Source organism: Triticum urartu, chromosome 5A (genome assembly GCF_056163025.1).
Source record: "Triticum urartu cultivar PI428250 chromosome 5A, HENAU_Tu73, whole genome shotgun sequence".
Lineage (NCBI taxonomy): Eukaryota > Viridiplantae > Streptophyta > Magnoliopsida > Poales > Poaceae > Triticum > Triticum urartu.
In genome coordinates, this window is record NC_141877.1 from 143,512,160 (window position 1) to 143,584,248 (window position 72,089).

The 72,089-nt window shown below is 46.8% G+C and overlaps 2 protein-coding genes across 2 annotated transcripts; both read right to left on the reverse strand.

Annotated features, from left to right (window-relative positions):
* Nucleotides 1-1,917: 1,917 nt before the first annotated feature.
* On the reverse strand, nt 1,918-2,475 carry LOC147970618 (uncharacterized). The gene has a single exon (XM_087523524.1). The coding sequence runs from the start codon at nt 2,473-2,475 to the stop codon at nt 1,918-1,920; it is 558 nt and encodes a 185-aa protein (XP_087379650.1).
* Nucleotides 2,476-20,102: 17,627 nt separating this feature from the next.
* Nucleotides 20,103-36,343, reverse strand: LOC125508461 (binding protein). The gene is made up of 12 exons (XM_048673178.2): nt 35,800-36,343; nt 34,636-34,823; nt 33,895-34,103; nt 33,700-33,802; nt 33,313-33,476; nt 24,857-24,995; nt 24,574-24,735; nt 24,356-24,492; nt 23,890-24,204; nt 23,305-23,444; nt 20,944-21,041; nt 20,103-20,850 (listed from the first exon to the last, which is right to left on the reverse strand). The coding sequence occupies exons 1-12, from the start codon at nt 36,140-36,142 to the stop codon at nt 20,341-20,343; spliced, it is 2,508 nt and encodes an 835-aa protein (XP_048529135.1). The 5' UTR covers nt 36,143-36,343; the 3' UTR covers nt 20,103-20,340.
* Between the last annotated feature and the right edge of the window lie 35,746 nt (nt 36,344-72,089).

Below are 72,089 nucleotides of genomic sequence, written 5' to 3' on the forward strand. Positions count from 1 at the left end.
GTATTTCATTCATATTATCATTTGTCGAAGCTTTGATCTATATGTTGTCATCAATTACCAAAAAGGGGGAGATTGAAAGTGCAACTAATCCCCGAGTGGTTTTGGTAATTCATAACAACATATAGCTCATTGAACTAATATCCATTCAAGTTAAATATTTCAGAAAGTTCAATGATTGGCATGGCATGGACTAGAGATGTGGACCCCTCAAAATGCTAAGGACAAAGATTGGCAAAAGCTCAAGACTCTTCATTTTCATTTTAGTGATCCACGACCACATTGAGTCCATAGGAAAGCTAATACTATTAAAAGGGGATGAGGTGTTGCTTAATGGTCTACTTGCTCAAAGTGTTGAGTGATATTGCTCCTAAAGCCTCAGCCACTTTCTCATTTCCACATATGTCCAAAACCCAAAGTCAAACTCGGTGCCACCGATTTGATCTATCCGGCACCACTGAGTTCTTTTGACATAGCCACTGCCAGAAACCCTAGACAATTCGGTCTCACCGATACGGATCTCGGTCTCACAGAGATGGCCTTGCAAACTCTCTGTTTCCTGTTGTAATTATTTTGCTCTCACAGAAATGTGCAATCGGTCCCACCGAGTTTGCTTGACCAACTCTCCGTTTGATCTTTGCTGAAATCAGTCTCACCGAATTCATGCAACCGATCTAACCAAGATGAGGTTTTGCCCTAACCCTAGCACATCGGTCTCACTGAGTTGATCATGTCGGTACCACCGATATTCTTAACATTCACATTTTGAACTGAATCGGTCACACCGAGTTATTCTATTCGGTCTGACCGAGTTGGGTCAAATGTGTGTAACGGTTGGATTTTGTGTGGAGGCTATATATACCCCTCCACCCCTTCTCCATTTGTGAGAGAGCCATCAGAACGTGCCTACACTTCCACTACTCATTTTCTGAGAGAGAACAACCTACTCATGTGTTGAGACTAGTACATTCCAATCCAACCACAAGAATCTTGATCTCTAGCCTTCCCCAAGTTGATTTCCACTCAAATCATCTTTCCACCATAGCCAAATCTGTGAGAGAGAGTTGACTATCGGGGAGACTATCATTTGAAGCACAAGAGCAAGGAGTTCATCATCAACACACCATCTATTACCTTTTGGAGAGTGGTGTCTCCTAGATTGGTTAGCTGTAACTTGGGAGCCTCCGACAAGATTGTGGAGTTGAACCAAGGAGTTTGTAAGGGCAAGGAGATCGCCTACTTCGTGAAGATCTACCCGAGTGACGCAAGTCCTTCGTGGGCGATGGTCGTGGTGGGATAGACAAGGTTTCTTCTTCATGGGCCCTTCGTGGGTGAAGCCCTCCATGGACTCACACAACCGTTACCCTTCATGGGTTGAAGTATCCATCAAAGAGGACGTACGATAGCACCACCTATTGGAACCATGCCAAAAATCTCCGTGTCTACATTGTGTTTGCCTTCTCCAAACCCTTCCCTTTACCTTCATATGCAATGTTTTACTTTCCGCTGGTACACTCTTAGAATTGCATGTGTAGGTTGATTGCTTGACTTGTGATAATTGAAAAAATCTGCCAACAACTAAAATTGGGAAAAGGTTAGATTTTTATTTGGTCAAGTAGTCTAATCACCCCCCCCTCTAGACCTACTTTCGATCCTACACTAGGGTTTACATGTGCTTATATAATCCCTGATGTGCTAATAAGAATAAGATAAATTGGGTCGGGCCCTTAACTGCATGCGCCATTGGGCCTCCTCCGGCTATAGCGTACACCGGTCATAACATCTCTCCCCCCTGCGCAAATAGCTTGTCCTCGAGCTGGAAGTCAGGAAATGCTGGCAAAACTCCTCGAGTTGCTCCCAAGTGGCGTCCTCCTCCGGAAGACCAAGCCACTTGATCAAGAGGCGCCAAACCCCGCGGCTCTATTGTGCCTTCAACACCTTTTTCGGTCCCGGAAGAAGACGACCATCTGTGGTGGGGGGAAGAGCCGGCGCGGCTGCCGGTGGGTCGTCGTGGAAGGGCTTCAGGAGCCCCACATGGAAGACGTCGTGGATGCGGGCGCCAGATGGCAGCTGGAGGCGGTAGGCGACCTTGCCGAGGCGCTCCAACACCGGAAACGGTCCGGCATAGCGATGGCCGTGCTTGCGCTTGGCCCGTGGGTCCAGGGACTGCGTGGAGCGGTGGAGAAGCCGCAGCCAGACCCAATCACCCATCGCAAACTCCGCCTTGCGGTGGTGGGCGTCGTAGTCTTTCTTGGACAGCTGCTGGGCTTGGAGAAGACGCTGGCGCACCTCGGCAAGGATCTCATCCCGGCTGCGGAGAAGGTCGCTCGCCGCCTCAGAGTGGCCCGTGCCCAGTTGGAACGGGAGGATGGGTGGGGGGATGGTCGTAGACCACCTCGAATGGTGTGGCACGCAGGGCAGAGTGGTAGGAGGTGTTGTAGCAGTACTCCGCCCAAGCAAGCCAGTCCACCCAGGCATGTGGGTGATCAAATGTAACACAGCGTAAGTACATAGCAATCACCTTGTTGACCACCTCGGACTGGCCGTCAGTCGTGGGTGGAATGTCGTGCTCATCCGCAACTTCATGCCTGCCATCCGAAAGAGATCGTGCCAGACATGTCCAGTGAACACCGGGTCGCGATCGCTGACATCAAAGAGGGAAACCCGTGGAGACGAACGATGTCGTCGAAGAAGGCACGTGCGACGAGGTGGTAGTGTAGGGATGGTCGAGCGCGATGAAGTGTGCATACTTGGAGAAGTGGTCAACCACTGTAAGGATGACGGATTTGCCGCGCACCTTGGGAAGACCCTCAATGAAGTCCATGGAGATGTCGGCCCAGACCTGAGAGGGCACCTCAAGGGGCTGTAGCAGTCCCGTCGGCTGCAGTGTCTCCGTCTTGTTGCACTAGCACGTTACGCACGACCGCACCCAGTCCTGTACCAGCGTATGGTCGCTGGGGATGTAGAAATCTTCTCGAAGATGGTGGAGGGTCTTCTGCACACCCTCGTGGTCGGTCGAGTGGGCCAGCTGCAGGGCCTGGTGGCAGAGGTCATCGTGATCCAGCACGAACAGTCGCCGCCCGTGCAGGAGCAGGCCATCGTCCAGGCTCCTCCAGGTCGCCAGCCTTGAGGCGCTGACGAAGGTGATGTGCGTCTGCGGCGCTCGCTGTGGCACGGCGGATGTCGTTGATGTAGGCGACCGCCCCCTCAGTGTTGACGGTGTCCGTGTCATGGTCAGTGTCGCGGCGGGACAGCACATCCTCCACGGTGTTGAGGCGACCCGTACGGTACTCGAAAGTGAAGTCAAATCCAAAGAGCTTGCTGATCCACTGATGCTGCGACATGGTGGAGAGGCGTTGGTCCAACAAGAACTTGAGGTTGTAGTGATCCGTGCGAATACGGAATGGCGCCCCCATAGATACGGCTGCCAGTGGCGCACATCCCGCACCAAGCCGATGAGCTCCCTCTCGTAGGCCGCTAGCTTGTGATGGCGCACGGCGAAGGGCCTGCTGAAGAACACGAGCGGACCATCGCCCTGATGAAAGACAGCGCCAAACCCCACGCCTGAGGCGTCGTAGTCCACCATGAATAGCTTGTCGAAGTCAGGCATCTGGAGGTCCGACCCCGTAGTGAGATCCCGGTTGAGGGTCTGGAATGCATCGGTCGCCTCAGTATCCCAGAAGAAGGCGTCGCAGCGCAACAGGCGTGTGAGCGGAGCTACGATGAGGCCAAACTCCCGGATGAACTTTCGATAGTAGCCCGCGAGGCCTAGGAAGCCATGGAGGGCCTGCGGCGAGTGCGGCGTTGGCCAAGCCGCGACAACCACGACCTTGTCGGCATCCATAGCGACACCCTCTGTCTAGATGACGTGGCCGAGATAGGCAATGGATGTCGTGTCGAACAAGCACTTCGAGCGCTTGAGGTGCAGATGGTGCGCTCAAAGCTTGTTGAAGACGATGGCCACGCATTGTAGGTGCTCCGCCCATGATGAGTTGTACATAAGAATGTCATCAAAGAAAATGAGCACAAACCGACACAAGTAGGGGCAGAGGACGTCATTCATCAAGGCCTGAAATGTTGTTGGGGAATTGGAGAGGCAAAGGGCATCACCAAGAACTCGAAGTAGTCGTGATGAGTGTGAAAGGCTGTCTTTGCGACATCGTCTGGGTGCATCCGCACCTAGTGATATCTCGAATGAAGGTCGAGCTTGGTGAAGAAGTGTGCCCCGTGTAGCTCGTCGAGGAGTTCATCCACGACGGGGATAGGAAATTTGTCCTTGGACGTCTTGGCATTGAGAGCGCAGTAGTCGATGCAGAAACGCCATGAACCATTGGCCTTGCGCACGAGGAGCACCGGCGCGGAGAACGGTGATGTCAAGATTCGGATGATGCCCTGGGTGAGCATGATCGCACATTGCCGCTCCAGCTCATCCTTCTGCAACTGGGGGTAGCGGTACAGCCGCACACCGATGGGAGCTGTGTCTGGCAGCAGGTGGATGCGGTGGTCATAGGGCCAGACTGGAGGGAGGCCTTGTGGCTCATCGAAGAGGTCACTGTGCTGCTGCAACAGGCTAGCCAACAGGGGATGCTCAGTGTCAACGGTGGCCGCCGTCATCTGGGGCTGGGGCACCGCCGGGGAGGCACCACCCACGCCCTCCCACCAGACGCGGCGACCCAGGCGCCGGAAAATCATTGTCATGGAATCGAATTCCCATAGGATGGGACCCAGGATCCATAAAAAGTCGACATCGAGGATGAAGTCGAAGCAGCCCAAGTCAATGCCGACGCAGGTGACAGTGAAGTGCTCATTGCCGATAATGATGGGGACATGCCGAGCAATACCCTGGCAGTGTAGACGGTCACCGTTGGCTATGGTAACTCACAGCTGCTCCCCGCCGGTTGGTTGCAGTGCCAGGCGGCGCATGGTGGCCCCGGGCAGGAAGTTGTGGGTGGAGCCCGTACCCAGCAGTGCGAGGAACCGCTCTCCGTTGATCGTCACCGGCAGCAGCATAGTCTTCTCCATCCGTATGCCCGCGAGTGCATGGAGGGAGACTATGAGGGCGTTCGCCTGGGCGAGCCCCGGGGGAACCTCGTCGATCACTGGTGTAGCCGGGTCGCCAAGCCCAGCGGCGGCGGCGGCCTCCTCGATGTGGGCCGCGGCCTCCAAGTAGAAGAGGCACGGGAAAACATGGCCCGGGACGTAGGGCTCGTCGCAGTTGTAGCACAACCCCTGACGATGGCGCTCGAGCTGCTCGGCCGGGGTGAGCCGATGAAAAGGGCGCATCGTGGATGGGGCATTGGGCCTCGCGGGGCCTGGGCAAGACGCCCCGGCGCTGGTGGTGTTGGTGTCGGCCGGCCCGGGGCGGTGGCGCCTGCTGCATGGCCACCGCACGGCGCTCAAAGGCGCGGGCATAGTACATGGCCATCTGGAGGTCATGTGGCCAGCGCATCTCCACGTCCATGCGGATATGATCCGGCAGACCGCCAACAAAGAGCTCGGTCCGCTGGCGAGCCGTGACGCCGGGCGCGTGGCATGCCAGGGCCTGGAAGCGGTCGGCGAAGTCTTGCACCATGGAGGTGAAAGGCAGACGCCCAAGCCCCGCCAGCCGGCTCCCGCGTATCGACGGGCCGAAGCGTAAAAGACATAGCTCACGGAAGCACTCCCATGGGGGCATGCCACCCTCGTCCTATTCGAGGGTGTAATACCATGTCTGCGCTGCGCCTCGGAGGTGATAGGAGGCGATCCAGGTGCGATAAGACACAAGCGTGCGCTGCCCCCTGAAAAATTGGTCGCACTGATTGATCCAATTTAGGGGGTCAAAGGTGCCGTCGTAGGTGGCGAACTCGAGCTTGGAGAAGCGCGGCGGCAGATGGTCGTGGACGATGGAGGGGTACGCCTCGTCGGCGCGGAGCAGCGAGGACCGACGGAGCCAAGTAGGTGGGCATCAGAGGGCCACCCTAGAACAGGGGCCCGTCCATGCCGTCGTAGGGGCCGGCGGAGCCCGAGGGCCCGCTGAACTGCATCGCCGGGGGAGGCGCCGGCGGTGGCAGCACGTGCGGCTGGACTGAGGCCGTTGTGTAGAGCGGCTCGGTGGACCCGTCGAGTCAGGCCGGTAGCGGAGATGGTGACGGGGGTAATCGGACCTGGTGGATGGGCACCCCGCGCCGTCGTCAGGAAGCCTGGCCCCGAGGTCGCCGGTGGCGGCGGCGGTAGTTGTTGCTGTTGCGGCAGCAGCATGATGGAGGCGACGGAGGTCGCCGGGGATGGCGACTGCCACGGGAGCTGTGGCGGCCCTGGGATGGTGGCGAAGGGGGCGGCCGGCTGCGGCCCATATGGCCCCGCGAGGAAGGTGTGGATGCCCTTGACCGCCTGAGTAAGGTCTCGGAGCACCATCGACATCTCCTCCGGGGTGAGGACGGCGGGGGCGGGCGGCGAGGTGGCGATCGGTAGCAGGAGGGTGGCGGAGGAGACTGGCCCGATCAAGGACGGCGCACCGGCCGCAGTGGTCATCGGCGGCGAGGTGGCGATCGGCAGTGGGAGGGTGGCGGTGGGCAGAGGTGCAGACATGATTGAACCGGAGACAGCTAGTACTAGATTGAGAGGAGCTGGGTTCCTACCGGGTCTAGCCCTCAGTTTGTAGGGGTGGAAGGGAGGCTGCCGGAGCGAGGGGCGCGAGCGGTGGCGCTGTGGCGCCGTGGTCGCGCAGGAGAAAGAGGGAGGCGCAATGGGTGCGGCTAGGGTTTAGGGTTTCTGTCTCCTGAGGGAGCCGGGCAATAGATATGACTTATTGCCTAATCTCGAAACGAGTCTTTACATGTGCTTATATAATCTCTGATGTGCTAATAAGAATAAGATAAATTGAGCCCTTAACTGCCTGCGCCATTGGGCCTCCTCCGGCTATAGTGTACGCCAGTCAAAACAATAGTAGAGACAAGTATTTCCCTCGGTAAGAATCAAGGTTATCAATCTAGTAGGAGAATCACGCAAAGCCTCGTGAACAGCACCTGCACACACAAAAGCAAATACTTGCACCTAATGCGAACGAGAGGGTTGTCAATCCCCTTGACGGTTACTTGCAAGTATTAAATCTTGTAGTGGTAGATAGATAAATTGCAAGAAAAAATAAAAAGAAATTAAATATTGCAGTAAATATATTTTTGGTTTTTATATATGATAAAAGTAGACTCGGGGCCATAGTTTTCACTAGAGGCTTCTCTCTCGAACACATAGCATACGGTGGGTAAACAAATAACTATTGGGAACTGATAGAAAAGTGCATAGTTATGATGATATTCAGGGCAATGATCATGTATATAGGCATCATGTCCGAGACAAGTAGACTGCCTCCTGCCTACATCTACTACTATTACTCCACCCATCGACCGCTATCCAGCATGCATCTAGGGTATTAAGTTAATAAAAATAGAGTAGCGCCTTAAGCAAGATGACATGATGCAGACAAAAGTAAACTCAACTAATATGAATAAACCCCATCATTTTATCCTTAATAGCAACAATACAAATACATGTCTTGTCCCTTTCTATCACTAGGATAGAGCACTGCATGATTGAACCCATCACAAAGCACCTCTCTCGCTGAAGATAAATCAATCTAGTTGGCCAAACCAAACGAATAGATCAGAGAGAAATACAAAGCAATAACAATCATGCATAATAAAGTTCAGGAAAGACTCAACTACTTATCATGAATATTCAGATCATAAACTCACAATTCATTGGATCCCAACAAACACAACACAAAGGAAGATTACATCGGGTAGAACTCCAAGAACATCCAGGAGAACATGGTATTGAAGATCAAAGAGAGAGAAGAAGTCATCTAGCTACTAGCTATGGACCTGTAGGTCTATGGTAAACTACTCACGCGTCATCGATAGGCCAACAAGGTTGATGTAGAAGCCCTCCGTGATTGATTCCCCTCTGGCAGGGTGCCAAAAAAGACCTCCAGATGGGATCACGAAAGAATAGAGACTTGTGGCGGCGGAAAAAGTGCTTCGGATGGGTCTCTGTTGGTTTGCCAATATTTGAGAATTTGTAGAAGTGGAATTAGGTCACACGAAGCCTTGAGGGGCCCACAAGGCAACAGACCCCCCCTGGGTGTGCCGGGTTGCCTTGTCGTCTCCTCGTACATCATCTAGTCTCCTCCCAAAGCTTCCAGGGTCTCTTATTGTCATGGTGATCTCACGGCAGATGCCATGGGATGGCTTAAAGTGGGGGGCTATGTGAGGACGTCGGTGGCTTCCGGAGGTGAGGTTGGCACGTGCAAGTATGGTACACGAGACATACCCACGTTCGGGGTCCTTCGGGGAGATAAAACTCCTAGTACCGCCGAATGTAGTATGGAGTGCACAAGGGCTACAATGTTGCTCCTGGAGCTATTTGGGTGAGAAGGAAGAAGGGGCTGGCCTTCTACCCTGCCTCTGGTGTGTGTGTTCTACTAAGAGAATCCCCTTGTATGGAGGGGCACCGGGGGGTCTTATAGGCTAGCCCCCAGGTACAACGGTAAGATTACATGGGTGCGGTGTTGGAAATATGCCCTAGAGGCAATAATAAATTAGTTATTATTATATTTCCTTGTTCATGATAATCGTTTATTATCCATGCTAGAATTGTATTGATAGGAAACTCAGATACATGTGTGGATACATAGACAACACCATGTCCCTAGTAAGCCTCTAGTTGACTAGCTCGTTGATCAATAGATGGTTACGGTTTCCTGACCATGGACATTGGATGTCATTGATAACGGGATCACATCATTAGGAGAATGATGTGATGGACAAGACCCAATCCTAAGCCTAGCACAAGATCATGAAGTTCGTATGCTAAAGCTTTTCTAATGTCAAGTATCATTTCCTTAGACCATGAGATTGTGCAACTCCCAGATACCGTAGGAGTGCTTTGGGTGTGCCAAATGTCACAATGTAACTGGGTGGCTATAAAGGTACACTACAGGTATCTCCGAAAGTGTCTGTTGGGTTGGCACGAATCGAGACTGGGATTTGTCACTCCGTGTAAACGGAGAGGTATCTCTGGGCCCACTCGGTAGGACATCATCATAATGTGCACAATGTGATCAAGGAGTTGATCACGGGATGATGTGTTACGGAACGAGTAAAGAGAATTGCCGGTAACGAGATTGAACAATGTATCGGGATACCGACGATCGAATCTCGGGTAAGTATCGTACCGCTAGACAAAGGGAATTGTATACGGGATTGATTAAGTCCTTGACATCGTGGTTCATCCGATGAGATCATCGTGGAACATGTGGGAGCCAACATGGGTATCCAGATCCCGCTGTTGGTTATTGACCGGAGAGTCATCTCGGTCATGTCTGCATGTCTCCCGAACCCGTAGGGTCTACACACTTAAGGTTCGGTGACGCTAGGGTTATAGAGATATTAGTATGCGGTAACCCAAAAGTTGTTCGGAGTCCCGGATGAGATCCCGGATGTCACGAGGAGTTCCGGAATGGTCCGGAGGTAAAGAATTATATATAGGAAGTGCTATTTCGGCCATCGGGAAAAGTTTCGGGGTCACCGGTATTGTACCGGGACCACCGGAAGGGTCCCGGGGGGTCCACCGGGTGGGGCCACCTGCCCCGGGGGCCACATGGGCTGTAGGGGGTGCGCCTTGGCCTATATGGGCCAAGGGCACCAGCCCCAAGAGGCCCATGCGCCAAGAATCAAGGGAGAGGAAGAGTCCTAAAGGGGGAAGGCACCTCCGAGGTGCCTTGGGGAGGAGGGACTCCTCCCCTGGCCGCACCCTTCCTTGGAGGAAGGGCCAAGGCTGCGCCTCCCCCCTCTCCCTTGGCCCTATATATAGTGGGGGAAAGGGAGGGCAGCAAAACCTAAGCCCTGGCGCCTCCCTCTCCCTCCCATGACACATCTCCCTCCTCCCGCAGCGCTTGGCGAAGCCCTGTTGGAATCCCGCTACTTCCACCACCACGCCGTCGTGCTATTGGATCTCCATCAACCTCTCCTCCCCCCTTGCTAGATCAAGAAGGAAGAGACGTCGCTGCTACGTATGTGTGTTGAACGCGGAGGTGCCGTCCGTTGGGCGCTAGGATCATCGGTGATTTGGATCACGACGAGTACGACTCCATCAACCCCGTTCTCTTGAACGCTTCCGCGCGCGATCTACAAGGGTATGTAGATCCACTCCTCCCTCGTTGCTAGATGACTCCATAGATAGATCTTGGTGACACGTAGGAAAATTTTGAATTTATGCTACGTTCCCCAACATGCGGGCCCCTGGTGTCATCGTCTAGGAGCAGGCAGTGGGGCCCACTGGATCACTGGGTCCACCGGACACGGGCCTCGCCGGCTACACGACATTGTGCCATGTCTCGTCTAGCGTCACGGAGTGGTTGGCACTATGTGGCTACAGTGTCACGTCGCCCGATCGCTATCCACCCCGGTCAGCGATACGGGGGGCGTTGTAGCCACGCTCGCCTCGGTCAGCGTGGGTATGTAGCACACTATTGCCATGCCTGCCCTGTCGTGGGGAGTTGTCTTGTTGTACATCCGGATGGGACAACCGCTGACCCGTGGCTAGTCGGCGCGCAGCCAGCCGGCCGGCCAGGTGGCCATGCCAAGCCGGCTCGCACCAAGGAGCCGGCCAGCAGACCTGCCGGGTTGAGGGGCGCCTACCGCCTCGATGTTTTGAAAAGGGATCCGGGTTCCGCTGCCTACCCGGGGGCCCGACACTTATGTCCTAAAATATCATCAAAAATTCGTAGCGTTTGGACTCCGTTTGGTACTGATTTTCTAGAACCAAAAACAAACAAAAAACAGCAACTGGCATTGGGCACTAGGTTAATAGGTTAGTCCAAAAAATTGATATAAGATAGCATATAATTGCATATAAAACATCCAAGATTGATACTATAATAGCATGGATCTATCAAAAATTATAGATACATTGGATACGTATCACATCATCATATCTTACATATACCTGTGATATGCATACTTGGGATTGGAAGTACGATACGCTTGATCTTGCAGATTGGTGCACGAGTGCGAAGCTAGCCCACTTGAGCAATCAAGCTAGCGTCTCTCCTAGCGTTTGGGCAACACGAGCTTGGTCCTGGAAAATCATATTTGCTCATTTCCTTGGTTGCATAAGCCCAGTTTATCTATAGTGTGTGTTTCCATGCCCAGCACCTAGCTATTGATCTATTTGAAATTTGTGAATCTTTTTCAGCATTTTCAATATCTAGACTAATTATTGCATGATTTTATGACACAATTCCTAACCAAACCACACTATAAGCTTGTTGTGTACATGTGAGATTGATAAGATCTGGTACCAATTCCACTCTCTTTGCATTTCACATTGAGTGAAGACTTGATCCATTATCAACTTCGGGAATAGGTAATTTCAATATTTTTCTTCTCATTTCCTACTTGCACTTGGTTTGAGTGTTGTGATGGATAAGGCAAGGTACATCATCACCAGTCTTCGATGGTGAAAACGACTATGTCACCAAGCTACACCCTTTTGTACTAAAACAACCTACATATGCATGAGGCAAATGAAGCTTTGGATGAGCTCATCAAGAACCTCTCCATCGACATTTTTCATTCTAAAGCTCGGACCCAGAAATATCTTGACACCAAGATGGACAGCAAATGTCACAACTCCGAGAGATGATTGCCAACTGCAAGTCTTACTAATCTTTGTCATCCTCTAGGCAAAATGATCAAGTAGCCATTCTTCGGTGTTTCCATCCGATGCAAATACTCTATGGCATCATCATCATCTACGTGACGACCTTCAAGGTCCTCAAGCTTCAAATCCTCTCCATCTTAATGGATTGCAAGCCCGCACCCTCGAGCAACAAGATGCCTTTGACCACCTATCATGTCGAAATGATGGAAGGCATCGACAACCAGAACAACGTCGTCGCCAATATGAAGAGTCTGAGGCACATTGCCAAGAAGAAGCTTGGTGTGCGAATTAAGCAAATGAAGCTTTGCCAATTAAGGAACAAAAGGGAACAATAAGAGCGCCAAGACAAAGAGGCTCTACATGAGGAGTGAATTGTGGTGTATGGTGAACACAACTCGTTTCCCACATCAACAATATCATGAGGAGCATCGAGATATTCCTCTTCCTCTATGTCCAGAGCAACGCCAACCTTGCAACAATCGCAAAGATGAAGAGCGCTTGGGCAAGCTAAAGTTTACAATGCCAAAATTCTTAGGTAGAATTGATTTTGAAGAATACCTTTCGCGGGTACCTAAAGTGGATACAATCTTTCGCATGCACAACTTTGATGAAGCAAAGAAGATGGAAGTGGATTCTCTTGAGTTTGACGGGTATGTTCTCATTTGGTGGCAGCAAGTCATCGAATGAAGAAAAGAACAAAGGAGAACCTCCTATCTATTACGGTATATGTGGATTGCACTAGCCCTCTCCATCAGTTCGGATTTTGGTTGCGTTGGCTAGTGCATGAATCTTAACATGGTGTCAGAGCTAAGGTCATGAGTTCAAGTCCTGACTTTCGCAATTTATTAAAAATTGTTGGTAACCCCCCTTTATGTCCACGTAGAAGCCTCTTGAGTAATGCTTTAATTTCGTGCGTTGCCGCTCTCTTATGGTTGCACGTGTTGACTTGTATTCCCCGTCGCACATGAGAGGGGGTGTTACAGTATACGTGAATTGCACTAGCCCTTGCCATCAGTTCGGACTTTTGGTTGCTTTGGCTAGTGCATGAAGCTTAACACTATCACCACTTGGGATGACATGAAGCAAGTTATGAGAGCAAGATTTGTACCTACACACTATACTAGAGACCTCTTCAAGAAGTTCCAAACTCTCAAGCAAGGCACAAAATCCGTGGAAGAATACTATAAGGAGATGGAGATTGTAATAATAAGAGAAAATGTGAAATAAGTCGAGGAGCAATCTATGGCAAGATTCTTGAATAGTCTCAACCACCCAATAATGTTGGCTTTCAACCATACTCTAACCTTCTCAAGCTAATCCACCGAGCAGCCGAAGTGGAGCTCCAAGTGCAAGATGGCATTAAGTACTCTAAGTACTCGTCATACACATCAAGACCCTTTGGATTATATACACGTGCTTCTCCAAGTGTGGCACCATACACTTGAGCTACACCCACCAATGGTGGTACTTCAAGTTGCAAGCCGGCGACAACAACATTAAGTTGTCCTCCTCCTACTACAAGCTCCTTCAAGCTTCAGGCTTTTACAACTATAACTCTTCTAATGGACCCCCAATGTAGTCAAAACAACCCATAACCCAATCGTATGGAGTAAAAATCATGTGCAAAGCGGGACTCAAAAACAAGTGCCGAATCGTCTCCTCTATGTGACAAAAGAATAGTTCCTACTTCCTTAATTACACTCATCTAAATTATAAAACATGTTAAAGACAACAATATATTTAGTACCAGTTCATTATGATTAACCTCGTAGTTGGGCGAGTCACCAGCTAGTTGCTAATAATGACACAACTGGTACAACCAATGCAACATGCTGGCACGCATATTTCAGAGATTATTCTTAAGGATCTAGTACTGTCGAAGGAGTGCATTTTGGGCGCAAGCACTCGCACAAGGGCACCAAATAAGGAAACTTCCACCAGCAACGCCCGTCAATGAACTGGTGCTCTTGGCAAGCTCTCCTGCATTTGGCAGTCCTCATGCAATAATAGTAGTACACACGACTTAGGACCCAACATTCATCCGCTTCAAGTCCAACTCCAAGCATAGGCGACACTGACCCTGCAAATACATGTTGTGAGTGAATTGTGCCTAGCTATGTGGTGCAGTGCAGTGTCCTGAACCAATGAAGTAAACCATGAATACATTAGTGAGTGAGAGGTTGCTTTACCACAAGGCATGAAAAGTAGCCATAGGAGGAGGCCGGAAGCCGTCGCCTTCATCAGTATATCCATATCTAGCATGTATTGAAGAGGCCCTAAGGGAGAGTGGTTGCTTTATACATGCTAAGGAAAACAGGGGTATACCTGACAAGAAATTCTATCATGAAGACGTGTCACGACATTCAATGTTCACCTCAAATGGAGAAAAATACATAAGATATGCAAGCGGCGCAAAGAAAAATAGAAGATATGCAAGGCTCTTGGGTATTCAAGGGCAAAAGAAATAATGCCTCATCTACATCTTTAAGTCACTCCCAATGCATCATATCTTAAACATGTATCTTAATCATTAAATAAGTGATCAGATACAGCTCCACTAACACATTAGTTGTATCTTAGTCTGGTATATAAAGAGACATGTGTTTAATATGTCTTGGGATCAATACTAACATTTTAACCTTGTGGTCCATTTGTGACAACACATACAACTAACTCAGTTTGTATAACATGGATCAACTATTTTTCATCAAGAGAGAACAACTTATGATGACCATTTTGGAGAACAAAAAATATATGTTCTGCGTCAATTTTTAAGTAAATATCTATTTGATCACAGAGTTGCATGAAATGTGGCAAGCCAATGTGCATCCCCAATGGCCATCTCTTAATCTTGAAAACATAATATTTATAACCTTGATATGTAAATCAATGTCTACATATTAGCATTACAGAATAAGCACATGTCCTTGCTAAGTATGTTGCGGAGATTGAGTACTGGTGTTTTGTTTGAGTCAATACCAACTTGTGAGTTGTGTTTAGTGGACAAAGATTGGAGTGACTATGTTATCAAATTAATATAATACATTTTCTTTGAAAAAAAGAACACAAGAAATGCATGTCCAATGTTTTGATAGGCATGTGATGTTTCTATGAGGGATGATGGTTGTGTACATGAGTTGTGTATTATGATTAATTTCCAATATGTTTTTGATACTTATCCAGAATAACTTGTGGTGGATTATGTGAAAGGTTGCAAAGCAAAAGAACAAAATAGATAATCAACCTGGTGGGCATAAGTCAGTGTCCTTGTTTTTTACCACATTGCCGGTCAATGGAACTCAAATCTTTCCCTTATGTTCTCAGGTCCTGACAGAAGTGTAGTTTGTCAATCCACACATGCTTGGAGTTTGACCTCTGCAAATACCAACGAAAATAACATGATTCCTCCTTCAACGATAGCAACAGATGGAGGCCGCCCAACAGTGTGATGCCAGAGTAGCTACCATCGAGGACGCAGTCCTTTACAATGAGGACAAGTAGCACCAATCACACAAGGAAGAGCATGATGTAGGACATGCTAGTGGTGTATTCCAAAGTAGAAGGGCATGGGGATAAGAAGATCGGTGGCTTCTATATAAGTACATGCAAGACGATGAGGGCATGAGGATTGTTTGTGTCTGTCATGGTAGCTTCCTCACACCTGGTGAGTTTGTGAAGCATGTTGGTGGGGGTGATGTCTTGGATCCTCTTAGGCATATCGTTGTCAACCCCTCATTGTCAACCTTCTTGTAGTTCTGAACTATATCTCGAGAAGAAAGTATTTTCTTAATGTTGTTATATTACATATTGTGTGTTTTAACTTGGTACGCATACATGTTTCAATGTTTATGTGATAATGTCGAAACATACAGAGTCTCATTTTAGTACAAATTGGAAGAACTATATTTTGTTTGAACTGTTAGTTCATTTCTAAGGGCGTTCATCTAATTAATTTTCAGTTTGTTTGTGGACAAGGGGATTCATCAAATGACCTCCCTCATTTGTCCGCAGACATGTCCATGCATGTCCGCTAATAGAACCCATTTGTCTGCCAAAATAGTGATGCCTAAGGGCATCATCATGCTTTTGTCCTCACCCGTGTATTTGGCCCTTTTTCATATTTTCACTGTTTTCAATGTTTCAACTATAAATATTGAGCCAAACTATTTGAACACATCTCACTGATAAATATGAAGCACAAACCATTCAACAAGTCAAACAATTTAACAATTGAAACATAGTCAAAAAATTGAATCAATCAAAGTTGATGGTGCGCATTGATGTTGATACACATTATGCGAAACTACTTCTTAGCATCATAATTAATAATGCTAGTGTCATTCAACATGAACCTCAACTCCGCGGTGATCCTTGCGAGTACAACTTGCTCAGCCTCGGTAGTCGCTCTCCTTGCTTTGATGACCACCTTCTCTACGTGAAGTCTCACTTGCTCCCTTTTCTCCGCAAGTCCCATCCTCTCCCTCTCAAGTCCCATCCTCTACCTCACCTTCTACTCCTCAAGATCCATCTTTTGTAATTAGACATTTAAGTAGACCTTGTATCTTTCGTCTTTCTTCTCCTCCTTAATTTCCTCCTTTTTTCCATTTCCACCTCTTTGTTGGAAATGATTTCCACCCACGAGGCCGAAATTGCGTTTGCACTCCATCATGCTTTGCATTATATTTTCCCACTTATTTCCCCGCATTCTTTTCACGTCGATCGTTGGTGCAATTCCACCTCCACTTGGCACATCTCTTCATCTTCCCTAATAAATTGTTGGGAGCTTCAGCCATCATTTGTTTTTGGCTTATTGTTGGGGGTTTTGAGTTCTCTAACAAGTTCACTCCATTTACTAGTGTCGTTAAACTTCATCCAACAATGTGGCAACGTAAATGGCCTCGTGTCAATTTGTTGGTACAATGTCACCACCAAGCTCAACTATCAAATGAACCACATGTCAACATAAGCAAGAAAACAAACATGATGATCAATGTAAAGTGGCAAAAATTGAATGGCTTCCGACTCCCAATGCACTTGGATTTTTTTATTCGTCACTTGCGTATATGCACCCCAAAAATTTTGACTCATTCTTGCATGGCATACCATCCATGAGTGAGCGTGGTCTCATTGTGGTGGCTTGCGATTTGATGCGGTGGGTAGTTCTTGAACTCATGGTAGTAGTCATGATTTTTCTTCCAATATTTAGAACCCTTTTGCTTCGTTCCACATATTGGATCCATCTCATCTCACCTGCAAACAAGTCGTGTAGAACAACACATCTTCCTTCCAGGTGTATGCACTTCCTCACTTCACCACCTTCTTGGTTTGAGATGGTTGACCAACATCATACATTGGCGTATTTTGATCACCATTGTCAAATATTGGAGGTACTTGGCCATTGTTCATCATACCCATCATCAATTCATCCTAAATATGCATCACAGTACCCATTGCAACACAAAAACATTCACATTGATTCTAAATATGCATACCTAGTCAATAGCATCACCTCGTTTTTGTTGAGGGTGCACATATCATCGGATAGCCGCCTCCCATCAGCCAACTGAAGCCTTGGTGCATGCCCACCCTTTCGACGAGACCAAGGATGACGGCATGGGAAACCACCACCACCCCTCCTTGGGCACTATCGAGCCCAAGCCTAAGAGAGTCATCTGACGGGACCGATAGAGAAGATGTGGCGTTGGTTGTGGTGGGGACGGACACATAGGGGACAAATAGACTATGCCATTGGAGATGCCCTTGCGCGTTTGACAAAACTGTCAGTTGTTAGCACTTATGACCGTCATTGTTATGCCAACAGCCATGTAGAATTGGCCTTTTTTAGCGCGTAAAATGTTAAGCTTGGCCTTTTCAAGTATTTATCACTTTTAAGACCATCATTGGATTACCGGCTCGATAATTCAAAACCGTGCCCAGACTCATCTACACATAATGAACAGTAAATTCAAAAAAATGAATTTTTTAAGCATCCAAGATGCTCATGTAGGGAAGGTGCATGCAAATTTTTGTGGTGTTTGGACATCTGAGGAGCACGTGCCAAAAAAACAAAATCACCTCCGAATAGTGTTCTTTTTCAAAGTTTCTTAGACACCTAAATTTTATTTTTTTTGGCATGAACGCCTCAATATCTAAACACCACGAAATTTTGCGCGTAGCTTGCACACATGAGCATATTGGATGCCTATCTTTTTCCTTTTTTACTTCTATTTTAATTTATTGTTCCGCCCTCCAGCAGACATGTACCATTGTCCTTTTCATAAGTGTTACCTCCATTCAGAAAATCTTGTCTTAAATTTATCAAGATACAGATGCATCACTGGAGATGTACCATTGCCCTTTTCACAAGTATTACCTCCGTCTCAAAAAAGCTTCTCTTAGATCTATCTCCGTCTCTAAAAGCTTATTGTTAGAAGGAAGAGAGAGGTTTGGTGGAATTGTTTGTTGTATTGCTTGAGCCTTATGGGCATATATATAGGAGTATAAGGTCGTCTTGGAGTACAAGGCAAGGTGGAATAAATCCTATGCTATCCTATGTTTCCATAATAACAATGATACTCAACATCCCCCCGCAGTCACAACGGTAGCGACGCAGACGGTGAGAATGGAGAAGAATCCGAAGGCAAGCCGAAGGCAAGCCGATGGACACCCCCCACAGCCATAACGGTTGATGCATCACGGAGTCATAGCTGGAGTGAAAACCGACGAGGTTGCTCAAGCATGGCGGTAGCCCTTTGTGCCGTTTGTCGAGGTAGCCGAGAGTGTAGGTGGTGTAGCCGTAGTCGAGGTAGCCGTGCGAAGAACGCCGTGGTCGGTGTCGAGTCGGGGTCGTCGGTGTCGAGGTAGTCGCTGTGGAGCCGCGAAAGAAGAGCAGCGGCGGCGGCGGCTAGAGAAGGGGCGCGGCGACGGTGCTCAAAGTAGGCGATAATGAAATCGACAGCGTGACGAAGACCGGTGCGGACGGTGACGTCCCCGCGCCAAGGGAGGCGGCGCGACGCATATCACGTGAAAATCAACGCGCGTGGACGGCGGTGGACCGCGGGCCGCGGCGTTACGACCCGAAGGGGCGACGCAATGGCGGCGGGCGGATCGGGGCAACGGCGTGGAAAACCTCAGGGCGGTTGCAGGGATCGCGTGCCACGCTCGCTACGGCCCGACGGGGCGACGTAGCGGCAGCGCGAGGGTCGGTGCAGCCTCGGGGACGGCCTAGAGCGGACGGCCTCGGTGCTGCAATTGACCGCGGGCCGCGGCACTACGACCCGAAGGGGCGACGCAGCGGCAGCGCGCGAGGTGGTGCAACCACGGGAACGGCCTCGGGGTGGCGGCGGAGATCACGTGCCGCGGCAGTACGGCCCGAAGGGGCAATGCAGCGGCGGCGCGCATCGGTGCAGCCACGGGCAGAACCATGGGGTGGCGGCGCTGCGGCCCGACGGGGCCACGCAGCGGCGGCCTGTTACTCGATCGGCGGAGGGGCGCGCTGAACTCGGAGACAGGGCAGTGATGGCCGATGTAGATTGACGAGCGGGCCGACGCGCAGACGACGATCGTGAGAGGCCGCCTGTCACGCGAGGCCGCCGGGTCTGGGCGACGAGCGAGCAGACGCGCGGACTACAGCCGTTAGGGGCCGCTTGTCGCGCGAGGCTGCCGGGTCGGTGAAGAGGCCGGTCGGTCGCGCCGGTGTCGGAGTAGAGGCGCACGGGGATCGACGCGATGGCTGGCGACACAAACCGATCAAGTATAGATCGGAAAACCAAAAAGAAAAACGCCGATCAAAACGACCGGCGAAAGAGCGAAAAACCCTGAAGCAAGGGCTCGGGAAAAAGACTCTCTAAGGCAACCGGTCAACACAACCGATGGACGAACCCTAGGTACGGGCAGCGCGGCCCCTGACGACGGTCATGGAGGCTGACCACCCCGAGGGCGGTGCGCGGATGCGAAAGCGGCTAAGGTTTAGAACCCGAAAATTGATACCATGTTAGAAGGGAGAGAGGGGTTTGGTAGAATTGTTTGTTGTATTGCTTGAGCCTCATAGGCATATATATAGGAGTATAAGGTCGTTTTAAAAAGACAAGGTGGAATAAATCCTACGTTGTCCTATGTTTCCATAATAACAATGATGCTCAACACTTATTTTAGATTTATCTAGATACAAATGTATCACTAAAAATATTTAGTACTTGTACCTAATTCGGACGCGTGTAGGATAGCAATCACTGGTTTGTCCACGTAGTATCTCCGTCTCTAAAAGTTTGTAGTATTCCGCTTTGCAGATGGAATCATTTGATAATTAGAAAAATATTACTCCCTCCGTTCCATATTACTCGTCGCTGATTTAGTACAACTATGTACTAAATCAGCGACAAGTAATATGGAACGGAGAGAGTACGTATGAAAGACAGGGAGCCATCACCGTTGTGTTGAGTTGCGTTTTACAGAGCAACGCAAAGAAAAGGGCAGGCCACGAAAGATTTATGCAAAATCATCAAGGATGTAGCAATTGTGTCCTAAACAGAAACTGTAACAGTGTCACAGGAAACTATGATAAATCGATACAGTGATGCTACAACAAAATAGGGGGACACCTTCTACCGCTGGTGTGGAAAAAATCCGCAGAACACAAGACAACTAAGCCTTTGCAACTTTCTTCTTTGATTTCTTGCTTTCCTTTTTCTGCTTGTTGTACTCCTTGTACATGTTTATGGATGACAATGCATGGTTCAACTCGGTCCTCAGTCTCTCATTCTCAGAAATGCCTCTTAGTACCACGAAATGATTTTGCAACTTCTCTCTCAGTTCATCTTCGCCCACCGTGCAATCTGCCTTCTCAAGCACATCTGGACTTAGAGCGACAAACTCCTTACTGCGCCGTTTCCTTTTGCTCTTCAATGTCTGTGACACTTTGTGGGTTGGCTTTGATAATTCCCGTCCCATCGACAAGTCTTTGTATGCTTCCAGAGGATTCGAGCTAGAAAGTTGAACTGGATTCTGGGTGGCGTTCAGATTTGCCATGCTCAAGATATTTGAAGCCATTCCACTAACAGTTTCGTCATAATGCTTCTGCAGAAGGCTAAGCTCCCAAAGTACTGTTGCTAGTGCCCCACTCAGATAAGGATCTTTAGCCTCTGGGTCATATTTCTGAACAAAAGGAAATAAATGATATGATAATAGTAAAATAAATACAAACTGTACATGATAAACAAAATACAGAAGAGGAGGTAAGGCATATACCGCAACTAAGCTAGACAGGGAACCACCGCCAGCATCATTTTCCAACATGTTTCGGCACTTGGTATTCTTCTGGAGAAGATGCTTCAGCGTGATCAAGGCTGAAACATGAGCCCAACATGTAAATCATTATACCAGCAAGACAAACAGAAAGCGGTGACACTTGACAACAAGTGCTTGTAAGAACTAGCCAGGGAGAAGAAATGAATGCCTTACAAATGCCTCTAATGCTCTACTAATGATTAACTCATCTTGTGATGCATATTTTGTACAGGTTTATTAGGCCTCTTAGCATCACAAGTATGTCCTTTTTTATAAGGCCTCGCTTTGGAAAGGTGCATGCATGCAACCATTTCATTGGTTGCATTGAAAGTCATTGTTGTTGGTGCCATGACTGGGAAATTAATATACTTCATGCGTGTTTTTTCATTGGCTGCATGCATGTGAAAGAGTGCATTGAGAGTGAAATGGAAGAATTAATGTGAGCAAATTACTATGTGTCTTGGTCTAAGAGAAGTTGTCTTTAGGCCTAATAAACCCGGACGGAGGGAGTAGGAAGCAACTAAGATGGGATCACCTGCAGCAAGTCTAACATGCTTACATAGGGGTTGTTTACTACTCCCTCCGTTTCAAATTATAAGATGTTCTAACTTCCATCTGAATTGGATGTATGTAGACGCGTTTTAGTGTTTTTGTTCACTCATTTCAGCCCGTATGTAGTCTATATTGAAATATCCAAAACATCTTTTTATAATTTGGAACGAAGGTAAGTAATTTATTATGAGTTTGTTCCATGAATTCTGCTACACAATATTGCACTCGGCTGATGCATCACTGCATCCCTAAATGCTCCAAGCTCCTTAGGAACCGAGACCTGTTGGGAGGCCCGATGTTTTTCCCACAGCAGACCCCGCTTGTCAGTGCCAGGTTGGCACGTCGGTCCCGTAGGTCAGCTCACAACCAATGTTAGCGTGCTGGTCAAACCCCTTCTGCGTCATGTCAGTTGGCTGTAATTTGGGAGTCCCCGTGTCGATTCACGTCCTCCATTGTGTTCGTGGAGAAGGGGAGGCGATCTTCGCCTGCTCCCTTTTCCTTCGGGCAAGGGTTTGGTAAAAAAATTGGTGGCAGCCGGTGGCCGTCCTTCTTTGGAGCAGGCGTCGACCTTGTGCTGGCAGTCCATATCACTTGAGAATTTCTCATGGGGGCGAACAAAATTTCTCTAACAATCTGAAGTGTGTATGGGCATGTGAAAGCATCAATCAGCAAATTGAGGTTTAAGGCTATATACCGGAGACATGAGTGGAGAAATGGATGAAGAGGGTTGGCCATTTGTTGGGCTTAACTGCAATTTCAAAAGGGGAAAGCTACAATCTTGGAGATAGAGATCGCAAATTCATTCCCATGCTTTCTTGACAGACACTCCAGAGTAAGTGATGGCATGCATCCTTCGCAGCCGTGGCTTCTTGGTAGACATCAGTCAAGAAGAGTATGTGAGATGGGCAGTTCACTCCCAGAGGTTGCCAGATTTCATAGTAACTGAAGGAATAGTCAAGGCGGGCCTGGCGCAGTGGTCACTTGTGGCCTGGAGGCCCTGGGTTAGAACCAGCCTCCTTGCAGAATTATTATGCAAGGGTAAGGCTGTCTAGAAATTCCCTTCCTCAGACCCCGCCTTGTGTGGGGGCTTTCAGCACTGGGCACACCCTTTTGAAGGAAGGAATGGTACCCGGTGTTGGTATCAAACAAATTTGTCAGGTGATTTTGTTGGTGTTGTTCCTTTGAGATAACTATGTTGTGTGAGATATGGCGGTTCACGGTTTAGATTGTAGACCCATACAAAATTCTCGGTACAATGTACTAATTTCTTAATTGGTAGTTATGCAGTACTGTTTCCATGCAATTCTCTAAAAGATTACTGATGTCCGTTCATGAAAAAAGAAGTTCGGGCACTTGATGATCAAGGCAATATTTAGATTCTATGGTGTAATATGTAACACAGTAACAACAAAACCATAAGTTCTGTAATCAAGCTTGTGCCTTGCCAAGTGAACTGATATGTCCTTGAACAATTTATTATTTTTTTATATTTATTTTATATAAGCTGCTTGAAAAATAAAGTGTGCCACTAAACAAACAAACTCTCAACACCAATACCCAAACGGTGCATCAAGGCGCGCCTTTCTTCTAGTTCTACTGCCAAAAACTCGAACCAAAATAATACTACTCCGTCCCAAAATAAGTGTCTTAACCTTGGTACAACTTTGTACTGAAGTTAGTACAAAGTGGAGACACTTATTTTGGGACAGACGGGAGTACTTCGCAGGCATTAGTAGCCAAAAATTAGATAGGAAAATGATAAATTAAAACCTGCTATTGCTTCTGCGGAGCCAAATGACAGAGCAAATGTTGCCAGACGTTTAATGAAAGCAGCTGCTCTTAGCATATCCTGCTGCTTGCCTTCCCACAGAAGTGTCTTCAGAGCATCAGCCAAAACCTCACCACGATCTCTGCATGCAATGGATCAGGTCATTAATTCTCATGGTATGGACAGCTTAGCCATTACTATCTTTCTTCAATATAATAATACATAAATGCCCAAAGTTTATTAAATGTCAAAACAGTTTGAATAGCACATTATCGAGGAACAGAGGTAACAACTACTCCCTCCATCCCAAAATTCTTGTCTTAGATTTGTCTAGATACAGATGTATCTAATACTAAAACGTGACTTGATACATCCGTATTTAGACAAATCTAAGACAAGAATTTTGGGACGGAGGGAGTATATAGAAATAAAAATACACAGGATATAAGAACAGCGCCATCTACCCAGACTAGTCCGTGTTCCCCGTGAATAAATCAGTGACATGTGAAGTTATCTGGTGTTCAGGTACAAAGAACAAGAGAAGATATTTCCTCATTACAACCATTAACCATATGAAGAGGCCAAACCTGTCAGGTCGATACTCCAGTATAAGGTTATAAAACTGCACAAAGAAGTCCTGCAGGTCTACATTCAAAGCCTCAAGATTGCTCCTCCATACTTTAAAAGCAACTATGCAGCATTGTAGGCGTTCCGACACAGAGAGTGTATTGTCCGGTGGAATTTCACCTTGATGGTCTGTATACCCAGAAAGCTTCTTAAGGCAAGCGATAAGTTCACTCATGAAATCCAAATCAATTAAATGTGAGAATTTTCCTAAGCCCTCCAAGCATGGAGCAAGTAAAGGGTGTGAGCCACCAGGGAAGACACTAGTGGCCTTATACCTGGAAACATTGACATGCCAATATCATCATCATCAGGAATGTAACATTATGCTAAAAGAGAGAGAAAAATCAGAACTAAGTAAACTCGGGCCATATAATACCAGATACATATCATTTGTACTTGTAAAACTCAGATACACAATGCACGGACCTTGAATTTGAAGTGTTCATGCTATGCTTCAAAATTCGAAAATAGGTCTCAAAAAGGGCTGCAAGTGTTTCCCTTTGTATCATTTTTTTCTCCTTTGGATCAAGAGTAAATGAAACAGCTCTAAGATCTGCATGAACCTACAAAAGGATATTCTTATAAGAATTCATAGCCATGCTACAAGTTGAGCAAGTTGATTTGTATGAAACATCTGGTGTTACCTCTTGTCTGGCTTTAGAAAGCAATTCCTTTTTTATTTTCTTCTTCTCACTCGGTTTTGTGACATCCCGATTCTGATATCGTTTATTTTTCTTTGGTTTCAGTTTTTCTTCCTTGCTCTCATCTTTTCCAAGGTCTTCATCAAACTTCAGAGACAAGCATACCTAACAAAAAATGTGGTCACCGTAAGCAAGGGGATTGATTCTCAACCAAGAACACATATCAATTGCATGCAAAATGCAGGAAGATGGACGCTATAACCATTCAATTCCATCACATACATACCTCAATGACATCAGGATGGAGCTGGCAATCATTGAGCTTCACACTAGCTGATATCAATCTTACTGCTTCAACAGTTGCCTCACCGCGATGTTTTCCTTCATTTCTAAACAGAGATCTTATTGCCTCAGAACATAGTTTCCTACAAGTTAGAGAGAAAAAGATGCAAGTTAGGTCAGTACAGTGATGTACTACGTGGACTGCTTTTATACTCAAATTTACTTGAACTACTTTAAATACAGATGCTTAGGTTTATTTGCACATGAACTGCTCAACTTACTAATAGTTATGTTTAAACAAAAAGGCGGGAAATAGGCAACCAATAAATACTCATTAAATTATGAAATCATATAGTTTCCTCTATGCATTTCAGTTTTAAAGGAAAATATCAAGTTACAGATGAAATTTGTGTCACTGGAAGACCAAACTATTTGCCCCCCCCCTCCCTCGCGTTGCCTCGCTCGGGCGACACGAGGGACGAAACCTAATCCCGCCGCCGCACCTCCCCCTCCTCAATCTCCCCTCGCCACCACCGGAGGCAGCCGCCGGGCAAGCTTGGTGTGCTGCTGATGATGGTGGCAGCGGGGTCCTTGCTGCCTCGCCTCGCCCGCGGGGGGCTACGGGATCTGGGGCGGCGGCCCCGACTGGTGTGGCGCCTCCAGCCCTTCGGCTTCTGGTGGCGCGGGCGTGGGCCTGCGGCCTTGACCGTGCGGACGATGAGACCTCCGGAGGATGCGGATCTGGGCGCGGCGACGGCTCCGGCTTCCGCGGCGTCAGATCTGGCCGCCTCCACACCAACTCTCCTGCGGCGTGCTGCTCCCCCCTCCAGATCCGGTCTGCTACGACATGGGGGGCTGGTTTCGGTGGGTGGGAACGGATGGTGGGGTTCCAGGACCGGGGGAAACCCCTAGCCAGCCTTGCTGGCGCGACGGCGGCGACGCCCGCGGGCGCCGCTCACCTCCTTGGAGGCGCCGGTCAAGTCCTGTCCTCCCCATCCCATGCCTCCTTACTTCCCGGGTGAAAAGCCAAACTTTGTTGGACAGCAGCAACGCCTCAGACGTCGTAATCTTCTTGAAGACGTTGTTTTTGGGAACAAGTGGGGCGGTGGGCTTCGGTGTGGTGCGGTTTGGTGTGCGGCGGCGGCGGCGGCAGCAAGTCTCTAGCGGCAGCCATGCCTTCCCTGGTGCGGGGTTCAGTTATGGTGGTGCTCTTCGTGCGGCTGTTGTGAGGGCCTCCAGTGTCGTGGATCTCCTCGAAGGGAGGGGATAGGGTTCCCCTCCTCCGGTGGTTCCCTTCCTAGCTCGCCGAGGGTGCCAGAGCTTCTGAGTTTTGGTCTTGGTCCTTGCTGTTGCCCTTCATCCTGGCAGCTCACCCTCTTTCTCGCCCGATCTTCGGTTTTGGGGCTGCTTGGCTCTAGGTGAGTCGCCGTCGACAAGTGAGGAACGCCTGGTTCCGCTCCTGTGGCTGCCTTGGGTGCCATTCAGGCAGTTTCTAGGGTGAACTAGTCCATCGCTCAACGGTGCGGCGCCTTTCGAGCCAGGCGAGGAGGCAGGGGCCTCCTTTGACGATGGAACTGTCTGATTGTGTTCTCCACAAGTCCCTGGTGTTCTGGCAATGGCATGCCTCTCATCGTCGTCGTTTCCTTGCCTTGAACCGGCAGTTGCCTTCCCCATGGTTGCGTGTGTGCAAGAGGTCCCTAGCATCTCCTAGCTATTAGCTTCACGTTGATCTAGTATCTAGCGGGTTGTGTGCTATGTGAGCCGTCTCCCAGCGCCTTTGTATCTTTGCCGTGTTTTTTTTCCTTTTCTTTGTGTGGTTCGTGGTTGTATTCTCTGTAATCCTGGCCGGTTGATGGCTTTGTTAATTCAAAGCCGGGCTCTCCTTGAGCCTTCGTTCCAAAAGACCAAACTATTTTGCTCCCTGGGTTCCATGAGATAAGATTTTCTTGTATTGACTCGTAGCCCAAGGGGCATATTATAATACATGAGGAAACACACAACATCCGGGTATCACCCTCATACACATGGATGCTACCATCACTACCTCTAACACCATGGAGCAACGATTTAAACACCTTGATATAGGGCTCCATTCCTAAGCAGCTCATGAATATCAGAAAAGTTGTTGTTAAGTATATATGTTGTGTTTGTCTTGTACAGGCCCAGGCCCATAGTCTAGAGTGAGGCCCAGGCCCATGTAACCTTGTATATCTCTCTCCTCAATACAGAAAACTGTTTGGTCATTCTCTCTTCCTCACGTTTCCTACCATGATATCAGACCAGGACCAAACCCTAGTCCCTCTTCCAGTCGCCACCCATGAAATCGCCGCCGGTGAGGTGATTCAGGCGGATCTGTCTGGTGAGGAGACATCCACATCGCTGCCCCATCCCATCTTCGTCATCAACCTGTAGGAGCTGCTCTCCAGCAGCTCCTCTGTGTGTCCTCACAGCTACTCTGTGAGAATACTTCCCCTGCTCTCCAGCAGCCATCTCCAGCAAGCTCTTGGTGCCTTCCCTGCTCTACAGCAAGCTCCAGGCGTTCCCCCTTCTATCCAGCAAGATCCAGCAAGCTCCTACTATCCAGTGAGATCCAGCTCCTGTTTGTGGCTGTCTGCTGCTCTTCTCTTGTTGCTGCCTGCAGCTGCTATCAGATTGGGTGTTTCCAGCTGCTGGCCACTCACCACTATGGCAAGAAATGATTTCGGATTTGGTTCTCTGATCATAGATATCAAGCTTGATGGTTCAAACTACAGGGAATAGGCATTTTCTGCCCGAACTGTCTTGAGGATGGCTGGTTTTGTTTCTCATCTGACAGATGATCCACCTAGTCCAAATGATGATGCAGCAAGGAAGTCTTGGCAAAAGATCGATGATCGTGTGATGGGAGTTTTAATTCTGGGTGTTGAACCCTCACTCCGAATGAGTCTTGAGCATCACACTTCAGCTAAAGAGATATGGAAGTACTTTGAGCAGCGCTACCTTCAGACCAGCAGTGCACTTCATTTCTCGTTGTTGCAGAATTTACACAACACTCGGTAGCCAGAAGACATGTCCATAGAAGAGTACTATGGAGCTTTCCCTCGCATCACTGGGCAGCTAGGTTCCATGGTTCCAAAGGGTAATTCTGGTTGTGAGTCATGTGCAGCGAAGGAAAAGTATGACCATCAGACTCTCATGTTTCAGTTTGTGATGGGTCTCAAGCCAGACTTTGAGAACATTCGCACTCAATTGCTTGGTCGTACGACTCCTCCCACCTTGACAGAGGCACTTGCTAGCTTGATCGCTGAGGAGACTCGTCTCCGTTCTCTTGGGGCTACTTCTGCGCAGACTCTACACACTAGTGTTCTGGCTTTTCCTCAGCAGCCAGGTGCCTCCAAGGCCACACCTTCAGCTGTCGTATGCTCGTTCTGCAAGAAGGCAGGACACCACAGAGATGGTTGTTTCAAGCTTCATTCAGAGCTGTTAGCTGAGTTTCAGGCTAGACGGGCCCTCAATTAGCAGCGTCGTGCACCCCAGGCTCCTTATCAGCAGCAAGTGAGGGGTGCTTCTGCATCTGTTCTCTCTCAGCCCGCTGTTGCTGCAACCCAGCCTTGGGTTCTGGACTCTGGGGCTTCTTTCCATGTGACCTCTGATCGCTCTCAGCTTGTGTCTTGCCAGCCAGTGCGGGATGGTGCCTCTGTTCAGACTGCTGATGGTACACCTTGTTCTATTACTCATCAGGGTTCTCTTCGCACATCCAAGTTTTCTGTTCCTGCCATCTCCTTTGCTCCAGAGTTGTCCATGAATCTTATGTCTGTTGGCCAGCTTGCTGATATGAACTACTTTGTTGGTTCTGATGACTCATTTTGTTATGTGCAGGAGCGTCAAAGCAAGAGGGTCATTGGAACTAGCCATCGCCGTAGAGGATCCACATCCCTCTACATCCTTGACACCTTACACCTTCCTTCAGCTTCCACCACATCCGCGTTCCGGATGGCTGCATCAACATCAAGATCCACTTCGCCGTTTTCTTTTGCCCAGTGGCACCATCGCTTAGGTCACTTGTGTGATTCTCGTTTATCTACCCTTGTTCGACAAGGTGTTTTGGGTCATGTTTCCATAGATGCTGGTTTTCATTGTAAGGGTTGTAAGCTAGGGAAACAAATACAGCTTCCATACTCTTCCAGCACTACTCATTCTAGTCATCCTTTTGATTTAGTGCACTCTGATGTATGGGGTCCTTCCCCCTTTGTTTCGAAAGGTGGCCACAAACATTATGTCATATTTGTTGATGATCACTCTCGACATACTTGGGTCTATTTTATGAAGCATCGTTCTGAGTTGTTTTCTATATATAAGGCTTTTGTACATATGGTCCATACTCAGTTTTCCAGTGTTGTTCGTGTTTTTCGTTCTGACTCCGAGGGGAGTATCTATCTACTGCTTTTCGTGAGTTTCTCTCATCTGAGGGTACTCTCCCTCAGCTTTCATGCCCTGGTGCCCATGCTCAGAATGGCGTTGTTGAGCGTAAGCATCGCCATATTGTTGAGACAGCAAATACCCTTCTGATTTCTTCCTTTGTCCCCACTCATTTTTAGGGTGAAGCTATCTCAACTGCTGTTTATCTAATCAATCTCCAACCTTCTACTCGCCTTGAGGGCAAGTGTCCTGGTGAGGTTTTGTCTGGTTCTCCTCCCACGTATGACCACCTCCATGTCTTTGGTTGTACTTGTTATGTTCTTTTAGCACCTCGTGAGCGTACCAAGTTGACTGCTCAGTCTGCTCAGTGTGTCTTCCTTGGATATAGTCTTGAACATAAGGGCTACCATTGCTATGATTCTTCTGCTCACCGCATTCACTTTTCTCGCGATGTCACTTTTGTTGAGGATCAACCCTTCTTCTATTCCCCTTCCACTAAACCATCATCCTCAACTTCTTTAGAGTCTACCTCGTTTCTTTCACTTCCACCTATCTTTTTAGACGAGTCCATAGCTGAACAACCTTCCTCTGTCCTAACATCAGAACCATCTCCACCACATGTTTCATCTCCTTCCTCACCAGCTCCTTTCTCTCTTCCACTAGCTCCACCTCTAGATAGTCTTCCTTTCCATTACACTCGTCGTTATTCTACTGCTCCAGCCAGTACTTTCCATTACACTCTCGTTCTAAAGCTCCATGTGACACGCAGTCATCTATGCCTTTGTCTTCTACTCCTCCAGCCAGTACTACTGATCCTTGCACTGACGGCTCTTCTCTAGCAACGCGATACAAAAAGGACTTGTATGCAAGGGCTATTTCTAAGCCTAGTACCTATCAGGAGGCAGTTGTGTCACCTGAGTGGCAACTGGCTATGTCTGAGGAGCTTGCAGCCTTAGAGAGTACTGGTACATGGGATTTGGTACCATTACCTCCTAGTTCAGTCCCTATCACTTACAAATGGGTGTATAAGGTTAAAACCAAGTCAAACGGTTATGTGGAACGCTACAAGGCTCGCCTTGTTGCAAGAGGTTTTCAGCAGTATCATGGGAAAGATTATGATGAGACGTTCGCTCCTGTTGCTCACATGACTTCAGTTCAAACTCCAATTGTTGTGGCTGCTACTCAGTCATGGAAAATTTCCCACATGGATGTGAAGAATGCCTTCCTTCATGGTGATTTACATGAGGAAGTTTATATGCAGCCACCTCCAGGTATCAAGGTTCCATCAGGTCATGTTTGCCGTCTTCAAAAGGCTCTTTATGGGCTTAAGCAAGCCCCTCGTGCCTGGTTTGAGGGGTTCAGTTCTGTGATTCAAGCTGCCGGTTTTTCTCCTAGTGAACATGACCCTGCACTCTTCATTCATACATCTGAGCATGGTCGTACATTGCTTCTACTTTATGTAGATGACATGTTGATCACTGGAGATGTTGTTGGGTATATTGATTTTGTTAAGAAAAAAATGAGTGAACAATTCAAGATGTCAGATTTGGGGTCTCTCAGCTATTTTCTCGGGATTGAGGTCGAGCACACCAATGATGGTTACTATATCTCCCAACAAAAGTACACTCAGGATTTGATTCTTCGCTCAGGTCTCACTGACACACACATTGCTGCTACACCTATGGAGCTTCATCTGCAGTTGCGTCCTACTGATGGCACTCCTCTTGAGGATCCATCTCGCTATCGTCACATTGTCGGCAGTCTAGTGTAACTCACAGTGACCAGACCTGACATTGCACATGCAGTCCATATTCTCAGTCAATTTGTTTGTGCTCCTACCTCAGTTCATCATGGTCACCTATTCCGAGTCCTTAGGTATTTAAGGGGAACTACATCTCGCCGCTTGTTCTATGCTAATTCCAGTCAGCTAGCTCCAGCTACATGCTTACTCTGATTCCACTTGGGCGAGTGATCCTATTGATCGTCGCTCGGTCACTGGCTATTGCATATTTCTTGGTACATCTCTCATTGCATGGAAATCAAAGAAGCAAACTGTTGTGTCTCACTCCAGCGCCAAGGCAGAGCTTAGGGCTCTCTCTACTACTACAGCAGAGATTGTATGGCTTCGCTGGCTATTGGATGATCTTGGTGTCTTATGTCATACACCAATACCTCTTCTTTGTGACAGCACTGCTACTATTCACATTGCTAATGATCCAGTCAAGCATGAGTTGACCAAACACATTGGTGGGGATGCCTTTTTCACTCGATCTCATTGTCAACAATCCACTGTCAAGCTACAATATGTCCCATCAGAGCTTCAAGTCGCAGATTTCTTCACCAAGGCACAAACTAGAGATCAGCATAGGTTTCACACTCTCAAACTTGGTGTATCAGATGCTCCTGACCCACCTTAAGTTTGAAGGGGGGTGTTAAGTATATATGTTGTGTTTGTCTTGTACAGGCCCAGGCCCATAGTCTAGAGTGAGGCCCAGGCCTATGTAACCTTGTATATCTCTCTCTCCTCCTCAATACAGAAAACTGTTCGGTCATTCTCTCTTCCTCGCGTTTCCTAATAGTTGTCACCACCACCCTACATGTATAGGGCTCCATTCCTAGGCAGCTCATGAGTATCAGAAAAGTTGTCACCACCACCCTACAGGGTACCTCCCCAACTGCACTATACCCGTGTACATAAATAAAGATGTATAAACCATGGATATAACTAATATTTGCTGTATAAAGCATAGCTCATTTTAGGCCTTCTTTGGTTTACAGGAATTTTAAAGGATAGGAATTTTGTAGGAAAGACACTTTGGAGCCCTTGGTTTGTAGGAATGGATTCCTATTACTATGTAGGATAGGAACCAATTCTTCACATTTCAAAGGACAAAAAACATTAGCCTAGACTAAATGGAAAAATTCCTATCCTATGCATCAAATGACATGTCTTTCCATATAGGAATTGAGATACATGTCATCTCACTTCCTATGATTTTCCTATTCCTATGATATTCCTATCCAATGAACCAAAGGAGACCTTAGGGTTGTGCTACAATCTTGTGTGCAACTGTCCATACTGACCATCTGATGAACATAACAGAATAAACTAAACAGAACGCAAGGTATCGATGAGGATGTTAGCCACATAATCAAAGCGGGGTGGATGAAGTGGCGGATGAAGTGGCGGCAAGCATCTGGCATGCTCTTTGACAAGAAGGCCCCACAAAAGCTAAAAGGAAAGTTCTATAGGATGGCGATCAGACCTGCAGTGCTATATGGAGCAGAGTGTTGGCCTACTAAGAGACAATACATCCAACAAATGAGTGTCACTGAGATGCGCATGCTAAGGTGGATGTGTGACCATACAATAAAGGACCGAATCAGGAACAAGGGAATAGGCAATAAGGTAGGGACGGCACCAATTGAAGAGAAGATTGTCAAACACCGAGTAAGGTGGTTTGGACATATCCAATGGAGGCCTGCAGAAACACCAGTGAATAGCGGTATTCTAAAACGTAGCAAAAATGCTAGGAGGGTATGGGGCAACCGAAGTTGACATGGGAGGAGGCTGTAAAGAGAGACTTTAAGGTTTAGAATGTACTCAACGTTCTTATATTATGGGACGGAGGGAGTACCTAGGAATTTGGCTCTTGACAGGACTGTAGTCAGCAATCCATGTACCAGAACCTTAGTTTACTTTCCTTCACTTTGTTTACTTGTATTTTCTCCCTTCTCTTTTAGGTTCTCACAGGTTTCTGTTGGATTTCATCTCTAGCCTACCCCAACTTGCTTGGGACAGAAGGCTTCATTGTTAGAATGCAAGGATGGCTCTATACTGGCAAAGTGGCAACCCATTCCCACGACATTCACTATGGGGGCAGGGATGGAACTACAGGAGGAAAGTTGCACTCGGTAGCTACGGATGGCAATTGGAAAGTCACCCGTCATGGGGACTAACCTAGTAACCAACATTAACTTATACAGAAGTCAGCTGCATAATTGAGTCATATGACATTATTAGGTAAGAAATGATTCAAGTAAATATAAATAAGAAGATACCTTGCTACATCATTCGAGGAGCTTAAATTTTTTACCACACTGGCCAGTAAGCTTTCACGGTGGTTAAAGTGTGGGGCAGCATCTAATAAACTACACAAGCAACGAACTGCCACAAGATAAAAATAGGGTTGCTTCTCCAATGATATCAATTTCTGCAGGTATGCCTGGAAGTGCACAGAAAGGAAACAGAAAACGAATTTCAGCAATCAAAAAACATCTAGAAATATCTTGACCATCAAATGGAAGGTGCAGCAAATAAATATTTGTATGAAGAAAGCCAAAGCAAGTGATGAGCCACTGGAACATTGTTCATGATCACATATTTCATAACCAAATGACTGCTTGTCACAAAGTATTTAGGGTATGAAGCAGAATTCAGAATAAAACCTTGTAGGAACGAATAAGCGTGTACTCATAATATCTCGTCTTCTTCACTTCTTTCGAAACTTCTACGGCAAGCTCTTTTTCTGTCAGCTGCCTAATCCGATAACTGCAGAAGAAGATCAAAGCACATATAATATAAGTCACCTGGGAAACACTGTAGCAGTGGCTATAGTAAAAATGAACTGTCATGTCATGTACCTAGGAATTATGTCCCTGAACACAGCAAGCAAGGACATTATAGCAAGTTTAACAACCCTTTGGTCTGTGTCGTTGCATATAATTAATAAATCATTCAGAGATCTAATGTTTGATTCAGGATCTTCAAGCATGGCCATGCCTAATTCAGCAAGCTGGGCCTTCTTTTTCTCAAACAATTCATCAGCTGAAAGTTCTTCCTTCACCTCTTCCTGCCAATCAGAGTATACAGGAAAAATCACTGTTTGCATAGTAAAAATATATAGCAGTTCTGTATAAGATACAAAAGGTTTCAATTATGAACAAATGAGCTGGATTCTATCGCTGTAAATGACCTGACATTTGATAAACAGTTTTATAACTTGTCTGTTTGCTTTCATTGACACTTTTCAGGTATATACAAGCTCTACAACAGATATCCATATTTTCATCTATAATTCATGCTGAATTGCTGATGATGCATTAACTCATTTTGATTTTGCTCAAAATTTCTCACTTACCACATTCTAGCATTCAGCTTTGTATGTTAAGATTAGAACAGCTACAGGCCATGACACTTAATTTAGCTATCCTGCAATATGTTGACAATGTCTAAGATACTTCGATATTTGCAGTCAAACATGGCTAGGTAATTTGCATTCACGGTATTAAGCAGTATGAGTTTTTATTTTTAAGCTTTTGCAAAAAGAGATCATTTGAAAAATGTGCTTCAGACTAATGCAAAAAGAAGAACAGAAGTAGTACCAACACTACTGAGTGCAGTTTCTCCTTCGGAATTTCAAGTGGACGCTGCACATTCTGCAATTTACTATCTTCCTTTTTGTTGGATCTTCCCTTACATTCCTTTTGAGAACTTTGCTTGGCATCAGCATCTTTGTCATCAGATTTGGATTCAGCACCCTTAGCTTTGTCTTCAGACCTTGCTCTCTTGGCTGCATGTCATGACATAAATGTTACATGAGTAGGGTAACACTAACAACAATTCATAATCACAAACTTACTTAAACTCATATAGTAACACATGCTACACTTCTAGAAAACTTCTTTATGCTTTTGACTTATTTCGGTTCCGTTATGTTGCAGAATTTTTTAATGTTTTTTACTTGTTTTCTGTCTAATTGGACAAGGTTTTATCATGATCTTTTAGTTCTGATGGAACATAGTAGTTACAGGGGCATCATAAAATCAGTAATTCCAGTATCAAAAAGATTCATGCGTGTCATTCATTTTAACAAGAGAAAATATGGAGACAAATAAATGACCACAATAGTATCGACTCATGTGATTCTGAATTACTGCCAGCCCTTCCCCTGATTAATGTAAGTTGCATGTAGAACTTTAAGTCATGCCTGTCCATTTGGATCAGCAACAGTGTCCTGTATGCTTGCTCTGCAAATGGCAATACGGCAACACGGAATGACCGCTCTAGAGCGCATGTCATTATTCTGGGATCAAAAGGGCACGCCAGGCTCTGTAAATGGAGCCAGATAAGCTTGGCACAACTTAGATTGCGAGTACACAGCAACTTTACTTAGTTTAAGCAATGTCTAAAACGATCTTGTTAAGTCATGGACCAACAACAATAGGATAAGTTGTAAGACTTTATTAAATTCATGGACCGAGAACAATGGAAGCCATTGGTGGTACATTTCCTAGGGGTTTTTTCTTCGTCCGCATGTATTGGGTGTGTTTGCCAAGTGTCTGCGGTAGTCTGTTCCTACTGACTGCAACAAACAAACTTAGTAGAAACTCAGAGCCAAAATGATTTCATTTACTAATATATCTATAGCATTTGCTATGCGGTTCTCCAAAGCCTTGTGCAACTACCAAGTGCTCCTATACCATATTCACTAGACTAACTCAACCGGCTCTGCTGAACCAAATATAACTGGGCATGCATGATTTTACCGGTTCTGTAGAGCAGCTCCCCCTGCAGAGTCTTGACAGGGAGCGCGTCAACGGGATCCACCTCGAGGTCATCGTCGTCCTTTGGTTTCAGGGCTAGGGCAGCCCTCCTCTTGCGCTCGCGCTCCTCGTAGAGGAGCTCGACCTTGTCCTCGTCGTGGTCGGGGACCCTGGTGACGACTTTGTCGAGGGCCTTCCTGTTGAGCCCGGTGATCAGGTGGACGTGCTCTCTATTCTCCTCGACGAAATCCACATCCTCGTCGGAGACTATGATGTCCTCGTCGTCGACTTCCGGCGGCAGCGGCGGCGCGAGGATGACCTTGTTCTTCTTGCTGCTCTTCCCCATGGGATACGACACAAATCTGGAGTGGGTTGTGCTTCCCCGAAGCCGACGCTAACCTCACAAGTTTCACGGTCGCGGTAGGAGAGGGGGGTGGCCGGAGGTCCTTCCGAACGGCGAAACTTAGATAGGCGGCGGCGGCGGCGATGGAACGAAGGGTTTATATGACTTTCTCTTTTCCCTTCGAAAAACAGTGGCATGGGTTGTTGCTGCTAGGTTTTGTGCGGGACCTTGGGCTTGGGCCATAGAAGTTTGGTGAGGCGTGGACAGAACCGCGCGCACCAGGCCCGAACAAGCCCACATTCATACTTTGTTTTTACGCGAAACTTAGGGGTCTTTGTACGAGATTGTCGTGGGAGGAACAAAAATTTAACACAGACACATCTCACTCTGTGCATTTGAAAATCAAACCGAAAAATCATACCAAAAATAAACCGAAATGAACAAATTTTTTGGTTTTTATGGTTTCTGGTTTCGGTATGGTATAAACTTTTCATACCGATTTGAACTTTGGTTTTTATGGTATATACCGAAAAACCGAATGCTTAACCGAATAAACCAAAGTAAAAAATAATTTTATATTTCTTGTGATGAACAACCATGCAAGTTGTCATTTTTCTTGTACATGAGTCAAATTCACTACTAAGCACCTTATTTTTTTTCTTGTAACATAGTCATTTTTCTTTTTTTTGAAATGCTAAGCGCGTCCATAACCATCAACAGATAAATCAATGCATGCATATATATACTTATATATAGTTATATATTGTATTTGTGTAAAACAGTATATGTGTTTTGAGTCATAAATTTGCAAATTGTTATTACGTCATTTTCAAATTCGCGTCAACTTTGGTTATTATGGTATATACTGAAACCATATCGAAATAATTTGGTATATACCGAAACCGAACCGTATTTTAATTTCATACCATATTTATTGAAGTATTAATACCGTACAAACTGAACTATGTAAACCGAATAAACCGAATGCACACACATCAAACACATTAAGCTACGGGAGAATGGCGGCCAACTAGCATGGCCACGTGACGCATGCTGGTTTGCCGTGGCAAAAAACATTTTTATATTTTTTGGAAGATGAAATTGAAAAACTTCTTGATTTTTTTGACAGATGAAACTGAGACTTTTTTTGTTTTGAGAAAAGTTTTTTTAGATTTTTCTTAAGATGGGAGTGAGACGTTTGTTTCTTTTTCATTTTAAAAATGTTTTTAGGCTTTTCTTTTTCTTTTTGAGATGGATGTGATGTTCACGTGTTGTGAGAATTTTTTTTTTAAATTTTGAGATGTAATTGAGGTTTTTTCTTTGAGAGGGAGAAATACATGCCCAGCTTCTTCTCAAGAGGCCCGCAATGACGGGCCCCAACCACTAGTCATGTGTTATTGTGTGTCGAAAATGAAAGTGCCATCACTTATTCTTTGCCTGGGTGTTTGCTAAAAAACATTTGGAAGCTCGTCTCTAGCGTACTTTGTTTTGAGAAAAGTTTTTTCAAGATTATTTTTTAAAGATGACTTTTTGTTTTTTTTTCATTTTAAGAACGTCTTTTAGGCTCTTTTTTTTAGATGGATGTGATGTTCACATGTTGTGATGAAGTTTTTTTGATTTTGAAATAAAATTGAGGTTTTTTCTTTGAGAGGGAGAAATACACGTACAACTTTCTCTTAAGAGGCCCGCAATGGCAGACCCCAACCACTAGTATCAAACACAATAAGCTATGCTACAAAGGCGCTATTTGAGTGTGTCCACGTGGCGATTTACTGTGGCGATAGAAAAATATCTAACTACATATCATTTCCTTTTAGTAGAAGCTTGCTTTGAGTTGATTGATTGGTTCATTTCCTTCCTAACGAAGGCAGCTCCGCACGTCTTCCTCTCCATCTCTCCCCCCCACACGTACGCCGCCAACCGCAGCCATCGCCTCCTCTTCCTCCTCTTGTCTACCCAGCTAGGGCTGCTTCTATCGCCGCCGCCGCTGGCCCATCACTCGTCCGGCGCTGCCCACCGAAGGAAGGCCCTCTTCTCCCTAGGGTCTTTGTAACGCCCACGATGCTGCTATAGCTCCCACGTGTCGAGGCACGACTTAGAGACATAACCGCATAGTGGTTTTGTCGCAAGAAGGGTCATCTTCACAAACATCCCATGTATTGAATAAGACAGGGATAAATAGAGTTGGCTTACACTCGTCACGTCACACAATACATAAATAATTCATACATCATCCAAAATACACTCATAGACCGACTACGGTCAAATCCGAATAAAAGGAAGATAAACCCCAAATGCTAGATCCCCGATCGTCCCAACTGGGCTTCACTACTGATCATCGGGAAACGAAACATAGTAACGACCAAGGTCCTCATCGAACTCCCACTTGAGTTCGGTAGCATCACCTGCACTGGTATCATCGGCACCTGCAACTGTTTGGAAGTATCCGTGAGTCACGAGGACTCAGCAATCTCACACCCGCGAGATCAAGACTATTTAAGCTTATGGGTTGGATAAGGTAATGAGATGGAGCTGCAGCAAGCACTAAGCAAATATGGTGGCTAACATACGCAAGTAAGAGTAAGATGAGAAGCTACGCAACGGTCGTGAAGCTAGAAGTGATCAAGAAGTGATCCTGAAACTACTTACGGTCAAACATAACCCAAACCGTGTTCACTTCCCGGACTCCGCCGAAAAGAGACCATCACAGCTACACACACGGTTGATTCATTTTAATTAAGTCAAGTGTCAAGTTCTCTACAACCGGATATTAACAAAGTCTCATCTGCCACATAACCACGGGCACGGCTCCTGAAAGTTTATACCCTGCAGGGGTGTCCCAACTTAGCCCATCACAAGCTCTCATGATCAACGAAGGATATTCCTTCTCCCGGAAAGACCGGATCAGTCTCGGAATCCCGGTTACAAGATATTTCGACAATGGTAAAACAAGACCAGCAAAGCCGCCCGATTGTGCCGACAAATCCCGATAGGAGCTGCACATATCTCGTTCTCAGGGTACACCGGATAGGTCAAGCTACGAATAAAACCAACCCTCAAGTTTCCCTGAGGTGGCCCCGCAGGTTGCCCGGTTCGGACCAACACTCAGAGGAGCACTGGCCCGGGGGGTTAAAATAAATATTACTGATGTAGGGTGGAACCCTATACGACCGATCTTTCACGAAAGGAGCGGATCCCGCGAAGAACACGAAGAACACGAGGGAAATCACAAGGGGAAACACAAGGGGAAACACGAGAGAATCACTCAAACCAACAAGATTAAGTCACACATGTGCTAGATCCTCAAAACACGAGAGGAGATACAAGATCCAAAGTCAACAAGGGACGATACAAATGGTAACCGGTCTTCTCCGTGAGGAGGTCTTGAATCCACAAGGGGATCTTCCCGTAAAGGGGTCTTGAATCCAAGGTGGAACTTCTCCAAAGAGGGGCCGCGGTCTCTCTCAAGGAGTAGATACGATATGGATGAGCGAAGCTCTATCTCACAAATGAACTAACACAACGCTAACCCTCACTAGGAGGAGGTGGAGGAGTATATATAGTCTAGGTCCACGAAGGGGTAAGTGGGAGAGGGATACATGGGCCTCGGGCCCGAACACTGTGCGCAGACAGGTACCGGACGTCCGCTGAGGACCGGTCGTCCGGTGGCTCATGGGCGGCCGGCCCTCCGGTAGACGTCGGACGTCCGCTTGATCTGGCTCGGACGCTGGAGTGCCGGATCTCCAGAGGTGGCCGGTCGTTCGGTCGCCGTTCGTCCGCTCGTTTGGCTCGGGTGCGGGATCGCCGGTCGTCCGGTCCGGGCCGGTCGTCCGGTGGGTCTTCAGGCGTCGGACGTCCGGTCCCGACCAGTCGTCCGGTGGCTGGAGCTTCTTCTGCATCTCTTCTTATTGTTCCTCATGCTTGGTGTCTTCGCCTTCTTGTCCATGGGCTTCCTCTTGGTTCCTGGTCATGCATAGCACACATGTTTGAGGTAGTAGCCATGTCTCACATGTGGAAAGTGACGATTCGGAGAGGAGCGAGTTCACCTTGTGTCCAATGGCGTATACTTGAGGTCTCGTCTTATGTTCACTTGGGGCTTGGAGAGTAGTCAGAGTGTACATGGGGATGAACGTGGGATGCTCCGCATCATCTCCCCCCCCCTTGGGAAAGATCCGACCTCGAATCGTGATCCTCATCACCATGGAAACGGTTGTCGTGGGCGTACTTGTAGTTGGATGGAGTTGAAGGCATGGCGCAATCCAAGTACTCCAAGGTGTCTCCGATATGTGGTACATACAAAATGAGCAAACACAAAGTACACTTGGAAATACAATGGTTAGCGCACACAAAGTGTCCATCATAGAAGAATGAGTCTGTTCGGCAAGATTGTTCATGACAAAGCGCATGAAGCTTATGAAGATGATATAGAATGATATGCAAAGCATTCATGGGAGCAAAAGCATTCATTATGCATACAAATGTATTGTGAATATGATCAATGCAACCACGGTGCAAAATGATGTCATAATGGGATGGTTTATCAAAAACATGAACATGGTAATGGGTGCTCAAAATGAGTATGTGATCATGCAATTGATGATGGGCAATATGATCATGATGTATGAATATGCCATCAAGAAAGATCACAACAAATTTGCTAAGAAAATGCACGAGCTCATATATCATGGATGACATGGGAATACAAGATGCAACAAGGCAATCATAATATGAGTCAATCCATGCATAAGATGCAAATTTGTCATGAGTGTGAGATGTCCAATGAGCATGACATGTGTGAGCACAATCAACAAATATGGAGGTGTTGGTGTACCAATGCTCGATGTCGTGGCATGCGTGGAGGTTCGAAGGTGCTTCCAATAAGTCCGAGCGCTCCTCAATGTGAAGGTCCATAGAGCCAATCTTCAATGTCGCTCCTCCGTTCGCGAGATGTACCATGTAGACAACAAAAAGGAAACAACAATGAAAGAGTGACCCATCCAATATGCATATTTGAGGATGGCTCAAAGGGAAGGAGTTCACCTTTAGGAGATTCTCGCAAATGTTGGTGTTGCACATCGTGTATGCCTTCACATGACCAAATTGTCTCATGACGGTATCGCCTTGTGAATCCTTTAAAATGAAAGAACATGACAAACACTCGAAAAAACAAATGATGTTAGCGGAGATGCAAAACCTATCATTCGTGTGGTAAAATACCCAACAAGTGGATGCATCATGCTCATCATAAGAAAGGACAAGGGAGCATTTCATAGTATGGAGGCATATGATGCGAGAACAACCAAATACAATAGGTTCAATCAAACAAGAATGCATCACAAGTAATATGTCCAAGTCTCCAAGATCAATAAGCATAGATGCAACAATTGGAGGCAAGCGACAATGAACAAGATGTATCATGTGAGAGGCATGAATATATATGTCATCAACCCAAGAAAGCGAGTAAGAATGGAACATGGGTGATGCGACAAAGCAAGCAATCTTAGTGATCAAGTCAAGCAAGCTAGTAGTACGAAGATGCAACGTACTAGAAGGAATCATGGCAAGCATGTCATGTGTGCAAATAGTGGGCATGAATAATGCACGAGACATATCACAAGCATGAAGGCAAGATATGAGCAAAATATCATCAATGTATTGATGAGAGGCCATATGTGAATAGTAATGGGACATCATGACTCTCCCAACACAACAAGCAACAATAGCATGAGGCACACGATAAACATGGCAATAGCAACAAGGATCTCCACCAAGCATGCAAATACACATAGGAGTAGCATAATGGTGAATCATGGGTAGATGCAAGCAAGGGTCACAATTGCATGGCAAAGGCATAGAAGCAAGCATAGCATGCAAAGTGAACATGGTAAAATGAGCATGAAGCGACAAGCGGTATATAGCCCATAGCCGTGTGAGAGCCAAGTGAGAGAGATGCATGTAGTCGTTGCGCGAAGAGAGCGGTGGGAAGGATAGTTCACGGGATCCCAAGTCATCTTTGCTCTCAAGAGCTCGTTTCCTCAACTCTTGGGATTGAGAGGTAGACGAGTATACGTGAGTACCTACACAAAACAACGACAAAGGGAAAATTGTGTGTGCATGGTATATGTACACATCATCCATCAGGATGCACACGTGCTTGTGTTGGTTAGCACAAAATATCCAATGCTCAAATAAATGAGATGCGTGATATAGAAACATGTCATCCATCATGAGAGGTTTGTTATTATGTATAACATAATGGAGACTCAAATTGTGTAATGCATCACAAGAAATGTGTAGAGCATTGTTATTCATAGAATGCATATGGTGCAAGCAATTATGAGAATCATGCAAAGTATGGAATGCATCAAAATCTCCTAATATGTATGAGGAAACTATGGGGTCTCCTCATGATCATTAGTGGAAACATCACATGGAGAATATTGACAACATTCAAAACAATGCATAGTTGGAACGTTGTGATCATGGCATGGCATAGTAGATGAATTGCGCAAATCATGTAAAGGAAGCATGGCAATGTCATCACATGAAAAACAAAAGATAATGACCATCATCTCGTCATCTATGCCATAAATGCAAATGGGATTTATTTGAATGGGGCATGCATAGCTACTATGTTGAGATTGAAATGATGTGATATGGGAGATCTCACTCATAGCATGTGACAAGTTTAAAGGATTATCAAACATGATGTGACCAATAGAATTTTCACATGATATCCTATGTAGCATAACATCACAACTAGGCAACTCGACATGCTCGTCATCATATTCATTATAAATAGGTAAGTCATGACATGAGGGAGTCGCACTAGCATGAAGCATGGAAATAGGTGTGTCAACATCATGCAAGTAATCATTCGTAAAATAGTCCACTAGTGGGACAAGAGAAGCACCATCACCTATGTTACCTTTGGAGCATCGCTCATGTGTTGTAGGTGAGGTGTCGAAGACCGAGTTGTGGTCATCTTCATCTTGGTGGAACCATGTGGGGGGTGCATTGTCGTCCACCATGGCCATCGTTGTCTCCATTGAAGGTATGGACTCGTCGAGGGTAGGCACCTCGTCATGTAGGAGACCTAGCACCAAAGAGGAAAACACAATCGGAGTAGAGGTTAGGTCGTTATAAATCATAGTGGCCTCACATGCCATGTCAACTACCTCACTCACTAAGTGTTGTGGCTCACTCACTCCCTCTTGGATGCTCTCACTCATATGGTTGGTGGAGTCACTCAAATGGCTCTCAACCTCACATAGGATGTGTGGCATGCTCTCAAGTGTGGGGCTAGTGGTGGTCACACTCATCCTCTCATAGAAAATGATCTCAATGTCACGTATGATGGAGTCACTCATGTCACTCATGTGGTGGTGGATCTCCTCACATGGAAATTGGGGCATCTCGTCATATGTGGGTGTCGGAGAGATGTAGGTGCAAATGTCTCCATGCTCAATCATGTCGTAGTCTTAGCCATGGATGAAAGCCGAAGATGGCACATCATCACTCTCCTCTAAGACCAAAGATAAGGTCTCATGTGCGGTCTCGTAGCTTGACTCGGAGTATGAGTCCAATATGGGCGTTGTCTTCATGTTGTTGAAGAGGTTCATGCTCGTCGCCGTGGTCGAAGGGGATGGCCCAAACTCGACCGTCTTGTCGCCGTCTTGTTGTAGAAGGCCCATATGATGTGGCACCTCATAGCTCGTTTCCATGACCGAAGGGAATTTCCCATCCTGGCCATCTTCCTTGAGGTGCTTCCAAAGATGAAAGTGTCGCCCTCACTTGTAGGTGGTCGCCTTGTACTTGATGATGTCAATGTAGGCGAACTCACGGGAAGTAGGCGAAGATGCCGTCCATCCAAAGGCGAATATGCCTTAATAGCACTTGGCGAAGATGCCGAAGTGGTTGGTGTAGCCGTAGCTCAGTCTTGGTGGTGCTTGTCTCGCGGTCTTCTCTTGTGGTCATGAAGTTTGGACTTGGCGTGAAGTAGGGCTTGTTGGGACTTGTGCATTTGCGCTTGGTGAGCATCGTCATGATGATGTTGGCGTTGTCACACTTGAGCTCGTGGTAGATGTCGTTGTGACGCCCCCGATTTAATCGTACACTAGTCATACACGCAAACGTGTACGATCAAGATCAGGGACTCACGGGAAGATATCACAACACAACTCTACAAATAAAATAAGTCATACAAGCATCATATTACAAGCCAGGGGCCTCGAGGGCTCGAATACAAGAGCTCGATCATAGACGAGTCAGCGGAAGCAACAATATCTGAGTACAGACATAAGTTAAACAAGTTTGCCTTAAGAAGGCTAGCACAAACTGGGATACAGATCGAAAGAGGCGCAGGCCTCCTGCCTGGGATCCTCCTAACTACTCCTGGTCATCGTCAGCGGGCATCACGTAGTAGTAGGCACCTCCGGTGTAGTAGGAGTCGTCGTCGAAGGTGGCGTCTGGCTCCTGGGCTCCAACATCTGGTTGTGACAACCAGGTAGAAGGGATAGGGGGAAAAGAGGGAGAAAGCAACCGTGAGTACTCATCCAAAGTACTCACAAGCAAGAAGCTACACTACATATGCATGGGTATCAAATGGAATAAGGGTATCATATGTGGACTGAACTGCAGAATGCCAGAATAAGAGGGGGATAACTAATCCTGTCGAAGACTATGCTTCTGGCAGCCTCCGTCTTGCAGCATGTAGAAGAGAGTAGACTGAAGTCCTCCAAGTAGCATCGCATAGCATAACCCTAACCGCTGATCCTCCCCTCGTCGCCCTGTGAGAGAGCGATCACCGGTTGTATCTGGCACTTGGAAGGGTGTGTTTTATTAAGTATCTGGTTCTAGTTGTCATAAGGTCAAGGTACAACTCCAAGTCGTCCTGTTACCGAAGATCACGGCTATTCGAATAGATTAACTTCCCTGCAGGGGTGCACCACATACCCCAACACGCTCGATCCCATTTGGCCGGACACACTTTCCTGGGTCATGCCCGGCATCGGAAGATCAACACGTCGCAGCCCCACCTAGACCAACAGAGAGGTCAGCACGCCGGTCTAAACCTAAGCGCCCAGGGGTCTGGGCCCATCGCCCTTAGCACACCTGCACGTTGCGTGGGCGGCCGGAAGCAGACCTAGCCTAGTGGCGTTCCAGTCCAATCCAGCGCGCGCCGCTCCGTCGCTGACGTCAAGAAGGCTTCGGCTGATACCACGACGCCGGGATACCCATAACTACTCCCGCGTAGATGGTTAGTGCTATAGACCAAATGGCCAGACTCAGATCAAATACCCAGATCTCGTTAAGCGTGTTAAGTATCCGCGAACGCCGACCAGGGCCAGGCCCACCTCTCTCCTAGGTGGTCGGAACCTGCCCTGTCGCTCCGCCTCAAAGATCCACACAGAGGGCCGTTGGGACAAAGGTCCTTTCAGCCCCCAATCCGTGAATCACTCGCGGGTGCTCCTCAAGCCGACCCGTCTTTAGCCACCATATGTATCCTGTAGAAAGTATAGTATATACCCGTGATCAACTCCCGTGTGATCACGGCCCGATAGTATAGCATGGCAGACGGACAAGGATGTAGGGCCACTGATGATAAACTAGCATCCTATACTAAGCATTAGGATTGCAGGTAAAGGTAACAACAGTAGTAGCAAGGACAGGCTATGCATCAGTATGGGATTAACGGGAAGCAGTAACATGCAACACTACTCTAATGCAAGCAGTATAGAGAAGAGTAGGCGATATCTGGTGATCAAAGGGGGGGCTTGCCTGGTTGCTCTGGCAAGAGAGAGGGATCGTCAACTCCGTAGTCGTACTGGGTAGCAGCGGCGTCGGTCTCGGTGTCTAGAGAGAGAAGAGGGGGAAGAAACAATAAATATAATGCAAGCATATGCATAGTGATGCATGACATGACAAGCTACGGCGTTAGAGGTGCCCTAACGCGGTAGTAGGTGATACCGGTGAAGGGGGATAACATCCGGGAAAGTATCCCCGGGGTTTCGCGTTTTCGGACCGGTGAACCGGAGGGGGAAAGTTGCGAGTTTGATAGGTTAGGGATGCGTGGCGGACGAACGGGCTGCGTATCCGGGTTCGTTTCGTCGTTCTGAGCAACTTTCATGTACAAAGTTTTTTCATCTGAGCTACGGTTTATTTTCTATTAATTTTAAAAGATTTAAATCATTTTCAGGATTTATTTAATTAATTTAATACAACATTATCCAGAACAGTGCATGCTGACGTCAGCATGACATCAGCATGACATCAGCAGTCAACAGGGGTGTTGACTAGTCAAACTGACGTGTGGGTCCCGTTCGTCATTGACTGATTAGGCTAATTAGCAGTTAATTAAGTTAACTACTGTTTAATTAAACTAATTAGTGTTTAATTAAACTAATTAGTTAGTTAGGTTAATCTAATTATGATTAATTAACTTAATTAATCCCTTAATTAGTTAATTAATTGAATTATTATTATTTATTTAATTATTTTATTATTATTATTTTTTTCTCTTTTTTTTAATAAAACGTTCCAGGGTGGGGCCCCTTGTCATAGGCCCCTAGGCCTAACGGGTGCATGGGCGCACGGGTGCCCGATCCGGATGGAGCCCCAGTGGGCGCGGGCGCTGGAAGTGGCCGACGGCTCGGCAGTGGCCCGTGGGGCTGGAGGCGGGGCAGCACGGTGGAGCGGTGGCAGCGAGGCCGGGCCGCGGCGACTACGGGAATCCAGGGGGGGCACCGGACACAGCCGCGCGGGGCGACGGCCACGGCGCGAGCGGGCAGGGGTGGTCGCGGTGAGCGCACGGAGAGCGCGGGGTTGCGGGCGCGACGAGTGGGATGGCGAGGCGTGCACGAGGCGCACGCGCGCGGTGGCCGCGGCGACGAGCGCCGGGCGCGCGCGGTGGTGCGTCGAGCAGGGGAGGCCGGTGCGGGTGGCGACGGGGAGACGTGCAGAGCGGGCGCAAAGAGGAAGAGGAGGCCGTGGCCTCACCGGCGTTGCAGAGACGAGGGTCGGCGAGGCTCGGTGGAGCCTTTGGGGAGGAGGACGGGGAGGACGGCAACGTAGAGGGGGCGGTCCGGCGAAGGCGTGGCGGTTCCAGCGAGGGGCGCCAGCCTGGTGGCGGGGACGGGAGGCGCCCGCCGAGGTGGGCAGCGGGGCGCTGCCCCGATCCAGTCGAGGGAGGTGAGAGGAGGGGCGCGGAGGAGTCCGGGAGGGGCGGCGGCCTTAGCGGAGCGGCGGCGAGGGGGCGATCCAGGCGGCGTGGGGCGGCGTGGCGGCGGACGAGGGCAAGGTGGAGGCGATGGGTGGCGGCGTCGGGCGGGAGGTTCGTTCCCCCCGATCCGATCTGGATCGGGGAGGAGGGGGAAGAGCGACTGGGGAGGGGGCGAGTGGGGGGAGTGGGTGACTAGGGGAGGGGGTTAGGGTTGAGGGGTGAGGGGCCATATAGGCCAGGCGCGGGGTGGGCCGGTTGGGGCCAGTTGGGCTGGCCAGCAGCTGGGCCGGCCTGGCTAACAGCTGGGCCAGTTGGCCCAGTGGGGGGGGGTTCTTTTATATTTTTTTTGTTCTGTTTGTTTTCTGTTTTTGTATTTTCGTTTCTTTTAGGTTTTGTTTTATAAAAATATAAATACAACTCCTAAATTAATGTTATAACTTATTCTACTACCCTAAAAAGTTTGACACCTAAATAAAATAGTTTGCATTATTGTAATTTTTTTAAAGGCATTTAATCAATTGTCATAGCTGCTGTTTTAATTACTTTAGAACCCTTAAACATTTTATAAAAGTGTGGTTTCTCCACTAGTATTATCCATGATTTATTTGACACATTTTGGACATTTTAAATTCTAACGTTTGAAAACCTTTATTGTTTGCCTGATTTTGAATTTGAATTTGAATCGGCTTGAACCAACTCGAGTTTATCAACAGTAACCGAGGTGACGTGGCACCATTAGCAGAGGTTTACTGTAGCTTAATTATCCGGGCGTCACAATTCTCCTCCACTACAAGAAATCTCGTCCCGAGATTTAAGAGGGAAGTAAAGGGGGAAGGTTCGGGTTACGAAATTCTAGGGAGTGTTCTTGGTCTCGGTTGTTCTTCTCGAAGAGGTTGATCCATTACATTGATGCTTCATTCCTCTGCTGCGGGTAATCATGAGGAAGTCGGCATCCTTTCTTCGGGAACTCCATCGTACTTACGAACAGGTAAGGGGCAGGTTGATAACGGTAGGATGCTATAAGGGGTAATCATCTGGGGTTATCCCATGAATGATCACATGACTATCTCTCGAGTTGAACAAATGAAACACATCGAGATCAAGGTAAGATGGTACCATAAGAAGTTTCAAGCGGATAGACAATCGTTCGATGCCCGTTACAGGGCGTGAAAGCGGTTCAAAGCAATCGGGAATAAGTATTGCGTCTTATACCAGAATAGATCAACAGGCAGGAGGCCCGTGAATTACATACAAAGTCAAGCACGAGGAATAACTTTGACAACAGGGTGTACAGGAGAGTCAGGTTTCGATCCTGGGACCTGTGGGTTATGGGCCCACCATGTGGGTTAAAATAAGGATGGGCGTTGACACCTTGCATGGTCATGATAGCAAGGCATGTCAGAGGATCAGCCTATCAGTTATGTCGGCAACAACATCGGTACCAAGGGCGAGGGACGAAGAGAACCATTTTCCCGCTCGTTGAACGAGGCGGGCCAATAGGCAAGGTTCTCGTCCATCGGTGGCTACCGAAATGTCATCAACAATAGTAACAGGGTCTTGCTGACTGAATTGTACACCGAGGTGTTTACATAAGCAGGAGAATATTACCGCTTAGATCATATAGATCACAAGAAAGCTTAACAATACAACGGGAAGGAAAATGTGATTATCAGGTTTAACAGAAGAATGGAAAGGAAAATGTGTTTTAAACACATAATTCAGGGATATATCCCTCCCAAGGACCAGCAGAGCATGATATCCGTGGCAGGATATCATGTAGAAAACCCTTTAAGTCAGGGGAGAGGAATTTCATAACATTACCCATACAACGGTGTTTGGATAATGGTTAAAGAAAACTTAGCATTGAGCTTTCAATGCTCTTATTGAAAATCGGAGTACCACAGACATGCCTCGAGATAGCATGGACATGGTCAACAGGTGAAGATCAGACTTTGGAAACACAAAGGATCCATCAGGAATAACTTATAGAATAAGTCTTACAATTTCCTCATGGAAGAATGGATAACCTTACCGAAAAGGAATCTATAACCATAGGGCCTCCGGCCAGGGGTGCTAGGCATGTCATCACCTTAGTAGGTTATATAAAGACCAATGTTATGACTCTTGGAAAAGGTTCCAACCATCATATCTGACCGAGATTCAGATCTGATTGGTGTCAGGATAACTCAGACTCAGGATGCCTGAGAAGAAAGGTGCAACACAAATTGCCGAGATGACATTGTAAGATTCTCGGGAATTGAACTATGGAAGCGAGTTCCGAAACAAGAGTTCATCATTAAATCAAGGAGATAATGAGGAGGTGGCTGATGAACTCAGCAACAATTCAAAGAGTTTTCCAAAAGATGGATTTCCACAATTAAGTGAACAAGGAGATAACCTTAGTCAAATCAAATGACTTAATGATGTATGCTGGAGGGAACCATACACAATTAAACATTGGTTGAAAGGTGCACCCGAAATATGGGTTGGGTTGCACGACCAACGTCGGAATGGCGATTGGGCAACCAACACACCAAATTGGAATCATTGTCCAATAACTCTGAAGCAATAGGGTTGCTAGTGATATTAGATTTGCACAACGGAGTTCACTCAACATGGGGACCAAGTAAGGAATGGTGATGGCGAGAAGCATCACTGTATCACGAATTCTTAAGAGGTGGTGAAATTCTCACAACATTGGTGACATAATAGAAGGTAATGTTCCAAGGTAAAGAAAACCAATTGCTGGATAGCAAGGAACTGAAGGTATAACACCAAACACGAACACGCTTGTGTTGGTGGGAAGGCAATAAATGGTCGAGGATAACACAAATCATCGAGGGCAAGGATGGTATTTCTCGTCATGAATTCGATTGGTATCCTGGAAAGAGTTAAAATTATGATGATGATCACAACAAATTTTGCCGAGAGGCTCCATGAGGATGCAATCGCTTGGCGATGACATCAAGCCAAGGGAATGGTGAAGCAAAAGGTTATTATAACCATAGATAAGATGCCATCTCAGAATTCAGAGTTGTCTCTCAAGACAACCAACATGATGGTGAAAGTTCGATGTAAGCTTAGAGCACTGTCGGGATTGTGTCTCGAGGATGAAGGACATAGGTAGAATGGTCAAGCAGTCAGCCTGACGATGATGATGTGGTCAATCAGCTGGGAATGACACGATCGAGTACAAACTCGTATGCATTGAAGGTTACTAAGAGTTGTTGAATCGCAGTGCGGACTCGATTCAGTTATCGATGTCTTTGAGTGTTAAATTACTCAGAGCTCATGAAAAATTGGAATCAATGAGAATGTAGCACTTGATGAAGAACTCATAAGAGGTTATGCAGTTCCGTGATAATCTTGAGATACTAGGGGGTAATACTCGGCGACAAATGAAAGTAGAGGTTGGTCTGGGGTATTACTCCGCAGAAGACAAGTGCTTAAACTTGCACGAGAAATTGTATTTAAAGAAGAACATGGTCGGAACCACGATTGCAAAAGGCCAGATCCCAGATACAAGATGAACTTATACCAAAGGAATAATTAATTAAGAGAAGCTTTAATGATAAGATCTACATCGTGTCCATGGGCATGAACGCAAGGTTCAAGGTCGACTCCCACTTCTTCAATGCATAACTTTTCATTCACCTCTCGTATTTCAAAAATGACATTACTTTTTGAAAGTTTTTACCTGGTGCAATACCATATAAGTATGACCCGTGAAATCTTTTGGGTTCACACAGTTTTAGAGCAGGCATAGGTTCAACCCATAGGGGCATCTTAGGAACATATACCACAAGCTTCAATCGTAAATACCACCAGCTCGGAAACAAAGCATGGTTGAGGAAACAGAGGATACAATTTACTAAAGGCCTTATGTATCCAAGGAAAAGGCTCACAGGCTTACTGAATATGAAGGACGTTGTTGGATAAAATCCACCAAATGATCTGGTGGTCCTCAAGGGATCTGGTGTGAGCATCGGCACTCAACCAGAGGGAGAAAACAATGCAAGGAGATCAGACTTTAGAAACAACTGACTAATTCAAGGCTCAAATGCAAAGGAATTATCAATTCCAAGACAAGGGATCAGAAGCAATGCTCTGATCAGGGATGGATAAGTTGAATAGCCTTAAGGGTAAGATCGATGGTCAATTGATTGGTCGAGATCCAGCTCATGTTTAAACTGGCGTCTGAGCCGGAAGGATGAATTCTAGGATCCGACTGATGATTGCGTGCATTCGCACTCATGTTGAATCAATAGGATCAAAATGACGGTCGCAAAGAATGCCAATAAGATTACTATACTTATGGGATTAACCATAACGCAAGCAAGGAAAGAATTTCAAGAGCAATAAGCTACTGAGGATTTTCGGAAGATCGAATATTATTTTGAAGACCTTAGTGAAACACATAAACAGCGGGGAAAGAACGGATATCTGGTAAGTGTGAGGAATTATCCGTAGGGGGTATTCATGTGGCAAGAACTGCAAGGCAGTGGGCACAAAGTATACTCGAAACATTATAGAGAATTTCGTGTTATCTTGTAATAACAAGATCAACTGGGAATAAAAGTAAGAATGACAGGTCTAAATACTTATCCATAGGGATATTTCGGTGGTAGGGAATTGCAAAAGCAATGGCATAAAGTTTCGGGAGAACATCGGAGAGTATTGTCAGAATCTTCTGTTGAAGCAGTCGATCATCTGTAATGAAGGGGCTCTTCGGCAGGAAGTGGTAACGAGAACCTAGAGTTAGATTTTAGCAAAATCATTTAACCCGAATAGAAGAGATGTCAGAGTCCCAGAGTATAGGTCAAGGAGTAAAAGATCCTAGTATCACCCGATGGCGACATGGGCCCGTAAGGCACACAGCCATGTTAGTAAAAGTTTTGCAATGTCTAGACTCGACTTCGGCCAAGGAGTGTGGAAGGGGGGTTCCTACAGGCAGTCGGCTCTGATACCAACTTGTGACGCCCCCGATTTAATCATACACTAGTCATACACGCAAACGTGTACGATCAAGATCAGGGACTCACGGGAAGATATCACAACACAACTCTACAAATAAAATAAGTCATACAAGCATCATATTACAAGCCAGGGGCCTCGAGGGCTCGAATACAAGAGCTCGGTCATAGATGAGTCAGCGGAAGCAACAATATCTGAGTACAGACATAAGTTAAACAAGTTTGCCTTAAGAAGGCTAGCACAAACTGGGATACAGATCGAAAGAGGCGCAGGCCTCCTGCCTGGGATCCTCCTAACTACTCCTGGTCATCGTCAGCGGGCATCACGTAGTAGTAGGCACCTCCGGTGTAGTAGGAGTCGTCGTCGAAGGTGGCGTCTGGCTCCTGGGCTCCAACATCTGGTTGCGACAACCAGGTAGAAGGGATAGGGGGAAAAGAGGGAGAAAGCAACCGTGAGTACTCATCCAAAGTACTCGCAAGCAAGAAGCTACACTACATATGCATGGGTATCAAATGGAATAAGGGTATCATATGTGGACTGAACTGCAGAATGCCAGAATAAGAGGGGGATAACTAATCCTGTCGAAGACTACGCTTCTGGCAGCCTCCGTCTTGCAGCATGTAGAAGAGAGTAGACTGAAGTCCTCCAAGTAGCATCGCATAGCATAACCCTAACCGCTGATCCTCCCCTCGTCGCCCTGTGAGAGAGCGATCACCGGTTGTATCTGGCACTTGGAAGGGTGTGTTTTATTAAGTATCTGGTTCTAGTTGTTATAAGGTCAAGGTACAACTCCAAGTCGTCCTGTTACCGAAGATCACGGCTATTCGAATAGATTAACTTCCCTGCAGGGGTGCACCACATACCCCAACACGCTCGATCCCATTTGGCCGGACACACTTTCCTGGGTCATGCCCGGCCTCGGAAGATCAACACGTCGCAGCCCCACCTAGACCAACAGAGAGGTCAGCACGCCGGTCTAAACCTAAGCGCCCAGGGGTCTGGGCCCATCGCCCTTAGCACACCTGCACGTTGCGTGGGCGGCCGGAAGCAGACCTAGCCTAGTGGCGTTCCAGTCCAATCCAGCGCGCGCCGCTCCGTCGCTGACGTCAAGAAGGCTTCGGCTGATACCACGACGCCGGGATACCCATAACTACTCCCGCGTAGATGGTTAGTGCTATAGACCAAATGGCCAGACTCAGATCAAATACCCAGATCTCGTTAAGCGTGTTAAGTATCCGCGAACACCGACCAGGGCCAGGCCCACCTCTCTCCTAGGTGGTCGGAACCTGCCCTGTCGCTCCGCCTCAAAGATCCACACAGAGGGCCGTTGGGACAAAGGTCCTTTCAGCCCCCAATCCGTGAATCACTCGCGGGTGCTCCTCAAGCTGACCCGTCTTTAGCCACCATATGTATCCTGTAGAAAGTATAGTTTACTGTAGCTTAATTTGTTTGCCTGATTTTGAATTTGAATTTGAATCGGCTTGAACCAACTCGAGTTTATCAACAGTAACCGAGGTGACGTGGCACCATTAGCATAGGTTTACTGTAGCTTAATTATCCGGGCGTCACAGTCGTTCGTCGTCGTCGTGCACATGTTGCTTGGAGGTGACTTGCCCTTCATGACGAGGTGGATCACGAACGTGATGGTGGTCGCCATGGAGATATGGATGTGGACGACTTGCGCTTGCATCATTTTTGCGCTCCGAAGACTTGTGACTTGAACGTCGCCGCCTTGAGGATGATGAAGGGGAAGAACGGTTGATCAACAAGGTCCGAATCTCCTCCATCCTTGCATCTTGCTCCTCCTTTTGTGCGGAAAGTTTGTTGTCGATGTAGTCCCTTTTCCTTGCTTCAGAGTGATGAATGTCGATGGAGAGGTTCTCAATGCGCTCTCGCAATTTTGATTGTGCGCCTTGCATTTGTCCTTGTAGATCGAAAATTGACGCTTTGGTGATGTAGGTGTTCACGCCGTCATTGTTGTGGAAGACCGGAGATGAAATGCCTTGCCTATCCATCACTCCAAGAGAAAAATGTGAGTGGCAGAAAGAGAAGAACGAATACCAAATGTACCTTGACCGAAGTTGAAAGTGGATCAATGATCACTCCAATGTGGACAAGGAAATAGCACAATTGGTACCAATTCTTGTCGGTTTCTCACACCTACACAAATAAGGCTTATGGTGGAGCTCAGTGAGGATAGTGGCACAAAAATTTAATGCAAAATGTTAGCAAGAGTCAATAATGTTGAAATAGATTCACAAATTCACAAGTGAAACAAGTAGACCAATAGCAATATGTGGCACACGGAAACACACACACGGATAGATAAATGGGGTCATGCAACCAAGGATGAGCACAAAATGTGGAATCCACGGAAAACGCTCGTGTTGCACAACTCAAGAGAGACGCTAGCATGATTGCTCAATAGGCGGATACACCACTTGTGCACAACCTATAAGATGCAAAATGGATAACTTTCTATCCCAAGTATGCTATGTATGTATGGTTCCCGGTGTTTCTCACAAGGTGATCCAAGATGATCTTATATGCAATGTGGTATGATGCTATGGCTATTGCTTACGAGCTCTTTGTTCACTATTTTGCTTAAAAGCTTATTCTTTTGTTTTGTGTGGCCACTTTGCGAAATGCACAAACCAAGATAGTAATTGTGTATATGCGGGAACAAACTTGAGGCACATGAGATGATATGATACCAAGATGATACCTATGGTATGGTATGTATGCAATGGAAGGTGTAGACCACTAATGTGCAGAAGTAACATTGCCGGCAATACTCAAATGGCTAGTCTCGATAGGCAAGTGACGCAAAATGGCCTAGTGGTTATCAATGCAATGGCAAGGGAATATACAATGGAGGGATATCACAATACCAAGATGATATGGAGGTTACCGTCCGTGTCGATGATGAGTGGCGGTGATCTTGATGGAGATACCAAGATAATGGAGACTCATCCCTAAGTAGCCGAAACACCTTAGGAAACTGAAAAACCGCGAACTCAAAATCTCAAATGTCAAATGTCAAAATGGTGGTAGCGGGATGCGGTGGTGGAATGATGGGTTATGCGTGTAGGCAATGCGGAAGTGGAGGTTATGGTGGTGTACTATACACGGTGTCGGAGTTGGAAGCACGGTCCCTAAGTAGCCGATACACCTTAGGAGACACAACTCACAACACAAACAAAATTGGGTTAAGTCGGTGTGGCGGAAATGTAAGGTGGGTAAGCCTATGCGGAAATGGTGGTGGTGGTTGATGAAGAAGCAACCGTCCCTAAGTAGGCTAGACACCTTAGGAGACTCAAATCACTCCTCAAGCAACCGCTAATGGTATGGGGAACAAAATTGGTTAGGTTGCGGAAGTCGGTGGTGGTGTAGCAGATGATGTGGTGGAAGCCCTAGGCAAATATGCCAAAATTCACGAAATTTGATGGAGTCAAAAGATGTTGGTGGTATTTTTGTGGGAAGGGGGATGTCAAGAGCTTCAAAACGAGTTAAAGAACGTCAAAATCGGAGTTCGGATGAATTAGTTATGGCCGAAACAAAATTCGAGCGAAGTCAGTTTTTACAGGTAGCGGATGTCCGGAAATGGACGGATGTCCGGTCGCCGGATGTCCGGTCGGGTCGGAAATCTGCTAATTTCAGCTCGGGTTAGAGGTTCCGGTCGTCCGGTAAGGTCGGACGTCCGGTGGTTCCTGCGGCTCCGGACGTCCGGTAAAGTGACGGTCGTCCGGTGGGTCTGGGTCAACGCGGGATTTGAGATCCAGGGCGCAATTTTGGGCGGAAATTGGGGATTTTGGGGTCAAAATAGAGGGAATTTCGTGGATGAAAGATGAAGAAACTTGGGGAGATGCTAGGTCCACTTGAAACCAAGCAAATCTATGGATCAGATCCAACAAAACTTCGTCAAACCAACAAATCACAAAAAAATTGGGGCTATTTTTGGTGGGGATTTTCGAAATTGGGGAAGAACACAACAAAATTAGGCTAGAAAACACAACAGGGAGGCTTCGAAATCATGATCAACGTGGCTCATGATACCAAAATGATGTAGGATGGAACCCTATACGGCCGATCTTTCACGAAAGGAGCGGATCCCGCGAAGAACACGAGGGAAATCACGAGGGGAAACACGAGAGAATCACTCAAACCAACAAGATAAGTCACACATGTGCTAGATCCTCGAAACACGAGAGGAGATACAAGATCCAAAGTCAACAAGGGACGATACAAATGGTAACCGGTCTTCTCCATGAGAAGGTCTTGAATCCACAAGGGGATCTTCCCGTAAAGGGGTCTTGAATCCAAGGTGGATCTTCTCTGAAGAGGGGCCGCGGTCTCTCTCAAGGAGTAGATCCGATATGGATGAGCGGAGCTCTATCTCACAAATGAGCTAACACAACTCTAACCCTCACTAGGAGGAGGTGGAGGAGTATATATAGTCTAGGTCCACGAAGGGGTAAGTGGGAGAGGGATACATGGGCCACGGGCCTGAACACTGTGCGCGGACAGGTACCGGACGTCCGCTGTGGATCGGTCGTCCGGTGGCTCACGGGCGGCCGGACGTCCGGTAGACGTCGGACGTCCGCTTGCTCTGGCTCGGATGCTGGAGTGCCGGATATCCGGAGGTGGCCGGTCGTCCGGTCGTCGTTCGTCCGCTGGCGTCGGACGTCCGCTCGTTTGGCTCGGGTGCGGGAGGGCCGGTCGTCCGGTGGGTCTTCAGGCGTCGGACGTCCGGTCCCGACCGGTCGTTCAGTGGCTGGAGCTTCTTCCGCAGCTCTTCTTCTTGTTCCTCGCGCTTGGTGTCCTCGCCTTCTTGTCCATGGGCTTCCTCTTGGTTCCTGGTCATGCATAGCACACATGTTTGAGGTAGTAGCCATGTCTCACATGTGGAAAGTGACGATTCGGAGAGGAGCGAGTTCACCTTGTGTCCAATGGCGTATACTTGAGGTCTCGTCTTATGTTCACTTGGGGCTTGGAGAGTAGTCGGAGTGTATATGGGGATGAACGTGGGATGCTCCACATCAATGACCCTCGGGTCTGCAGAACCTAAGGGAAAAGGCTTAGGTAGGCAAATGTAAAACCAAGGTTGGGCCTTGCTGGAGGAGTTTTATTCAAGGCAAACTGTCAAGGGGGTCCTATAAACCCAACCGCGTAAGAAACACAAAATCAAGGAACATAACACCGATATGACGGAAACTAGGGCCAAGCTTGGCAGTTGCCAAGGGGAGTGCCCATACCCATGTAATTAGATCTCTTTCTTCGGGGGCGGTGATGAAGGAGTTGTTGCATTCTTCTTCTCCAGCTTGCGTCTAAGGCTAAAATTTCCTCCCTCATATCCCCATTCTCGAGCTCAAGCTTCATTATCTTTTTGCATAATGTCGCCTTGATGTCCTGCGAAAAACGTGGTGGAATAGATTGGACCTTAGTGAAGCTTGACTTCTTGAACTCCACACGCATGTCGCCAGGTTGGGGTAGTGGATCATCCTCTTCATCGGAACTTGTCTCCTCCTTCCCCTTTGGCTCATAATCTTCTTCTTCCTCCATGGTCCAACCATAATGTTCCACATCCCCATATACTTTTGGGTTTGTGATATAATCAGCCATGTAGCTGATAACCCACAAGTATATGGGATCGTTTGTAGCCTTCTTCGATAAATAAGAGTGTCGAACCCAATGAGGAGCTAAAGGCGGAACAAATATTCCCTCAAGTTCTATCGACCACCGATACAGCTCTACGCGCACTTGAAGTTTGCTTTACCGAAACAAGTATGAAACTATTTTGCAAGAATAAAACTACGAGTATTGTGAGAATAAAACTACAAATAAATTGCAAGGTAGTAAAAGTTGATAGCTTTTGTCAACAAGAAAGTCTTTTGTCCCTAGGCAATCAATAATAAGTACCGGTAATCATTCTTGTAATTTTATATGAGGGAGAGGCATGAGCTAGCATACTTTCTCTACTTGGATCATATGCACTTATGATTGGACCCCTAGCAAGCATCCGCAACTACTAAAGATCATTAAGGTCGTGAAACCCAACCATAGCATTAAGTATCAAGTCCTCTTTACTCCCATAGGCCATAACCCACTTATTCGCGTTTAGGTTGCTGTCACCCCCGCAACGCCGACAATAAGCAAATCGTGAACATATTACAACACCCTACAGCAGGGGCCCCTCACATTTGCGCGAGATGGAGGGCACCGTAGGACAGCACCATAAATAAAATATACAATCATACCAACCAAGATCACGATTAACCCATAGGACAAAACAGATATACTCAAACATCATAGGATAACCATAGATCATTGGGAAATAATATATGCAGTTGAGCACCATGTTTAAGTAGAGATTACATTGGGGAGAAGGGGTGTTACACCACTGCATAGAGGGGGAGAAAGTTGGTGTTGATGGTAGCAAGATTGTTGATGTAGATCGTAGTCACGAACCTAGCCTCGGCGGCACTCCGGCGCCACCGGGAGAGAGGGGGAGAGAGCCTCCCTCCTTTTTCTTCTTCCTTGGCCTCCCCCCTAGATGGGAGGAGAGTTTCCCCTCTGGTCCATGGCCTCCATGGCGGCAGAGGGGTGGGAGCCCCTCCGAGATTGGATCTCCCTCTTTGTTCTCTTCTGTTTCGCGTTCTTCTGATCTGGCCGAAACCCGTTTCTTATATTCTGGGAGATCCGTAACTCCAATTGCATTGAGATTTTAACACATTTTCCGGATATAAGCTTCCTTGCGCCCGAAGTAGAGCTCCAACCGATGTTCGAGGAGGGCACAACCCACCACCACGCGCCAGGGGCCTGGGGCGCGCCCTGGTGTCTTGTGGACTGTGTGGGCCTCCGTTTGCGGTGATTCCAACTCCCAAAAATCACATATATTTCAAAATAATTCTTCGTAAAATTTTATTGCATTTGGACTTCGTTTGATATGGATATTCTGTGATACAAAAAAATGCAAAAAATAGGAACTGGCACTAGGCACTGGATCAATAGGTTAGTCCAATAAATCATATAAAAAGTTGCCAAAAATATGTGAAATTTGTATAATATTGGCATGAAACAATCAAAAATTATAGATACGATGGAGACGTATCAGTAGCTCTCTCCCTCCGAATCTTGGGATGACATCTTGCTCCAAATCTACCGCAGGAACAACTCAAAATGAAAACAAAGGATTTTGTCGTGGTACGGTGGTCAAAACCTTCGGGAGATTATATAATGAATTTTTACTGACCATAAGAAGTATCATGCAAGAAAACGGAGTCTGGAGGGCACACGAGGTGGCCACAAGGACGGGGGCGCGCCCTCCACCCTTGTGGTGGCCTCGTGTCTCTTTCGGACTACTTTTAATTTTCCTAATTTTTTAAATATTCCAAAAAAGAGAAAAAAATTATCATTGGAAACGTTTTGGAGTCGGTTTACTTACCGTACCACATACCTATTCCTTTTCGGAGTCTGAAATGTTTTGGAAAGTATCCCTTACGTACTCCTCCAATGTTGCGGTATCAATTATATTGGTCTCAACATTTATGGGGGTACCTGAGATATAATGTTTGTGTCTTTGACTGTTTACCACCTTCGGATTTTTTCCTTTGGCGTTCTTGATTTTTATGGCACCGGAACGATAGACCTCCTCGATAATGTAAGGGCCTCCCCATTTAGAGAAAAGCTTTCCTGCAAAAAATCTTAAAAGAGAGTTGTATAGCAAAACATGATCACCTACATTAAACTCACGCTTTTGTATCCTTTTGTCATACCATCTTTTAACTTTTTCTTTAAACAACTTGGCATTCTCATAGACTTGAGTTCTCCATTCATCAAGTGAGCTAATGTCAAATAACCTCTTCTCACCAGCAAGTTTGAAATCGTAATTGAGCTCTTTAATAGCCCAATATGTCTTATGTTCTAGCTCAAGAGGTAAGGTGACATGCTTTTCCATACACCATTTTTGTAACGCCCTCGATGCGGCTATATCTCCCACGTGTCGAAGCACGAATTAGAGGCATAACCGCATTGAAAGCAATGTCGCAAGAGAGGTAACCTTCACACAACCCATGTAATATATAAGGGAAAGAGATACATTGTTGGCTTACAATCGCCACTTCACACAAATACATGAATAAAGCATTACATCATCCAAATACACTCAAGGTCCGACTACGGAACCAAAATAAAAGAAGAACCCCAAATGCGACAAGGTCCCCGATCGACCCCAACTGGGCTCCACTACTGATCAACTAGAACGACACAACACAAAGGACAAGATCTTCATCGAGCTACTCCTGAGCTTGGTTGCGTCATCTGCACGGACTCATCGGCACCTGCAAGTTGGTTTTGGAAGTATCTGTGAGCCATGGGGACTCAGCAATCTCGCACCCTCGCGATCAAGACTATTTAAGCTTATGGGTAAGGTAAAGGTATGAGGTGGAGCTGCAGAAAGCGACTAGCATATATGGTGGCCAACATACGCAAATGAGAGCGAGAAGAGAAGGCAAAGCACGTTCGAGAAAGTATGATCAAGAAGTGATCCTAAAACAACCTACGTCAAGCATAACTCCAACACCGTGCTCACTTCCCGGACTCCGTCGGAAAGAGACCATCACGGTTACACACGCGGTTGATGCATTTTAAATAAGGTCAACTTTAGGTTTTCTACAACCGGACGTTAACAAATTCCCATCTGCCCATAACCGCGGGCACGGCTTTCGAAAGTTCAATCCCTGCAGGGGGTCCCAACTTAGCCCATGACAAGCTCTCACGGTCAACGAAGGAATAGACCTTCTCCCGAGACATTCCGATCAGACTCGGTATCCCGGTTCTACAAGACACTTCGACAAGTCAAAACAAATCCAGCAACACCACCCAGATGTGCCGACAAATCCCGATAGGAGCTGCACATATCTCGTTCTTAGGGCACACTCAGATGAGACTAGCTACGGGTAAAACCAAACCTCAAGTTACCCCGAGGTGGCCCCGCAGGAAGCTCAGTCGGACCAACACTCAGAGGAGCACTGGCCCAGGGGGGTAAATAATGATGACCCTTGGGCTGGCCGACCCAAGGGAAAGAAAAGGCTAGGTGGCGAATGGTAAAACCAATGTTGGGCATTGCTGGAGGAGTTTTATTCAAGGCGAACTGTCAAGGGGTTCCCATTATTACCCAACCGCGTAAGGAACGCAAAATCCGGGAACATAACACCGATATGACGGAAACTAGGGCGGCAAGAGTGGAACAAAACACCAGGCATAAGGCCGAGCCTTCCACCCTTTACCAAGTATATAGATGCATTAATTAAATAAGAGATATAGTGATATCCCAACAAGTAAGCAATGTTCCAACAAGGAACGATCTCCATGTTCCAACAAGGAACAAACTTCAATCTTCACCTGCAACTAACAACGCTATAAGAGGGGCTGAGCAAAGCGGTAACATAGCCAAACAACGGTTTGCTAAGACAAGGTGGGTTAGAGGCTTGGTTCAATAATATGGGAGGCATGATAAGAAGGTGGTAGGCATCGTAGCATAGGCATAGCAAAAGAGCGAGCAACTAGCAAGCAAAGATAGAAGTGATTTCGAGGGTATGATCATCTTGCCTGAAATCCCGCAAGGAAGAAGAACGAGTCCATGAAGAAGATAAACGGACACAGTCGAATGGATCCTCATACACACGACGTTACCGGAACCAACCCGAAGAAGCAAACACCGGAAAGGAAGCACACAACATAGTAAACAAACCACACATGAACATGGTATGATATGCGAGATGCGGTATGCGATGCATATGCATGATTTGACAAGAGATGAATGAACCTGGCCTCAACTTGGAAATCCAAGTGTGCCACTGGAAAGATGAGATGAAATCGCTTGAAAACAATATAAAGAACGCCGAAATCGGAGGCACGGTTTGGAAATGGCAAGCAATTGAAATATGGCACCGGTCTACGATTTACAGTAAGTAGCCAACTAAATGCAACAAGATGAACATACTATAGCACCCAAACATGGCATCAAAATACATGGAAGGAATCCATTCATGATGCTTAACAAAAGAGGAACACTGAGCTACGGCCAATTCATCCATTAACAGGTTCAAACAAGCATGGCAAAAATGCAAATGGTAAACAGATTTCAGACTTAGTGAATTTAACACTTGTCTGGAATTTCAGATCAGGTAGCACACTTCGGAGCATGAAAACTGTATGATACAAGACCTAAACATGTCAAAGTAAAGCATGGCATGGAGCTACTCAAAGAGCTTAACAAAAGACCCTTAGTGACCTTGAGCCAAAAGGGATCAGAAAATACATTTGCAAGCATGTCAACATGGAAAAAACATAATCAGTTCTCAGACTTAGTGAAAACTGGAGCATGCTGAAACAGATATCAAGTAGGCATGTTTACGAGCTCGATGCACTCACTACAGAGCAAGTCATGACAATCTAAGAATGCACCCATCAAGAATACACATTATGCAAGATAGACATGGCAAGAACAATAACATGGCATGCACGGATCAACTACAACATCATCGGCAAAATCGCTAACAAGTAGACAATCTGCCCAGATTCATGAAATAGCAAAAGTAGAGCTCGATTGACTCAAGCTAGGGTGCTCCATAATTGCAAACAAAGACATGGATGGATAGATCACTACAAAATTAACAAAACATCCTTACTGATCATCCTCAAAATAGGCACGGATCATTAAGAAACAACATGAACATATGGCATCATGAGATAAACAGACCAAGGACTTAGTGGAATTGCTAAGTCCCTGAAATCAGCATTAACAAGTGCACCACTTTGCAAGCTTGTGCTAGTCACCACACACATCACAAAAATACATGGATGGCACCACCGGAAAGATGGCAAAACCTATAACAAAACATATGTAGAGCTCATGGGCATATCATGCACACAATAATCATGGCAAAAATGACAAATATCTAAATGGAGCAGCAGATCTGACAATTATCTCAACTAGCATACTTCCAACAGCATTTCGGGCATCAAGATTAACTCAAATGAAAATGATGCAATGAGATGAAATAATGTGCTCTCTGAGACGAACATTTTGATATGCTATATGCATGAATTGGAGCTACGGATGCAAAGTTACAGCATGATGAATATGGGCATATGAAACATGGCAATTTCAGTTTACTTTAAAGTTTGTCTTCGTCAAGTCATTGCCTGTTTGTCTGATCTGTTGGACTTCACTAATTGAAGACTATTTACTGTGGGCTTCATACTGTCTTCCATCCTGATCCATACTACCCAGCTACTGATAGTCTTCGTGCTTTCACTTCATTGATTACTTGATAATGGCTTGTCTAGTGTAGTCTTCCTTCCTCTGCATATCAATAGGTTCATTTCTATTGTTTGTCTTCAAAGACCTCATGTTTTGAAGACTTTCATAAAAATCGCCTATTCACCCCCCTCTAGTCGATAACTAGCACTTTCAATTGGTATCAGAGCAAGGTGCTCCCTTATTCTGTGTGATTCGGTTTAACCACCTGGAGTTTTAGCTATGTCGACTGCAGGGATAATCAAGGTGTTCTCTGCGTGCCCAGTCTTCGATGGCACCGATTACCCCTACTGGAAGAATAAGATGCGCATGCATCTTGAAGCCATTGATGTCGACCTCTGGTATGTCGTCAAGAATGGCGTTCCCAAGGTCGGTGAAGGTGTCACCACTGCTGATGTCAAGAGGTTCATTCAACTAGATTTGACTGCCAAAAACATCATCTGTGGTCATCTGACCAAAGGACAGTACGGCTGTGTGAGTGCACTGGAAACTGCGAAGCTGGTCTAGGCCTGGCTCTCCAAGGTCAACGAAGGCGTCTCAACTCAGAGAGATTCAAGGATTAATGTTCTTCGCAACCTATTCAACCGCTTCAAGAGAAACGACAATGAGAATGTCCAGCTCACATTTGATCGCCTCACTGATATCACAAATGAGTTTCGAGCACTTGGCGCCACTGAGATCACCAAGCACGGAATCATCAAGAAGCTCCTGAGATCACTTGACAGCTCATTCGACACACTGGCCCTGATGATTCAAGAACGTCCTGACTTCAAAAATCTCGATCTGTCTGACATACTTGAGAGGCTCAACACACATGAGTTCCAGTTATCTGAGATCTGAGAAGAGAGATATCTATGGCCCCAACTATGGCCGAACCCGGGCTTTGAAGGCAAAGGTTGTGTCCTCATCTGAAGAAGAATCTGACTACAGTTCTGGGGATCCTGAAGACATTGGAAAGGAGCTAGCTATGCTCATGAAGAAGTTCCAGAAGTTCTCCAAAAAGAAAGGTTTCAAGAAGTCTTCAAGATCCAGCTCAAGAAATGATGAAGCTTCCACTCATGACCACAAGAAGAGAACATGCCACAAATGCAAGAAACCTGGTCACTACATCTCTGAGTGTCCTCAATGGGACAATGAGACCAAGAATAAGAAAAAGAGCAAGGAATATGGTTCTGATGACAAGAAGAAGAAGAAATCCTCAAAGTCTTCTTCAAAGTCTCCATCGAAGTCTTCATCACACAAGAAGAGCTCATCAAGCAAGGCTCGTGCATTTGTTGGCAAGGAGATGGATTCAGAGGAGGAGTCTGCTTCTGAGGAGGCGGAGGTGGAGTCTGAGGAGGAGTCCGATTCAGGCATGGCAAGCCTGGCTCTAGCTTCAGCTTATGTCGCCAACGCCATCTTCAACACCGAAGACAATGGCCTCATCGCTGACGCTGATGTTGATGATGAGGATGACTCTGCTCCTACCTACTGCTTCATGGCACGTGGTGCCAAGGTAAAATCACACAGTGCTTACTTTCAAACATCCAGTGAAGATGACTCTGAATGTGAATCTAAACCTAGCTACAAAACACTTGTTAAAATTGCAACGGAACAACAAAATGCTATGGAACATATTCAAAAGTTGCTAGACAAAAGCGATGACCTGTTGGACGTGGAAATGACTCGAACTCAGTCCTTAATTGAAGACATTAAAAATCTTCACATTAAGTATGAAGAACTTGAAAGTCGTCATGAAACACTCGCAACTGCTCATGAGAAGCTTTCCTATGATTACCTCCAGAGGAAGCAAGAATTTGAGAACCCGAGAGCGTCTCATGAAGATCTTCAAAAGGAGAATGAGTCACTTCGTACTCAACAGATCATTACCACTTAGGAAGACTTTGAGCCACCATGTTTAAAATGTCTTGAGTGTGATAATGTTGTCTCGGTTGCTGAATGTTCTAATGCTGCTACTGTTGCTATATCTTCAATTGCTGATGTGGTAACTAACCCCTCTTCTGATGATATCACTATTATTGCTGATGAGAATGCTAGCTTGAAGACATTGCTTGAAACAGGGATGTTCAAAAGCCTCAAAGGGCATCAGACACTATGTGATGTCCTCAAGAAATAGATTCTGAACCAAAACCCTAGGAAAGAGGGTGTTGGGTTAGAGAGGAAAATGAACGTTGATGGTTCATACTGGAAACCTAAGCAGTACCCCAAAACCACATGGGTTGCTGCAAAGGGTCCTTCAATGGATCCATCTACCTTATCTGGCTTCACTTGTGCTAACCCGATTATCGTTGATGAATCCTTTGATACAAACTATAAACTGTTTAAGAATCAGAATGGTGAAGTGTTTGCCAAGTATATTGGTACTAACTGCAGGAATGGATCACCTTTGAAGAAGATCTGGGTGCCCAAAAGTTGTCTTGAGAAGCTTCCTGTGAATGTCATCATGACACCACCTGGGAAGAAGACAAACCCCAGACCAAAGGCTTCATATAGACAGAGGACCCACAAGGGTCACCCTAACGCCAATATTTTGCAGGGAAACCCCCACATGTAATCTCTCCCTAATCAATCGCCTCCTATCCCTCCTGACTCCACTCACCGCCAACTGCATGCACAACGCAGAGATCGCCTCACCCAGATCGGCTTCTAGGCCTGCCTCGCACGCACCCGCCTCCCTCTCCCGTCATCATCATCGAGCAGCACGACCACCTCACCGGCCAGCCCCTTTCCCCTACTCCTCCCCACCGGATCGTCTTGTCCACCTCCACGACACTCATGGCTGTGATCTGCTGAGGTGCTAATTCTCCACGACACCACGACCGCAATCTGACGCGGCCAACAAGAGTGGGCACCGGCGACCGTGAGCGAGAAGTTTGATGGCCGATCCCATGGTGAGCGGTCACATCACAATGGTAGTTGATTCAATGTGTGTTCCTCACTGATTTTGCTGGCCATATCACAATGATTTAATTCTCTTATGGTTGATTCTTATGTGGTAGATTAGTAGGTGGCTGTGATGCCCATCGGGATACTGAATAGGCATCGCGCAGTCACCAAGCGACATGGGATTGCTTTCTTAGTGCCATGCCTTCTTGACAGCGATGGGAGCATGCCTGTCTAGCTGCACGAAACAGTGGCTCGTGTCCTGGGTTGACTTAGTTTTAATTTGATATTCAGTTCTCCTACTTTGCTGTAAAGGAGATCTTGACTAATGATGCATCGTTGCTGCAGTGCCGCTCCAACCATGTCCTTCTGAAGCCGATAACCATGGCAATATAAACAAGCACGCCCACCATATGAAGGAAGCACAACTACCATCACAAGGAAGCATGGTCAATATCGGAATGAAGCACAACTACCATGCATGGCCAGCATTGAAGGACGCACGTCCGCCATCAAATAGAAGCACGATTATGATCACAATGAAGCACGACCAACTTCGAAAACAGAGCATGGTGACCATCGGCTAGACATTGAAACACATGTTTCGAAACTGTGCCTAGATTCCACGTTTTATTTTATGGAAGCAAATTCTGAATTTTTTGGATGCACATTGTAGTTTCTTTGATAGTATTTGCTACAAATGCTTCGTGCATCTTATTTTACAATTTAGTAATTGTCCTTGTTATCACCATTGAAACATGACATGCTGCCATATTATACTCCGTACATATGTTTCTTCGTTTTAGGTAGTTTGCTTCCATGGTTATAGCTTCCAAATTTTGTCTGTATCATTCTCATGTAAGCTTTCTCTTCATCAGTACTGTGGGTACATATAATAACATTTGTTGCTTCCTACATTCGATACATATGCATCATGCCTAACTGATGCATGCTTCAAGCAGTTGTGTGTGCTCTCTTCAGGGTCGACCGGTGTCAGTGATATAGGTATATATGGAGGCAACTAGTGCATGCACTAAGAAGCATGGACAAATGTGGATCTACCTCCCAATGAGCATGACCACCCTGCTAGATGAAGGGAATCAAGTCCATAGTCTTTAGAAAATAAACAATATGAACTTAGGAAGCACTGTACTATTTGTGTCTAGAAGGAAGCTAATTTGTAGCATTTTCGAAACATGTGTTGTATGTACGGACAAAGTGCAGAGAAAACTTACGTTGGGTTACAAGCAAATTATTTTTACAGTGGAAACACTTGTGTAGTGGATGGAAGCAAAAAAATTCTTGTGGTGGAAACACATGTATAATAAAAATAGTAATTGATGGGACTCAAAATTTCCCTTGCGAAAACAAATACTTGGATGCAAGATTTTGGTACATGGAAGCATATTTCTTGAATAAAAATTTTTGTTAGGTCCAATCAAATTTCACACACAAAAGAAGCAGATTGTGTCCTTGATTGAAGCAAACAAACTATTGTCTTGGAAAGAAAAGTCAAGTGTTACACAAGATACACGTTTTTATTACATCGAAGCAATTTAAGAAAATTTATCTTTGGTTTTTTCCTTTCTAAATCAAACATGTAAAAACATTTACCTGTATTGGATGAGACATCCTGAACTTCGTTCAGAGTTTGAAGTAGAAACAGCATGGATACGTTTAGGAAGCAAAGGCTGGCTACATGGACACGTTATAAGAAGCAAGGCTGGCTACGTACGTTTTTAGGGATCAGTGGCGGAATCACATAGCAAGGCTGGCTACGGTCATCAGTTTCGTGATCAGTTATGAATCACGTAATAAAAGATGGACATTCGATAGAGAGATCTACTGTCCATTCATGTACTAATCCTATGGTCATGGGCTAGTCTGATGGGATGCTAGGGATCAGTAGTCTGATCCCTAGTGGTTCCCATTCTTATAAGCAGTTCTATAGGCCCACAAAGCATCATCATGTTTCTTAGACCAATTCTTTCTAGATCTATTAACAGACTTTTGCAAAATTAATTTAATATCTTTATTGCTCAATTCTACTTGACCACTAGACTGAGGATGATAAGGAGATGAAATTCTATAATTAACATCATACTTAGCAAGCATTTTATGAAAAGCACCATGAATAAAATGTGAACCACCATTAGTCATTAAATATCTAGGGACTCCAAACCTCGGAAAAATAACTTCTTTAAGAATCTTAATAGAAGTGTTATGATCAGCACTACTAGTTCGGGCCCTCTTGATGGAGGTAAAACCCTACGTCCTACTTGATTAATATTGATGATATGGGTAGTACAAGAGTAGATCTACCACGAGATCAGAGAGGCTAAACCCTAGAAGCTAGCCTATGGTATGATTGTATGTTGTGGTTGTTGTCCTACGGACTAAAACCCTCCGGTTTATATAGACACCGGAGAGGGTTAGGGTTACACAAGGTCGGTTACAAAGGAGGAGATATCCATATCCGTATTGCCTAGCTTGCCTTCCACGCCAAGTAGAGTCCTACCCGGACACGAGACGAAGTCTTCAATCTTGTATCTTCATAGTCTAACAGTCCGGCCAAAGGATATAGTCCGGCTGTCCGGAGACCCCCTAATCCAGGATTCCCTCAGTAGCCCCTGAACCAGGCTTCAATGACAATGAGTCCGGCGCGCAGTATTGTCTTCGGCATTGCAAGGCGGGTTCCTTCTCTGAATACATCACAAAAGAATTTGAATACAAGGATAGTGTCCGACCCTGCAAAATAAGTTCCACTTACCACCGTAGAGAGAATAATATTTTTGCAAATCTAATTTGCTGACTTGTTTTGGCAGCATGACGTTATGTCATAGCCCGGTGATTATTCAAACCATTTACTTTAACTAGCCCCGCACATAACGCGAGGCAGTTTTTCGACACGTCTTTGTCAAAGCTGAGATCGTGTCCCCTTATTACGAGATTCTCATCAATACGGGCGTGGGTAACCCAACCGCGCCATCGATTACGGCGCTTGGGGGATAAGCGAGTTTTACCAGGCAAGTGGGGAAGCTTAGTTTCGTCCGCCCATATAAAGGGATAAGGATTTACCTTTTCATCCACGCCTTCTTCCTCCTTTGCTCATCCGTTTTCGCACACTCGAGCTCTAGCGCCCAAGTCCATCCTTCCCACCTCAACCTTCTCCAACCATGTCCGGAGCGGGAGGCAGGTGGATGGTCTCCTCCGTCACAGAGGGAGACATCAAGAAGCTGCGCGGAGCCGGATACTTAGCCGCGAATATCGTGCATTGGCTGCCCGCTGCAGGGCAGATCGTCCCTACCCCGGAACCTCACGAGAGGGTAGTTTTCCTCCACCACTTCCTCCGCGGACTGGGGTTTCACCTCCAACCATTCGTCCGTGGTCTCATGTTCTACTACGGGCCGGACTTTCATGATCTGGCCCCGAACTTCGTCCTCAACATTTTGGCGTTTATCGTCGTGTGTGAGGCTTTCCTCCACATCCGGCCCCACTTCGGCCTGTGGTTAAAGACCTTCAATATCAAGCCGAAGGTGGTACGAGGCCAACAAGCAGAATGCGGCGGAGCCATGGTGGGCAAGATTCCCAACGTTATATGGCTTGAAGGCTCCTTCGTGGAGACAATAAAGGGATGGCAATCGGCGTGGTTCTACATCACCGAGCCGCGCAACGCCAAATGGGCGGCAGCCCCCGAGTTTCGATCTGGATTCCCTACACGGCTCACTTCCTGGAAAGAGAAGGGCTTGTCATGGGGTTCATTGGTGGAGCTGGATGGACTCCAGAAATGTATCCGGAGTATGGCAAGCAAGAAGCTTAAGCTTGTCAACATAGTCCAGGTTATGCTCATCCGCCGGATCCTCCTGTGTCAACAACGGGATTTTAACTTGTGGGAGTTCGACCCGGCCCGACACCAGACTCTGAGCGAGCTCTTTGATACGACGCACAAGGACATCTGGAAGGTGCTGTTCAAGGGCGCCGAGGTCCCTCCTTCTCTCGCCGAGGACCGCGGACTAAGCGCAAAGCGCCTAGCGCGTTCGGTGAGTCCAATACGTCCTGTAGGACATTTATTTCCCCTAGCTTAATCATGTGCGGGGTCTAATCTCCATGCCTTTGATAGGACTGGGTGGAGACGTTGGGGCAAATTAACTGTCCGGCCCCTTTGCTCGAAGACACTGCGGGCGCTCTTCTGACGGAGATGCTGACTCCGGCTCCTTACAAGGTGCTGGAGAAGACCAAGAAGGCCAAGGGAACCCGAAAGAGTTCCCGGCGCCAGGTATTATTGGACTCATCGTCCGATAACTCTGCGGCACACTCCTCCCCGGTTGGATGCTCCCCCTCCAGGCGGGGAGACAAGAAAAGGAAGGCCGCCCCAACTGGGGGGGCCGAAGGGTACAAGAAGGGAAGGACTCTCCTTCCGGACAGTTCCACCGCCGCCGACGAAGGCGAAGACGAGTGGTTGCCCAGGGCCAAGCCCTCGGGGAGATCGTAAGTATTCGGATACCAGAGTAACTCATAGCATTCCTTTGTCGCACTGCTTTCCCTAACGCCGAACATAATTATGCAGGCCGCCACGAGCCAGTATCGATGTATCATCGGATGGCTCCCTGGGCTCGTCGGATATGGATAGCGATCCAGTCCTGACCACCACCTCCCCTCATCCTGCCTACGACGCTGAGGTGTTGTCCCAAGGGGCACCGGATCTAGGGGAGACAGTCCCGGAGGTGCCTCAAGGCGACCTTTCGGACTCCGGGAACCGAGGGGACGGGGCCCCTGAGAGCTCTGAGTTCGGCCCTCAGCCGAACACCATGCCGGAACCTCCAGCGGTTCCAGGCTTGGGCAGGCGGCCTCCTTCTAAGAGGGGCAAGACGCCTGTGCCGGTGACCTCTGTCCATCCAGAGGCGCCGGACAATCTGCTGGAAGCGCTTCGCAGCGCTTCCATCGACGAGGAGCACCGTACTGTTATGAGTGCGGTGGTCCAGAAGGTTCAGTCCGCCAAGAGCGGTTTGACTGAAGCATGTGCCAGCCTTCTAACAGGCTTTGAGGTAAGTGTTTTAAAATGTAGTAGAAATATTACCGCATAGACAGTAGCCCCTGATGCTTTGTTCGGTGTTCACAAAGAAAAGCCGAACAGAGGATCAAATAATATTGCAGGAGTCTAATATAAGTATGTCAATATGCATATGCAGGCTTCGCTGCTGGCGTCCGCCGCACTGACTGCGGAGGTCGCCGTACTGAAGCAGGACCTCGAGGGGTCCAGGAAAGAGCTCGGCCTTGCCAAGAGGCAGCTCGAGGAGAACAAGGGTAAGTAATACCCTGTCTATATATATATATATATAAGAAGACGTGATTTCAAAATGACAGGATCATCGTATATTTGCCAGGGGCCACGACCGAGGTGGCGACCCTGAAGCAAGCGCTAACCAAGGCCGAAGATAAAGTGGCCAAGGAGCGCACCGAGCGAGAGAAGCACAAGGCTCGGGTGGGCGAGGTGCAGCAAGAGCTCCAGGCTCTCGTGGCGAAGCATGAGGCGTTGGAACTTGACTCAA

Excerpts from the sequence above, each read along its gene's own strand:
- LOC147970618 (XM_087523524.1), bottom strand. The coding sequence starts at position 2,475 with ATGCCTGGGTGGACTGGCTTGCTTGGGCGGAGTACTGCTACAACACCT.
- LOC125508461 (XM_048673178.2), bottom strand. The coding sequence starts at position 36,142 with ATGGGGAAGAGCAGCAAGAAGAACAAGGTCATCCTCGCGCCGCCGCTG. Across the intron at positions 33,803-33,894 it reads TTCAGGGACATAATTCCTAG|TTATCGGATTAGGCAGCTGA; the intron begins GTACATGACATG and ends CTTCTTCTGCAG. Across the intron at positions 33,477-33,699 it reads CGCTTATTCGTTCCTACAAG|GCATACCTGCAGAAATTGAT; the intron begins GTTTTATTCTGA and ends GTGCACTTCCAG.